This window comes from Cibotium barometz, chromosome 26, assembly GCF_041138505.1.
Source record: "Cibotium barometz isolate CiBa-2024 chromosome 26, ASM4113850v1, whole genome shotgun sequence".
Taxonomy (NCBI): domain Eukaryota; kingdom Viridiplantae; phylum Streptophyta; class Polypodiopsida; order Cyatheales; family Cibotiaceae; genus Cibotium; species Cibotium barometz.
The window spans coordinates 30,219,891-30,291,979 of NC_141071.1; the positions used below are offsets into that span (position 1 = coordinate 30,219,891).

General features: G+C 42.6%; 2 protein-coding genes and 1 pseudogene across 4 annotated transcripts; 1 reads left to right on the forward strand and 2 right to left on the reverse strand.

Moving 5' to 3' along the window:
- Positions 1-3,635: 3,635 nt before the first annotated feature.
- On the reverse strand, positions 3,636-7,758 carry LOC147623862 (pentatricopeptide repeat-containing protein At3g03580-like). Of its 3 annotated transcripts, none has more exons than XM_086820493.1 (2): positions 7,690-7,758; positions 3,636-7,535 (listed from the first exon to the last, which is right to left on the reverse strand). In XM_086820493.1, the coding sequence occupies exon 2, from the start codon at positions 7,069-7,071 to the stop codon at positions 4,558-4,560; it is 2,514 nt and encodes an 837-aa protein (XP_086676619.1). In that variant the 5' UTR covers positions 7,072-7,535; positions 7,690-7,758; the 3' UTR covers positions 3,636-4,557. The 3 variants fall into 3 exon arrangements, with proteins under 3 accessions (XP_086676619.1, XP_086676620.1, XP_086676618.1); XM_086820494.1 differs by having other exon boundaries at positions 3,636-7,454; positions 7,690-7,751; XM_086820492.1 differs by having other exon boundaries at positions 3,636-7,088; positions 7,185-7,751.
- A 5,435-nt stretch (positions 7,759-13,193) lies between these two features.
- LOC147623863 (ADP-ribosylation factor 1 pseudogene) lies at positions 13,194-13,700 on the forward strand (annotated as a pseudogene).
- Positions 13,701-23,708: 10,008 nt separating this feature from the next.
- On the reverse strand, positions 23,709-53,421 carry LOC147623864 (Tetratricopeptide repeat (TPR)-like superfamily protein). The gene is made up of 2 exons (XM_086820495.1): positions 51,711-53,421; positions 23,709-24,330 (listed from the first exon to the last, which is right to left on the reverse strand). Exons 1-2 carry the CDS (start codon positions 53,226-53,228, stop codon positions 24,157-24,159), a joined length of 1,692 nt encoding a protein of 563 aa, XP_086676621.1. The 5' UTR covers positions 53,229-53,421; the 3' UTR covers positions 23,709-24,156.
- Positions 53,422-72,089: the final 18,668 nt, after the last annotated feature.

Genomic DNA, 72,089 nt, shown 5'->3' on the forward strand with positions numbered 1-72,089 from the left:
CACTAAGTCCAAAGAGTTGGGAACATTCTCTCTAACTGCAATGGAGGTCTTGAATGGCTTTTACTCTTTGCCAAGCCCGTTCACACAGACGCTTACTAAATCATCATCTTTCTTTAATACATTAATGGATTCAACAATGCCCTTGATCTTTAAAGCATACTCATTGATAGACGTTCTTTTCTTCTCCACAGTATGTAGCTCTTGTTTTAGCTATAGTTCCTTACCTTTATGTTAATCTGAAACATCTGCACCATGTTCTGCCATGCAACTGCTGGAGTGTTAACATCCTATATGTGTCCTATCATTGTGTTTGTGACACTTATTGAAAGATAATACATGACTTTCCTTGCATCCTGGTTCCAATCCTTAAATGCCTTTACATCTGCTAGAGTGACATTCTCTTCAAGCAACTCCGAAAACTCCTCATTGTCTCCTTTGACATAGTCTCATAATCCTTTACCTATCAAAAAATTGATCATTCTAAACTTCCAAGCATGGAAGTTGTTCTTGTCAAGCTTCTCACTTACAATCTAATTGAGTCCGTTAGACATATTTGCCTGCACCCAAATAATTTTTATATACAACATGTGCTTGGATATATTGCCAGATGTGTGAGCTTGGTTCTATTAGAGATAGAGTATACTTGGATCTTTTTCTTAATAGCCGCCCACGGGATGTGGCTTGGGACAAGGAAGCCCCTTACTATTTCGCAGTGTCCACATCCTCATATGGCAGCACATATGGAAGGATATTAAACAACTGCTAGCTCCCCACCTACTTTACAACCAGTTATACCTAGAGTTTGTATGGGAGAAGTAGGTAAACTTCTTCACATAAAGTAGATCCATGTCTACTTTACAAAGCAATTATACCTAAAGTTTATCTTAGGGAAGCAAGTTAACTATACAAGTCATCAGCCCGACGATGGTGTTGGTCAAGCTTGTTTCTAAGACTAGAGGAGACAACCCCCACTAGTCCTATGTGTAGCAGCTTCTTCACATCCATTTCTACACCTATCTAGTGTTGAGACACTAGGCACTCAGGATGGGATCGACATGCATAATAACACTAAGAGCATCCAACATGTGGTGCACCTATTTTCATGATTGAGGTCGACAAATGTTGAGGTATTTATATGTATTCATTTCTTCTATAGGTTTTTCATAGTTGTCTATATTTTTCTATTTTTTTATTTACATCTTTATATCTATTTTTATATTTTTTAAATTAATGGTGATTGATTGTTTGCATAAGGTTCCACAACTACGAGCGAGAGAGACTCACACAAAAGCTACAAGAGGCGAGAGGTGAGATCAAGCATCTCAGAGCAGCATTGTAAATAATAGAAAAAACCCACTATAGAGACACTTCGACGAGAGATTTTGATGTCCACCAAGTAGGTCTTTCTCTTTATGATTGTAAGATTTATAATTAAGATCTAAACTCATTAATTTCTTAAGTTGTAGATAATGAGAGGTTTTTTTTTGCTTTACTTTTTTAGCAAATAGTTCATGAGATGGAGAAACAACTTCAACAAGCCATTGCAAAGACTAAGAGTGTTATAGTCGAGGTAGAGCAACATAGATCTAGCAATGTCGAGAGTCTTGCAGATCTGACATATTCAAGAGTCTTGCGAATCTATTGACCCATATTTTGTGCCTATGGGTTCACTTGGAGAAACACTCATAGAAAATGTAAGATGGAGCACTATCTCTTGCTTGAAATGACATCAATTTTGTGAAAGGATCACCCCCACACACTCACAAGGTTTAGTCCACCATCGGCTGTCTTTCGAGCATGATGAGATTCAAAAAACCCATATTTTATGCATTTGGACCCTCTTGGAGAAACCCACGTAAAGAAACGTGAGATGGAACACCATATCTCGTTCGAACGACATCTGATGGTGACCGAAATTTGCAAGTGTGTGGAAAGGGATACCCCAAACACTGGTAAAGTTCAATCACCACCCATCAGATATTGTTCGAACATGACAAGATTAAGAAATTTCATATTTTATGTGTTTGGGCCCTCTTAGAGAAATGTGTATAGAAAACATGAGATGGAGCATCATATTTCACCTGAACGACATTTGATAGTGAATGAATATGCAAATGTGTGGAGAGGAATACCTCCACACACTTCCAAACTATCTGATGTCATTCTAACATGATGGGATTTAGAAAACCCATATTTTATGTGTTTGGATCCCTTTAGAGAAACTCGTGTAGAAAACGTAAGATGAAGCACCATATCTTACGCGAATGACATTTGATGGTGACCAAACTTTGTAATTGTGTGAAAAGAGAGACCCCCAAGATTATAAAGTTCGATCGATATTGAATGTCGTTTAGGTAAATAACGGTATCAAGAAAACCTATGTTTTATGTGTTTGGGTTCTCTTGGAGAAACCCATGTAAATAACATGACATGGAGCACCATATCTCATGCAAGCGACGTCTGATGTCGACCAAACTTTGAAAGTGTGTGGAGAGGGATACCCCCCCACACACACTTGAAAAGTCTAATCACCATTCGATGTCGTTCAAATCATGATGAGATTTTAAAAACCCATATTTTTTACGTCTGAACCCTGAAACATGTGTACATAGTCTGAGTAAAATCTCTGAGAGCACTCATTTTTTTAACTTGTTTAATAATTATTTTCTCAAAGAAATACAACTTTATTGCATAGTATCTACAGTAAGCATTGAGTAACGACATATTTTACCCATAATAATTTTTGAGTGTTTAATATAAAGAGATTTTTAAAACTTAATTTCTTAAAACATTACCAATATTTAAGTTATATCTATGAGAAACTAGTTAAAATATTACATCATAAAGCATTGCCTTCTAAAAAATATTACAATGTTATAATTTATGACATTTAAGTTATATCTTTGAGTTATGAATACTTTAAAAATATTATGAAACTAGTTTCACTAGTGAAACTACGTTTGAAGAGACTAAAAACCATGTATTTTTACCTTAAGATTTTGACATACAATAAAAATATACCACGCTTTTTATATGAGAATAATATGCAAAGAGAAATATTTATATTGATTTCTTTGAAGAAATTGAGATAAAACTCAACAACTTGCATTATGCTTTCAAATTTCTTTTTAAAAAATAATTAATATACATATATAAAGAAAACGTCCCTTAGTTTAATTCTCTTACATATTTTTTCCACAAGAAATACGACTTGATTTAGAGGTGAAGAGCCTCTCAAAAAAATTTAGAAAAGTTATAGTTTTGGAATCGTTTATTGTACTGGAAACGTACATAGTGGAATTCACCAAAAAAGGTTTTAAAAAGAGATAAAGAGCTTTTGAGAACATTTTGAGGAACGTTGTAATTTTGAGTCTTTGATTTGTATTTGAACATGCATTGTGTATATTTATTTGAGAAACTAAATAAATAAGAAAGATTAATGGATAATTTTACGATCTCGAAAGTTTCTGGTTAGAAAATGGTCATTCCTTAGATAAACCCACATAGAAAATGCGAGATGGAGCACCATATCTCCCTAAAATGGCATCCAATGGTAATCGAACTGTGTAAGTACGTGGAGATGATTACGCCCAAAAAACTTGCAAACCATTGGATGCCGTTCCAACATGACAAGATTTAGAAAACCCGTATTTTGTGCATTCGGGTCCTCTTGGAGAAACCCACATAAAATTTTTGAAGTGGTACACCATATCTCACCCGGACGATGTTCGATGGCGACCCTCGGATGCATGATGGGACTTACAAAACCCATTTTTTGTACGTTTAGGCCCTCTTCGGAGAAGCCTCCACAAAAAGTGAGATGGAGCACCATAACTCACCCGAACGACATCCAACGGTGAGACTCAACTTCGCAAGTGTGGAGAGGAAAACTCCCCACATACTTGCAAAGTGGTCACCATTTCCTCCATCCCACACCAATGTCTCCCTCCGAGAACGGGCAGACATGGAGGGAAGTCTTGCCTCTGTTCACCTTGTACATTCTACCTCTCCTCAAAGAGTTGTAGTCCACGAGTGAGCCAATACCTTTTTTCTACTAATCAAGGATCAAAGAATTGGCACTCCTAATATCCACGTGGATATAACAATCACATGCATTCACCTCCCCTCAATAAATAAAAGTCATTCGCTTTTCCAATAAAGCCTCCTAAACATGCTCACTGGAATCCCTCCCCAAACGTCCCTATGATGTTTAACTCATATGAGCAAAATAACATCTTTTTTGTTGTTGTTTCCTACCTATGGACACTGAATTTTCCTCAAGGGCTCATATAAAGGCCTAAATAGTTCTATTTAATCCTAGCCCTAGCCCAATATGCACACACGAGGCTTGATGCATGTGACAGGAGTGAAGCGAAACTCAACATGTCTAGTCGTCATAACCGCCCATCATTTCTGGCCACTATTTGGTATAAAGCATCATGCTGGGTGTATTTTAAGAGCTTGCATTTGCTGGTCCCTCTATAAAGGCTAGAGGGTTGTTCCAAGCATGCACACTTGGCTCCTAAATAAAATCCCTGTAAAATGAATAGAATATGGTTATTCCAAGCATGGCAAGTACCCTTCCTCCTCCACTTGCATGAACAATCTCTTCTCCTTTGCATAAATATCATCACTTTGTTTATGGCTTTCGTCTCCCACTGTGAAAGCATGCACCTTACTTGCAACTTCAATGAAGGCTTTTCCTGGTTTCTTCAGTACATTTGTGCACTTCCTTTGCTCTTCAATTTTGTCTGCATCCCCCCACCTGCCAATGTGATCATAAATATTGGACAAAAGCACCAACCCAGTAGCATACTCCTCATCTGTCACAGCAATGTTATCAAGGCATTTCCTGCCTAGCTCAACATTGCCATGTGTTTTACAATGACCAAGTAGAGATAACCACCCTACACTGTTCGGTTGAAAGGGCATGCTTTCAAGCATGCTTCGTGTCTCATTCAAGTGCCCAGCACGACCAAGAAGGTCAGCCAAACAGTTGCAGTGTTCTACCGTCGGGATGATGCCATAGTCTTCTCTCATTGACTTAAAATAGCCAAACCCACCCTTCACTTCTCCAAGATGACAACATGCAGAGATGAGACACGCAAACGCGACACCATCTGGTTTTATGCCTTCCTGCTGCATGTCTTTGAAATTTTGCAAGACTAGCTTGTAGTTGCTCTGCTGGGCGTAGCCCAACATCATTGCACTCCACGTCACAACATCCCGTTTTAGTGATCTATCAAACACTCTCTGTGCATCCTCAATGCTTCCCCATTTTCCATACATGTCAACAAGTGCATTGACAATGGACACTCTCGATTCCATACCCTTACTTAAAATGCAAGTGTGGATAATTTTGCCTTGATCGAAGGCTGCAACGATAGAGCACACCTTCAAAATACAAATGAAAGTAATTCTGTCTGGCTCAAGGCCTCTCTGGTGCAGGTTGAGGAAAAGTCGGAGAGCTTCTTGACCTTGACCATGCTGGACATATCCTGTGATCATTGTATTCCATGCAACCATGTCTAGCTGAGACCATTTATCAAAAACCTTATGTGCTTCACCAAGGTTTCCACATTTGATGTACATGTCAATGAGTGCATTACTCATATGCACATCCACTTGAAAACCACTTGCAACAGCACAAGCATGCAACAGCTTGCCATTATTTAGAGCTGACAAGCTGGCATAAGCCTTCAGGACACAAACATAAGTAACCCCCGTTGGCAAAACTCCTTCCTGCTGCATTTGGTGAAAATGTTGTAATGCCTCCCATTTGCAATCATGCTGAACCAATCCTTTCATCACTACATTCCATGTGACTACATCTTGCTTGGGCAATCCAGTAAATATTGCAACGGCGTCTTCCAAAGACCCACATGTGGCATACATGTCAAGAAGCGTATTGCCAACAGATGAATTGAGGCCAAAACCAGCTCCCAGAACATGCATGTGAATCAGCTTGCCCTGGCCTAAGGCTCCTATGCTACAACATGCTTTCAAAGAAGATACATATGTGATTTTATCAGGCTGGATGCCTTCTTGTAGCATGTCATCCCAACATCGCAGAGCCTTGTCACCATGCCCCTGCTGAACCAAGCCTGATACCATCACATTCCATGTCACTAGATTTCGCTTTGGACATTTTTTGTACAGCAGAAGTGCATCAACCAAGCTTCCACATTTCAAATACATGTCAATAAGAGTATTAGCAACAGACAAATCCAATTCACTGCCTATCTCAATCACATAAGAATGGATCAAATTACCTCGGTCAAAAGTTGCTAAGTTAGAACACGCTTTCAAAACGCAAGCAAACGTAACCCTAGTCGGCTCCATCCTGCCCTCTTGCATTTGCTGGAAGAGATCCAGGGCTTCCTTATCAAGCCCATGTTGGACAAAGCCTGCAATCAGTGCATTCCAAGTCACCACATCTGGTTTTAATGATTTTTCAAAAACGTAACGTGCGTCTATAAGACAGCCACATTTGGCATACATGTCAATCAGTGCATTGCAAACAAATGCATCAGACTCGAAACCACCTTCTATAACATGAGAATAAACCACTTTACCCTGCACTATACTAGCTAAACCAGCACATGCTTTCAATACTGCAAGGTAAACATGACCATCAGCATCCAGGCTTGATTTTCTCATCGAGTGATACAATTTGAGAGATTTTTCATGCTTTCCAAGCTTTGAATGGGCTGAAATTATTGCACTCCATGTGAACACGTTTGGTTCAGCCAGTTTGTCAAATACCTGGCTTGCTTCAAGCAAGCTGCCATTTGAGGCAAACATACGGATCAAGTAGCTCCCAATAATGGTGTCTGATTCAAGTCCACTCTTGGCAATGAGGGAATGAACTGCTCTGCCTCCTATCATGTCACCATTTTCCATGCAACTCTGCAAGAGGCGAGAGAAGATGGTGAACAAGCTACAATGTGCTTTGCAGCATAGGAGGCCCACAGTGTCAAGCGCCTCATGGAACTGCCCTTCGTAACACAGTTTCTTCAGCACTTCAAGAGATCCATTGTTTTGAAACCCTGCGTGAGGCACTCTAGCCATTGTCTATATGTAAATTGCTGACACAGACATCAATGAGCAAGATGAGACTTTTAGAATGGTTCAAGCACATACTTTAGTCCCCTAAGAAATCAAATGCAAACCCTGCTGTATACCGTAAAAGGAAGCTCCCCAGAGTTGAAAGGCATAATGTATGCAATGACCCAATGGCATCATACATCTAAAGAGCAGATGTGGCTGTCAAGGCGGGATTCCACTGGAGCACCACATCCATCATATGTGATGAAACCAATGCCATCATGCATAAGCTTTCATATTGCCACTCGCACATGGCTTGCACCACACCTGCCATATGTGATGAAACCAATGCCATCATGCATAAGTCTTTCATATCGCCCCCCATTCGCACACACGGCTTATTTGACCTGTCAAATCACACGAAGCCCATGACATCATCATGCATAAGTTTGCAAATTGCTTCCTCATTCGCACACGGCTTCCTTAACCTGTCACATGTCATGAAACCCATGCCATCATCATGCATAAGTTTTTCATATTGCTTTCTCAACCACACGGCTTCCTCAAATTGTCAAGTGAGATGAAGACAGTGTGTTCCTTCATTCAAATTTCAAACAGTAGAAAGGGTACGGCAGCATCTACCATGGACATGTACGGCAGCAACTATCCGTATGTGTGACGTGCAGCAAGCTTGCACTCTCCTGCTACTCCGCGTATCGATTGTGCTTTGCTTCCTCATGAAGTAAAAGTCTTTAGAGGATCTGGGTTCACACACAACCACCCTAGAATGCCTACCTTGTCCGGCAAAAATGTGTGTGGGCGTGAGATGGCCGCGCAATGCTGAAATTTGAAGCCTTGAGGGCATCAAAGCCCTTAAGGCCATGTATTAATTCTTAATTAATCTTAATTTGTACTAATTCTCATGTGTTTCTTTATTGTTCACTTTATATATGGTTAATTAATTAATTAATTATTGCATATTAAAATCAATGTTTAAAAAGCATTCTAGTCATCGATATTATTGTATTATTTATCTCAACCACTATATATAGTCTGTATAGTTGACTAAATTTATGGAATATTATAAAATATTTATGTGTATATTGAATATAACTCTTTTAATTAAAGAGTGTAGCTTATCTTTTTAATTTTTAGTTTTTTATTGTTATTACTATAGATCTATTCACCCTAAAAATTATCTTAATCATACTTTCTTAGTGTGTTTATTTAAATACTATTAATTTCAATTTGTTATTACTCTAGATATATTCACCCTAAAATTTATCCTAATCATACACGTTTTTTTAGTGTGTTTATTTAAATACTATTAATTTCAATTTGTTATTACTCTAGATATATTCACCGTAAAATGTATCCTAATCGTACACTTTTTTTAGTGTGTTTATTTAAATATTATTAATTTCAATTTGCATCACTCCCTACAATACTAATTATGTGATGTTTTACTATGATTTTTTCTTAAGACCTTAACCTTTACATTGGAATATTATCTCAACCTTAACACTTACTATTCTATTACTATGATATACATTACTACCTGCACTACTAATCGTGTGCTATTTAAAAATGGTTACTACTCTATTCTACTATGATCTCTACTTAAGATCTTATTCCTTACATTGGAATATTATCTTCACCCTACATGCCTATATAGTCTCGGCCACTACTCACAGTGGCGACAAAAGTGACTCTAACTCTCAGGACCCTAGCGTGCTCTTAGAAGTTGACCTTAATGACCTACAAGTCATTTTGAGGGATCACCCTTCTCATTCTAGGGTGACTCTCTATACAGTGGAATTGAGAATTTACTCTATTATAACCTACAACTTGTGCTATTTAAACAAACCCTATATGACCTAAACCTAGTAAGCATTTATTCTCCTCCCATATAAGCAAAGTGGTATATTGTCAGAATCGAGAGTGGGCAATCCAATCAGAAGCTATTAATTGATGGGAACTGCGAGTGATCATAGCATTCAGTCTCTGTGCCTAGTGTCCTTCTTCAACAACTACCCATTATGTGTTGTAACCATGAAGAAGGCATTCAATCTCCCTATTTTTGGGACAGCTCCAAATGAGGGAGCGGGAGCACGACAAGTAACATCAAGGTTCACCCCCACACGAAGCAATCATGTCTCGACATCACAATGTTTCAAACATTTGGTGCCGATCCTAAGCTAGGTTTATCCTAAGCAAACCATGATGAGCAAGCATCCCAACAATCGCAATACATAGCGCAAGCATGAGTCCCGTCCCCATAGGAGCCCATTATAGAACAGCCTTTACCATGGAACCAAGTTCCAGTTCTTCTCTATTTGGGCAAGGAACAAGGAACAGAGTCAATGTCTAAGATTACCTCAAACCAAAGAGATCCACAAGGGCATTCACATAACATGTCCTTGGCCAAAAGCGAGCTTGTAGCCTCAAACCAAAGGGATCCACAAGGGCATTCACATGGCATGTTCTTGGCCAAAAGCAAGCCAAGTTCGGTAGCATAGGACAAGTGCCATTGGAAACTGTATAGCCCAACCCCATGGACTACCAAGTGCCATTAGAGACCACACAACCCAGCCTAACCCCATGGGACAAGAAATCCCAAATTTTGAAATAGAGAGTTTTATGTAAACACTCCCTTGCATTCCACCACTACATGAATATGCAAAAGACATGCTTAGGATGGCATGCCTAACACCATGGGGCAAGAAATCCCAAACCCTGAAACATAGAGTTTTGTGCAACATTCCACCACCACATGAATATGCAAAAGACATGCTTACGATGGTGTTTGAAATGGGAAGGGGGGTTTCCACAAACATAATCCCTAGAGGCTCACATTTGGGCAAAACAAAGCCAATTCACATCTCAAGGATGATGATGACGAAATTTACTGGAACTGGAGATCCTATTCAGTACCTAGAGAAGTCCAATCAAATTTGTGAGAATTTGTGAGGCCATGGGATAGATTGATAATCCCACCAAGATCTTTACATTCTGGCTTTACCTTGAGGCAAAGCAGGCTAGTAAGTTTAGATCACTAAACTAGCTTGAAAAGGCGAGCTCTACAAGGTCTTGAGTTACACTTTCATTGTGAGATTCTTGCCCCCAATGGAACCCAATTGTACATATATATAATCTCAAGCAAGAGGAGGGAGAAACAATGTGGGATTACATTGCTAGAACCAAGTATCTCCATATATGAGATTTAGTACCCGTAAAAGACTTGATGATTTATCTCTCCTTAACTGCTTTATGATCGGTCTAAAGATCAAGAGACCCATCACCATCTCTACATGTCTAGGAACTACATCTTGGGGATGAGTGTTGCAAGGTAGTAGCCTTGGTAGATAATCTACAAGACAAGGATGTAAAAGTTGTCCACCTAAACCAAGAGATAGGGGATGCATCAAGATATAGGTGATAGGGGATGTAAAAGTTATCCACCTGAACTAAGAGATAGGAGGTGCATCAAGAGATAGGAGATAGGAGATGTAAAAGTTTTCCACCTAAACCAAGAGATAGGGAATGCATCATCCAATGCCTCAATGGCGGCCAAGGACACCCAACCAACACTAGCTACAGTCCTAGTCAAGGATATGAGCATGGATGAGTTGGCAGATAATCTACTCCACCATTTATGCCAACAGTAGTAGGGCCAACCCCAAGGGTAACCTAAGAGAAACCTTAAGGCCAACCCCAAGGGTAACCTAAGAGAAACTTTAAGGCCAACCCCAGCTAGCACCTCAAGTAGGATAGCCACATCTATTCCCATGAAGAGATATAGTTTAGTACTCAATCTTTCACGTCAAAATCATACAAGTACAGAGTGTCTAGTAGCCTAGACAACAACAATTTTTTACTCATTGTGAGCATGGAAACCATGATACAATCCATTGTTGGTACCAGGGAGGCACCATAACCTATGCTCCTGATGCCAAAGCAATCACTAACCCTACTGCCCTTATAAAATGCTTCTCAATCGGTGCATAATTAAGTGCCCATTGATCAAAACCCTATATCAAGAGGTGTGCACATATTGCTACCACCAATGCCATACCCACCTCCGGTATTACCACCCCAACCAATTTCTCTTGGAACCACACAAGTATAAAAATACTCGGTAACTTTGCTGGCAAACTAAGAGAGTTCAAATGATAGGACCTTTACGAAACTTGGAGAAGAATTATATTTTTCAAACATGTCAAAAATTAGAACAAACCATAGACCTAGAACAAATTAAAAGCATGAACCTTACATAAACAAAATAAAATAAACATGAGAGCTTGAAAATAAGAGAGACATCACCACCATCGAACACAAGATTGGGTTCAATCTCTCTTAGATGAGTGTGGCCCGTCGTATCACTCGTCCATATTTATATGTTTTAAAGCTTGCTTTCCAAAAGACAACTCCAAAAATAAAGCTTAAGAGCTTTTTGAGTTTTTAAGCATAAAAGCTCTTCCAAAAATATAGCAAGCTACAATTATCAAGTCTTGGGCCTACCAAAAGTATAAATACTAATTGATATGTACAAAGGTTTGAGGCCTTAGTCTTTCAAAAATATTAATGCCATAATATATAACCATAATAGTTATTCACATGTCTTCCAAAAGATCTCATTGTGGTCCAACGGATGTTTCACCCGTGACTAACAAAATATTGTCACGCTTACATCAAAATAATATTAGTCAACACACACAGTCGATTAAACACATTAATCCCAACTATATCATACCAGCGCACACAATTTATTAAACACATTAATCCTAGAAAATGATATCCCTGATTGATAAACATATGTAAATAATGATCACATAGGTATCCCCATTTGACCATAGAGGTTATGATTAACATTCCCTTTTGCTTGGGTTGCCAATTAACCTCAATTGCATGGATGGTATGAGTGGATTAGATTTCGGTAGCATCTTCAATAGGATAAGTCTTGAAGGTCACAAGATACTTAACATAAGTGTTGTCTGTGCATGTAGTGGTGGTCTCATGGTCAATGATAGACTCAGGCACAAGATATACTTCTTCATCTACTAACTCGGACACAAGATGGTCACTGTTGTCGACAGAACTGTAGCATGTCACATTTTTAGGTATGGAATCTTGTTGCTTCTTTGCATCATTGCCCTTTTTGTTTTTGTTTTTGTTGTTGTTGTCGTCGTTGTTAGAAACAACACTTTTAGTATCGTTGTTGTGCCTATCAAACTTACGAAAAGAAACAAACCTTTTTAAATTCGTTGTTGTACTTATGTACACCTCATACATTCGTACATGCACACACTCATACACGTGCACATTGCACACCTATTCACACATTAGCACGTGCACATGCACACACTTGCATTTCTCGCGCATGCACATTCATTCTTTTGTGCAAGTGCTCACACCACGCACTTACACACATATGTGCATACACCTTCACCACCCTTGCACCTACACGTGCCCTCGCGTGCGCACACATTCGCACCACATTCACCCACCCATTCGCACCTGCGGCACACCCCCATATGCACCACTTGCACGGGTACGCACGTGCACCCCATACACTTACACCCGTGTATATACCCACAGTTACTCATGCACACGCATGCACACCTTTGCATCCACCCATGCGCACACCACTCATGCATCCTTGCATGCACACCTTTTCACACCCTCGTGTGCACATGTGCCCCATGCACAGGCACAAAACGCTTGCTTTATTTTTTCCACTTTTATATAAACTACCCCTTGCTTTTTTTCATATTAAAAAAACCTTACTTTTTAATTTTACTTTTTTCATATTAAAATAATTTTAAAAACCTTACTTTTTAAATTTTTTTAAATATTATTAAAAAACCATTAAGAGCCCCTCAAATCCGTCGCGCGATCATCTACGCCCGCTCAGCCTTCTGTTGTCGCTGCAATCACCGTCGCCACCATAGCCATCGCGTCGCCCACCATAGCCCTCACATGCGACCGGGACACCCGCGGGCGAGACCGAGCTCGCCGTAGTTGTAGCAAGAATAGCCACCGCCTCCACCACCATCGCTGCTGCAGCCACTCCCTCTCCACCGCGCCTGGCCATGAGTACTGCCTCATAGCCGCAGTGTCCTCCATGCTTTCCCACCACGGGCCTCACCTTCACCAAGTTCTTCCCATCACGGCTGCTCGGAGATGCGCATCTTTATGGTCGGTCTCAATGCAGCCGATAACACCACCACCCTCTACACGCTCAAGCTTGGGGAGATCGTCACCACTATAGCCACAATAGGTTTCAATGTGGAGACTGTGGAGAACAAGAACATCAATTGCACAGTATGGGATGTCGGAGGCAAGTTCCGCCGACTGTGGAGGCACTACTTAATAGGGTCTTATAATTGTGGTTGACAGTAATGATAGAGACCGTGTAGTGGAGGCCCGTGATGAGCTTCACAGGATGCTCAATGAGGATGAGCTTTGGCTTGATGTGCTCCTTGTCTTTGCCAACAAGCCAGATCTTCCAAATACTACGAACGCAGCTGAAATCACTGACAAGCTGGGCATGCCAGCATCACTGGTATATTCAGAGTACATGTGCTATCTCTGGGGAGGGTCTGTATGAAGGCGTGGACCAGCTTTCTAGAAACATTGCAAGCAAGGCTTGAAGGAAATCTTGATTGTAATGCTTAGATGGCAGCGTGAGCTTAAGCAGGGAGACAGCTTGACTAGAGTGTGTGCGGGGTGGAGAGAGAGAGGGAGACTCCCCTGTGTGTGTAGGTATGTGAAAGAGGGGAAGCTTGCAGGCTTGACTAGAGTGTGTGCGCGGTTGAGAGAGAGAGAGAGAGAGACTCCCCTGTGTGTAGGTGTGTGAAAGAGGGGAAGCTTGCGGGACGAGAAAGTATAAAGCTCTTGAAAGTCACGAGAGCAAGAGAGCTTTTGAGAGTGAAAGGAAGAGAGAGAGAGTGTGTGTGTATGAGAGACGTATTGAGAGAGACAAAAGTATGTGTGGGTGTGGGTGTGAGTGTGAGAGAAGCATTGAAAGAGAAGCGGAGGGGTGGTTGAAAAAGAAGAGAAGCATGCTTGTGAAGAAGCCCGTTTGAGAGATTGATTCTCAATGCCAAAAGCGAGAGAGAAGAGAGGTCATCCTTTCCAACTTCATCATTGGCCACCCTACTACTACAACACCAACACCAACAAACCAACCCCTCCCTCTTCAACATCATCACTGGCATCCCAAAGCCTAGCAATTGGCCTCCTCAAAACCTCGGAATCGATAATGCACCAAACCATTCTTGGCTTCTCCAACAACTACTCGACATCCAAACCAAATTAAGCCACCAAGAAAGCCTACATCATACATAATGAAACTTCAAGCCCCACCACATCCGCCACCATCGGCAACACAAAGCCCTACGAGATAAGAAGACCGAGATGTCGACACACCTGCCCCAACGCCCGCACAACTGCAAACAACAACAAAAAAAAATATCGTTAACTCCGAACCTAAATCAACTTCTGCTTTGCAAGTTTTCAGTGTGCATTCAACTCTCTTTACTCACATCCTTTCGCCATCGGCACTTGAACTAAGACCCAAATAGTCCTTCCTACCTTGTGGTCCCCAGCCATGCTTTCATCAATCGCACCACCCAATGGCCTCAATCGTACCTTATCAAGGCACTCCAATACCGGATTCCATTCTTTCATTAGCATCGATATTCCACGCCAACACTTGGCATGCTTGCCTTTAATCACATCTCACGGCACATGCTTGCCTTTAATCACATCTCACGGCACATGCAAACCACACCAGAAGGAGGATACCAGTGCTACTCCAAGGAAAGGTGGCCTTACAATCGGGGAGGAAGAAGAGGAAATGTTGGACCACCAAAAGAAGGAAACTATTGCAAGAAATTCGGGCAAAAAAAAAAATCCCATTATAGTAAAGGCATCATCAGTAATTGCAACAAGGGTAGGCGAATGTGCAAAGTAAGGGCCCATGCCCTGCAGTGAACATGGTACAAATTGTAAACTTGTTAGAGGAGTAACCAGAAATGCTATAGGTACTCATTTATATAAAGTAAATGGGTCTTATAAACCAGAATCAAGAAAACTCAAAGAGGACAAAGGAGAAGCATATTAAGTGGGAGGAACAACAAAAGGTCATGTATCAAATGAGAATAAATGGTGCAATAAGCGCAAGCCCGGATCTAGATGGGCCATAGGTTCCTACTTATAGTCATGGCAGAAAAAGTATATAACAGAGAAAAATGCACTCAAATTGGGATGAAATCTCCCACATAAAAAGTTTGTTATAATAACAAAGGAAAATTCACTCAAATCGAAATGAAATCTCCCACATAAAAAGTCTATCACAGAGAAAAACGCACTCAAATGGGAATGGGCACAGAGTAGGTTTCTCCTAGCAGGTTTTTTTTTGAACCACTCTCTCTATATATATATATACCCATGTTTTCTCTTTCTTTTCCCCTCCTCCCTACTCCCAGCCTAGTCTAGCCAACCCAAGCCATCTCCTCCTCCCCCCACCTCCCACCAGCCCAAACCCTGCCCTCCCACCTCCCCCCCATGCTGTCTCTCCCCCTCCAACCCACTGCAACCAACACGCTCTCCCTCTCTTTCTCTTCCTCCTTCAACACCCACCCTCATGCTATCTCTCCCCCTCCAACCCACTGCAACCAACATGCTCTCTCTCTCTACACACTCTATCTCTCTCCCTCTCTTCCTCCTTCAACATGCACCCTCATGCTCTCTCCACCTCTATCTGTCCCTCTACCTCTCTCTCCCATTGCCACCATACGCTCTCTCCCCCTATCTAGCCCTCTCCCTCTGTCTCTCTCCATGCCCTCCATCCCTCTCCCCCTCTCTCTCTTTCTCCCTTTACACACTCTCTCTCCCTCTCTTTTTTATCCTCCTTCAACATGCAAGTAGTTTTTAACTACTTATAAATAATCTAAAAGAATTAACCATTATTTAGTAAAAAAACAGGCATTTATTTACCTTTAGTGGCCAATCTCTCCTAGCGAACGAAGGAATTTCCTTTCAAGTTGTTTTGTTGGAACGTCCCAAATTTGGGCTGGTTCCAGAAAATGCTAATATCTTTCACATATCAACTCATATGAGATTTCCACTTTGCATCTTAGATCTTCACATAATATAGAGCTTAACTTGATTTTTTGAGAAATTTTTAAGCTATTTGTCTATTTTCTTTAAATATTTCAAGGTCTTTAAAGTGTTATAATATATGCCACTTTTTGCACCCACAATAACTACCACTTAAAAATGCATAATCTTGTAGATCAAAAGAGTAGTAGATAGTGAGACATTGGTAGAATGTGGTGGTTAGTCAAAATTGCAAATCCAATGGTTCAATTTTTAATGATCTCTTTTCTCTAAAATTCTTCCAGGCTATCAGAAGGCCTGCAAATACTAATAATCTAATAAGTAAAATTACATTTTTGATGTAAATCATCTAAAACCTATAGGGACTAGTGTACTTATTGGTGCATCTATGGAAAAAAAATTAGATCACTCTAAGTATGAAAAGATAATTTTTTTATTGTTTTATCATATTTTTGGTTAATTTTGATAAATTAGACTAATTTATATTAATTTAAGTTATATTGGGGGTAAATTAGCGTGTATGTGTATTTTCTATCAGTTTCTTGATCTCGTTTAAAGTACCTTTTCTCCCCAAATTTGTTGTCCAAGAATTGTCCCAGTCCAGCATAAACTGGACAAAACTGGACACCCTAATCTTGCAACAACCCTTATACACGCGTTTCTGAAACCAGTATACACGCGAATTTAGATGCCAGTATACACGCGAATTTAAATGCCAATATACACGCGCCCGATATTATTCAAATACATGCGCGACCGTACACGCGTCCGTAATTTATCGCATGTATGGCAGCATTGTCTTGTAGTGTGGCAATGTGGGCATTCCTTCATGCATTAAGTTTCATCTCACTCACTTCCTGAGCATACACTATTTCCTTTTAAGCATATGACATATTGAACACAACATAGTCCACACGTGAGCTGTCGACATAGAATACGATTCCTTTTTACACTCAGAAGTACTACCACACATTCTTGTCATCCATAGCAATGATCAATTACTTAAGACAACCAAGAACAACCACTAAAGACAATCTGTCAATCATAGAGATGAGATGTGTACACCAAGTAGATAATAGATCTTCTTATTAGGATAAATTTTATACAATTATCAATGAGTACTTAGACCTTCATAATTGTTCACTGTCCGTCGATGAAGAACCACAGCAGCAGTTAATCTTCTGTGTGTACACTATGGCGTACTCATGAGTTGTTCTCATGTGCCACTCCTTTTCTTAGGCACATTCGAACTCCTCCTCCATGAGAATGCCTAGCGCATGAGAAGCCATGCGTAAGCTATCTTCATAGAGTGCACATCGCACGCTCCTAGCATCCACTTGGTGCTCATGAGTTTCCTCACGAACCTTGTGGTCACACTAACTCCTTGGTGATTCACAAGAACACCCTTTACCTATCTCCAAGGGTGTAGGCAAGTAGACCTCTCCTTGATCATGGTGTGCAAGGACTAATCTGTCAGTCACTTGCTTTACTTGTCTAGAGGACTTCCATACGAAAGCCCTAGACGTCGTGTGTCCTCACGCCGGCATTGCTTGTCCAAGTGCACTCCATCGCGCTCCTCTAAAGCTACCAACTCCAAGGTATCCGATTCTCATCTCGAACTAACTACCCATAACTCGACACCCATTGTCAAGTAGTCACCACATCGGCTCCACCGTCCGACTCCCCATGAAGGCCCGTTTATGAGGTATGGCGCCTAGCAAGCCATTGCTCTCTAGCGTTTGTGAATGCACACGAGTGCCACCCTCAGGCGGCCAGCCTATCCGTTGGCTTGGCCTTAGCCTCATGACCACGACGCTCTTCCTATCTAGTAGGCCCGGCCTTTGTGATGCGCTGGCAACCTAGGCGCAAGGCCAAGCATCGGCCTACCTTACGTGCTCAAGGCACGGGCGCTCTCATGCGCCTGCCATCTCTAGCCATGGCAGTCGTCGACCACATAGACCTTCGCCACCTTCTGCCTGCACCTACCTGCAGAGTGCCCACGTTGCCTTCTTTGTGGCTACCCAAAGGTTCGCAGCCTTTGGCCACCGATTTCACAAGGGCGCCCCTTCACTCAAGCAGGCGGCCCTCAAATGTCCAACCACCTTCTTCTCTCAATGGTCCAGGAGGCACTTTTAGTAATCATGGCCCCTTTCCTATGGTTTAAGGTAAGCCTATTTCTAATTCTCCAAGCTTTCCTTTGTGAAGAATGCCTTTGTGGCCAGCCCCCTAGTCTCGACCACTAGGCGTCCCGCACCACGAGACCATCAACCATCTCAAGTCATGCTCATGACCACAACTCGATGCAAGCCCGACCATGCCCCGAACTCCATATTGTGGCACAGTCTCCTCCGTATTGCGGCACAGTCTCCGCGCATGCTCTCTATCCATTGAGTCGTCTAATGAGATGCGCGTTCCATAGCACATCAAGCTTGTGTGCATCCTCGACATACTAGCCACATCTCGCCACCTTAATTAACGCGAGCAGACTTGTTTAAGGGGAGTCAGCGCCCATATGTGCCCACCACCTTTTTTGCCCTAGGACCTCTACTTATATTATGGTTTCTCCAGCCGGCTTATCATTTTCTAAGGTGCATCAACTTCGACTTTGGCAAAGTTAAAAGCCTCGTGCCCCGTTGACATGTCTGATAGCCCGCCGCCCTAAAGCCTTAACCACCATCACCACCTCCATGGCCGCCATAGCTACCACCACCTTGGCCCACCAACGTGTTCCCCACCATAGCCACCACCTCCATTTCCACAGCCGCCTTTTCCTTCACCGTAGCCACCACCGTGATCGCCTGCTATTGCCTCCATAGCCGACTCGCTCATGCTTGTAGCTGCCACCCCCTCCTCGTCCTGGGTCGTGCCACGTCGACATGGCTGCCATCCCTAGAGCCTTAACCACCATCACCACCTCCATAGCCGCCATAGCTACCACCATCCTTACCGTAGCCACCAGCATGTTCCCCACCATAGCCACCTTTATACAATTCTCAAAATACTCATGTCGTGGAAGTGGAGCTACACGTATGAGAGGGGAGATTGAACCCAATCTTATCTTGATGGTGATGTTGTTCTATTTCTCTTATCTTATGCTATGGTATGCTCTTTTATATCAGTTTGATTCAAGTATTTGCTTTAATATTTGATGTATTTCTGAGTTTTTAATTCTTTCCTCAAGAAGTACAAAAAGGTCCCATGACAGTGGTATCAGAGCCATGGGTACTTGCACTTGAAGAAAAACAAGAAGCTCACAAAAGTCCAAAGAGTAAAGGAGACAAAGCTTCACCTTTGGACAAAAGTTGGAAGGTTCATGGGAAATTTGTGGACCCTTGGGTGAAGGTTTTGATCAAGGGATGGGAGTAAATCATCACCTTCTTCTTGAAACCACCCTACACAAGTAGAAAACCACGCTTCAAGATTGAAAGTGGTTTTACTCTATACTCTATCTCCCTCAAATCCAATCATATGGATGGATTCACCATAGCCCAAAACCCTTAGCCCCACTGTCTGATCTTTAGAAGACTGATGGAGCAAAAAAATCTATAATAGACGAATGAGGGTTGTGTAGACATATATTTTTTCTTCCAATTTATTTTTTTCACTTTTTTCTTCCTCCCTTTTTGCATTGAGCACTAGTCACCTTTACTTAAAGATGTAAACAACAACTTTAATTATTTAAATTTATATATACTTTTTGTGTCTCCCTATCTTCTTTCTTTCTCCCTCGTGACAAGCGACTACGTGGGCGTTACTTTTTTTTGGTTTTCTCCCAGTTGTGCAGTGTGTGCAAACCACGAGCAATTATCAAAGATTTTGTTACAAAGCTTTATATTAAAGCTTTAACTAGTTTTTATTATTTTTAAAAAAAAGAGGAGACAAAATCCCTTTATACGATGGTCATGGGCTATTTCATACAGACCTTATTGTAGTTTTTTTCTTTATAAACTTATATATATATATATATATATATATATATATATATATATATATATATATAACCTTATGTTATAAAGCTTTATAATATAAGCTCTAAAACACATATTATAAAGCTTCTTTTTATAAAGTTTTGAAGGAGCCATATCACTCAAGTAGCACAAGCTTCAAGCGAATTCAACACCAAGGATTACAAGAAAAAGTAAAATTTAGCAAACTCAAGATCTTAAAAGCACTATCCAAGGCTTAACGTCAAAACTCTATAAAATCAACAATGTCACGCTTGTGCACGACATTGCTATATTCCTAGCACGTGCTAGAAGAGTTTTTATTATTTACACTAAGTGTGTGAACAAGCTCTAGTGCTTGAGCTATTTTTGTAAAAATTGAAAAAGCAGAGCCCAATTTTGTATGCACAACTATTAATAGCTCGGTGGGCTATTTATTGAATACAATTCTCAAAATACTCATGTCATGGAAGTGGAGCTACACGCATGAGGGGGGAGATTGCACCCAATCTTGTCTTGATGGTGATGTTGTTCTATTTCTATTATGTTATGGTATGCTCTTCGATATCAATTTGATTCAATTCTTTGCTTTAATCTTTGATGTGTTTGTGAGTTTTTAATTATTTCTTCAAGAAGTACAAAAAGGTTCCATGACAAGGGTCATGCAACATGAAGTTTGTACAGTATGTCTTGAGGCACTTGGTCTTGTACTAGGGTGGATCATGTGGCATAACAGTCCTAGCATGAGAGTCCACTTGGCATGACATAAGGTACTTCTATTTTATGTGATGAAGTGTGAGTCTCCATATGGTGTGTAGCTTGAGGAAGGTGTGACTGACCTTGGGTCAGGATTATTTGAGTGATGATCACAAGCTATGTCTTATGAATGCTTTGATCAAGGGAGTGTGTGTATTGGGAACCATATGGCCAATGAACATCCTCAATCAAGAGGCAAAAGGTATTAATGTCAAATATGCAATTGGTGGGAAACTATGATACTCAAAACTGCATAGATGGAGCAAGGAGACATGCTTTATATTAAGGACCACAATGTCCTTAGGTTTGGATTCAAGAGCCCTTGCCAAGAGCTAATAAAATTGATTCATATTTGCAAACTCCCAAAGATTACTAATTTTGCAACCAAGTTTTCCCTAGCAACCTATCACAACACCAGTAGACAAGATCCCCAACATGGCACGAATTCGATGGAAGCGACTAGATGATTAAGGGTAAGAAAAAATTATCTTATACTACAAGGAATCTAAGAGGGGAGGTTACTTTCCCATATATGCAATAATGCAATGTGCATCATAAAAATTGGTAGAGTGCTTTGGCTACAGTGGAAATCATAAATTGTTAAATGCTAATGCCCAAAGACTATTTAACATGTGTGTAATATCAGCACATGTGTGGTCCAATGAATGCATCCACTTCTGTTACTTCACAATTGGCATAAGCTTGTATAGGGTCGGCCATCCATATGACTTAATATGTTAATGATAGATGCAAAGAATGCAAAACAATCAGGTCAAGAAAAAGTGGAGGGCTTAGTTGTGATGAGATCACAAAGCACCATATCAAGAAAAGCCTAAAGTATGAAGAGAAAGATCTTGATTAAACCTTGGTCAAGGTTATAAATGAGGAATTGCAAAGGCAACAAAAGAAGAACAAAGACATGGAAGGAAAGTAATGAAAGCTGGACCTGAAGAGTATGTCTACTTTTTGAGCAATTGTAGCTAAGTGAGTTTATCTAACTAAGCTTGCTTGAGGTTGGATTGAAATTCACAATCCTTGCTTGGAAAAACTTTCAATAAGCTTTACCAAATATGTAACTATCCATGCATAAATAACATTCTTATGGGAAACCGAATCACAATATGAGAAGAGGTGAAAATTTAAAGATGTGATGAGGAAAATATTTATTGATCTACTCATGGAAATTCATTTAACCTATACAGACATGCACACACACAAGCTACACATATGCATATGTTTGTGTACATGCATGCACATATGTGTGTGCACATGCATACGAGCTTTTGCATGTGCAATTACATATACATGAATATGATAACATTCTAAATCTCATGAAATACTTTTGTAAAATAAAACCTTGCTTGAATCAAGGAAGACCTTAAAGAAGTTTTCAAGTGAGGGAACAAGGATGCTGGTAGAGAAGCACTTCAACATCTTTGCATACAACTTATGTTACCATGCTTTCCTTAGATAAGATTCATGCTCACTCTCATTTTTGGAATAAACAGATATATCATTCAAAAAGACAACAATGAAATCATACTGCTATCATCTATAGATACTCATGATAGATATTATTCTTCAAACACATGATTGTTGTGGATACAATTATTAAACCAAAAGCTAAAACACTGAATTCATTTTGCCTGTAACAAGTGCAAAAAGGAATTGGGAACTCCAAACATTTTTAGCACCTCCAAGTCCACCAACATTTGTTCTCTATGATTTTTCCATGATAGCTATGACTTGAAAACAAGTACTTGTGTAGGAGCTAGATTTTTGTCACACTAGATGTTTAGGTTTATATGGCCAACATAGGTGGCACAATACGAGGAAATATGCTACCTTATAAAGTTGTGTTGCTCTTTCTTTTAATGTTGTTTTAGCCATGTATGTTGTATGCCTTGAAAGAAATTGAATTGCAAAAAGTCACTACAAAACCACTTATTTAAGCCCTAAAAAGGACAGTTGTAGGTTTAAAAACTAGTGTTAACAATAGTGATTAGAAGTTCTAATCAGGGATACATAGAAATGAGAAGGATAGGATAATGTAGTACTAGAGGTTAGTAAACATATGCAGTTGAAATGATAAGAGGGTTTTTCTAAGGAAGAGGGGGCTATGAAGTGTAGAATATATCATCATAAAGACATAATAAAGCTAGCTAATTCTATAACTAGTGTTATAAGAGATTAAATTTTCATAAATAGATGAGAATGGCACAGATCATTATGATAGAGATAAATGCCTTCAAAAGAAACAGTTGATTTTTTCCCTCAAACTTTGTTTTAAATATAAGAATCTCCCTTTATTTTGGCTTGAAAATTATAAGAGAAGCAAAAAATGGCTTTTTTTAGTTTTTTTTTATTAAAAAAAGCACACAAGGGGGTAGAGAGACAGAAAGAGCAAGCGAGCTTGGTTGCTTTTCCGATTTAGTTAAGATGCTTGATGCCAACTACTAGATATACCCATGAAATTCAATCCTCACTTGTATTCAACCTTGCTGGAAAAAGCACATTGATCTCCTAATAAATGAAAAAAGTACACTGATGACAAAGCACCAAAAATTGTATGGTTGTCACAAACACATCAGCATAGCATCTCAGCAGGGACAGATCAAATATCATATATGCATGCGTGCGTGGGCATGTGCATGCATCCTTCATGCATATACACATGCTTGTATGTGTGCACGCATGCATGTATCTATTTATGTACGTGCTTGTATGTACATGCGTGTGTGTACATATGTTGCAATACCACCAGTTCATATGTACAAGATGTACAAGGTATCAAACTAAAGCAGTGAATAAGTGAAAGAGGACTTATATCCCAGACCCAAATGAGCAGATTCTCATTTGATACCATTAAAAAGGTACATATTCTGCACACACCCATGCACCGCACATATGCGGGCATACACACACAAACAAAGACAACATACTCTGCTTTGATACTTGACCTGTGAAAAAGCTGTTACTCAAGTGGTCCTGTGCTCCCAAAGTTACAATTACTCTCCCATATTTCTAAGATGTGAGAGAGTGTTATTTGCTACCCTGTTTTGAGGCTATCTTTTAAAAACCTCCTTCAAATCTGCAATTCCTAATTTGTACTTTCACATGCTCTCATATAAGAGACCCAAATGAGCTCATACCACACACCCATGCACCACGCCTATACGTGGGCAGACACACGAACAACGACAACATACTCTACATCAATACTTAACTGTGAAAAAGCTGTTACTCAAGTGGTCCTTTTACTCAAGTGGTCCAAAAGTTAGAATTACTCTCCCATCTTTCTAAGACGTGAGAGAGTGTTATTTGCTACCCTGTTTTGAGGCTCTCTTTTCAAAACCTCCTTCAAATCTGCAATTCCCAACTTGTACTTCTCCATGCTCTCATATAAGAGAGCTCGCTGGAGCAGCATTGCTGAATTGCCATCATCCAGATCAATCACCTGAGAGCAGCAAGATATGCAACACAAGTATCCAAGAGCTTCCAATTATCAACAAGTCGAAAAGGCACATGGCTAGCACTAGAGGACACAGTACGCAAGTGATTCACAAGTACAACAATTATTGAAAATTTCAGTTTAACTCTCTAAAATTAATCCTCCAGCATCGTATACTGGGCAACCATTCATAGCCTAAAACGCTACTTTGACCCTTCAAAGGTTGGGTCCCCATTCCCCACCCCATGGATGCCTAACCAAGTCCATAAGCAGCTACCCTTTCCAAACTAAGAAATGCACATGAAAGATGGGGTCAACAGTGCATTAGAATTAAGCACGTTTGCAAGAAATGACTTGCACGCACACACACATGAACTTGTGTTCCAGGACTATGAACATTGCCTTGATTTAAATGCCTGTGAATGTCCATGGGGCCAGGGACACCTAGTAAGGCTCAGTTTTCATACATGTTCAGCGTGGTTAAGATGCTTGTGAGAGTTCAAAGACGACTACTCAGTATGGTTGTCTCACAAGAGTGGGCATTGTGGGATGGTTGCGAGCAATTCAATGCAGTTGTGTTTTTGTGTGCATTGTTGTAAGAGCACTTGGTGGGTGGAGACTAAAGCTCTTGTGAAGGCGATCCAGTCCATTTATATTGTTATTCACATTGAAAAACTTGAGCAACTCGAGATTATTGCTGGCATGTGTCCCACTACATGCTCTGTTCTCCAAGTGGGTTAAGCGACAGACCCTAACACCTAAGGCTTGGAAAGACCTATGTAGCTCGGGCCTGACATGTCCCTGGACTAGGGCTCACAATGGGGTCACAAGCGTACGACAAATAATCCTAAAAAGGTTATAAATCAAGTATAGCACTAATGATGAGCCAGTGTGTCACATGGCACCTCAATGCATGGGTGCATGTGATAGCAGTACCGATGGCTGAATGCTGAAGATGACTTCTTCTATTGCCCACATGCATAGTCCAATTGTCTGGTAACTTCAACTTCATGGAGCTTCTTCACAATAGGAAATGGACCAATGCCTTGAAAAGAGAGCTCGGGATTTAATCGGGACTCATGATTCCGAGAAACACCCAATCCCCCTTTTTGTAGTTGACATCTCGTCTGGACTCATTGGCTTGCCTGGTAGAGGGTTCTTGTGCTTCTGTCTGACCATCTGTTGGAGGACGAAATGCAATACAGTCCACACCTAGCCGTGTGATCTTACCTTTCTATGTTCCAACTCATCCTCCAATGCCTTGGACAAGTGACTGGGGAACTTACTAGAAGTTACTGCCCTTGGGACCAACTCAATCTGAAGATCCTCAAGATGAATGTGTCACATGCACCCATACATTGTGGTGCCATGTGACACATTGGCTCATCATCAATGCTATACTTGTACAGAGTTAGTGCCTTTTCAGGATTATTTGTCGTACGCCATGACCCCATTGTGAGCCCTAGTCTAGGGACATGTTAAGCACAAGCTATGTAGGTCTTTCTAATCCTTACGTGTCGAAGTCTCACTTAACCCACCTAGAGAACAATCAGTCAATGTAAATCATCCTAGCATAGAAGCATTGTAGAGGCATGTAGGTTTCAAAGCTTGGCTAGCCTTAGGGCCAGCCATAATAGGGCACCCATAAGGGTCATCCACCAACAGCCACATAAGGGGCTAGCTTGGGCCTTAGCATAGTGGCCAGCTTTTGGCACAGCATGGCCAGCCTAGGAGAGGCATGTCAGCCAGCATAAGCAGCCCATCCATTGTAGCTGCAGCCAGTCGGCCAGCAGAAAAGTTCCCATCCACACATGTGAAAGCGATGGCAATAAGCATTTTCAGCAAGTCAAGGGCTTTTCCACAGGCCGACAGTATGTATGCAAAACCAACCAGCAGCCAGGTGATCCTATATAAGGCACCTTCAGTCCCTTGCTCAAATCACCTCATTCTCACATCAAGAGCAGAATTATGTGTGCCTAAGTCTCGACTTGTGCATACATACTTTTCAGCAAAGCACTTCATTGTGCTTCAGTCCAAGGCAGCCCAAAGTCTTCTTCAGCATTCAGCCTTCATTCTTGCATCTCCCTCAATAGATATGGGTGTGCATAAAGGCTTCCGAAGTGGCTTCACAGTTGTCCTCAGTCTGCTTGATGGTCTAGCCGACGTTTGGTCTACCTCGTCCTTGCGTTTGGCAATCCTCTGTCAACCGTCATCAGTAAGTTTTCTGCATTGTAAAGAAGTTCTCCAAAGCAATAAAGAAAATACTCCGACTTGCGAGAGGGGGCCCTTAAGTGCGTCGATTGGGGTGTCGACTCTTCATATTCTCTCTATGGCTCTAATTCCTATGAATAAAGATTAAGGTGGATTGCTTCATGCTCACTAATATAAAGGTATAAAGAAGGCCTCGTTGTGCGTTACACGATCATACTGGTTGCATCTTACATTGGTATTGTTGTGACCCAGCTTGGCTACCTATAGTGAGAGCATTCCGTGGATGGTAAAACTGAGGTCAAGAAAAATCACCCAGCCATCCACCATGACAGGAGAAGAAGAAAGACGCTTCCAAGAAGACACCACCATAGAAGAAAGTGCCCACGAAGACACCACTCCAGAAGAAAGTGTCCAAGAAGACGCCACAAAAGAAGAAACACTTCCACAAAGCACTAAAGTTTTCCTTCAAGAGCTGATCGAGCAAAACAGGCTACTAAAGTTATAACTTCAGCACGCAAAAGAAGAGCAGCCTAAAGAGCAGGGTCCCCAAGATTTTGAACGCATGCTTCTTCTAATGGAACAGCCAAAGACGCCGGGAATTGCTAAGGCACGGAACACCGAGGAAGCCAAATGCAGGGATGATGAAGACCAGCGTGGGCGGCCAGTAGAGGGTGGGCAAGGGGCTCTCGTAGCTCGTGGGAAGGAGCCTTAGGTTGTAAGGCTAAGGCTAATAGCCTTATGTTTTTCTTTTACACATCACGCTTTTTTTAAAGTGAAAAGTAATGGCTTTTTACTAGTGAAAGGTGGCAACTCTAGGCGATTCCTGCAAGGTGACAATTCAGCCTGAAGAGACGCAAGCAACGTGAGCAGCATTCAAGGCTTAGGAGAGGGAGACAAATCACGCATGTGTCAAGCCCAGGAACTCGTGGTGAGGCAGCTTGCCATGGTTTTTTCTTCTTCTTCTTTGTAGAAGAGACTTACTACATATTGGGAAAAAATAATAAATCATGCAGAATTGGGCGGAACGCGCGACTCTGGAGCATTACCACAAGTTCAATCAGGAAACCATGCAACTCTAGCATCAGCAGACACTGGCAACCTTAATGCCAATCTGATCGTCCCACTTCCCAAACTGGCACATGGTCCCAGTTCCTCCACCCCATCCACCACTAGCCTCCATGCTCAACCAAATTTCAATAAGTATGATGGTAAGTGTGATCATTCTGCAGTCACTTAGTTTATACATCAATTCGTTGCATATTTTCTGTTGGCTAAGATTGTAGATTCTCAACAAAAAGTCCATTTGGCGGCTCTGCACCTCACTAGGAAAGCTGTTACCTGGTGGCAACATTGGTAGGGTCTTCAAGACTCTTCATACTACAGATCCAACCATCGGCACGATACATTATGCATGGGATACCCTTGTGTCCATCCTCAGAAGCATTAGTATTTGCTTACCCTGTCCATAAGACTGAGCGGACAACTCAGCACGTTGAAGACTCAGGCAGTTGAGTTTTCTCATCACATGAGCGATTTGGAGGTTACAGATGTGATAGGCCGACTTTGGGAGTTGGCTCATTTTTTCTTGGATCCCGGGAGTGTGGATACATCCGGGATTCGGCATTTGGTCGTGCGCATAGTTGCAGATTTGGCACGCGACCCAGGATATGTGAGTATCCACGAGGTTACTATGTCAGAGCAGGAGGCAGTCGCCATGGGTCACAGCCACTGGCGCCTGATCCGGGATTCTTGCAGTACACCGGGTGGGCAGACTCGCAGCCGTTCGGATGGGGACTACTCTCCATCCAAGCCGCTAGCGAAGGCTCGCCGCACGGCTGAGACAGCATCCACCTCAGTAGGACATCCATGAGGATCATCTCATGGAATGTACAGGGCCTTGGCGGAGCACACTTTATACGATATCGAGGCTGCTTGAGGCAGGAGCTACAGAGATGCCTGGTTGGTGGCAGCATTGACATTCTGATGATGCAGGAGCACCACTTGGGTGAGAGCAGGATCCGGAGATATGGTTCGGTGATGCCTGGTAGATGGGACACTTTCTGGTCTGCAGGGTTTGGTCCTTTGGGTGGACAGGGAGGAGTATGCATGGTTATTGCAGATGCATGGCGGCAGGCCATTGTGGATCGAGGGATCATTGTGCCTGGTAGAGCACAGTATGTCATTCTGAGGATGCATGATGAGCTATTGGGTGTGCTCAACATCTATGCGCCCAATCATGCTAGTGCCAGAGCAGAGTTCTGGACTTAGGTTACAGATGCATTGCCAGAGGCCGCACATTGGTGTGTTGGGGGAGACTTCAACATGCTTGAGGACCCGGCAGATAGGGTGGGAGGCAGTCATGTTACAATGCACGGCACGGAGCTTGCAGCTTGGGACCGGTTTTGCATGTCACTGAGGATCACTGATGCATGGCAGCATGGGGCTTTCTCCCGGTCTCAGGACAGTCTAAGTTTCTCTCGGTCGGATCGCCGGCAGGGAGGGACTAATCTATCTCGGATTGATCGCTTTTATGTGGGCGATTGGTTGGGGGAGCGAGGGGGCTCCGTCGGCATTCTTGCTGGCACCTCATTTTCAGATCATGCGCCAGTTATATTGACTTTGGAGGAGGGGACACGGGAGCCCAGCTTGCAGTTGAGGATCCCAGAGCGGGTACTTGCAGACCCCAGTCTCACTGAGGACATTGAGAGGATCTGGCATGATAGTCAGTGCTCTGACCAGGATGCAGCGGGCCAGTGTGCCCAGGGACTCATTGATCTTAGCTCTTTTCTGCACGCTGCAGCTTTGACACGACTGGGAGAGATTCGCGAGCGGGAGCAACGGCTGAGACGCAGCCTTGCTTCGCTACAGCGCCTTCAGGAGCAGCAGCCAGCATGTGAGTGGGTGGCGTCCCAGCTGAGCCAGGCCCGCCAGGAGGTTAGAGAGGCAGAGGAGCAGAGACATGAGTTTTACTATCGTCGTCAGGCCTCTCAGTGGACGCAGCTTGGTGATAGAGTGACTGGGGAGTTTTTTGAGATCACTGGACCCCGTCATGCGCGAGCAGGGGTTCGCCAGCTTGGTAGACCGGATGGATCGATAGCTACTGAGCTCGGGGAGATCAGAGCCATTGCCACTGCTTTTTATAGTGACTTGCTTTCAGCGGAGCCAGCCACTGAGGATCGAGATGTATGCAGACAGACTGTGTGGGCCCATGTGCAGAGGAGGGTCACAGACCATATGCGCACAGTTCTAGGTGCGCCTCTGTCAGAGACTGAGCTTGCCGAGGCCTTGAGGGTCCTGCCGGCGACATAGTTGCCCAGGGGAGGACGGACTGACGCCGGCCTTTTTTATGCGCTATTGGGACCTTTTGGGGCCAGGCCTCCGCAGGGGCTTTCAGCATGTTTTGGACACTGGGGTGATGCCGCAGAGCTTTTCAGAGGGCTTGATCTATCTTATCCCCAAGGGAGAGGGAGTATCAGATGATATTCGGCATTGGAGGCCTATTACGATCCTCAATACTGTCTATAAGGTCTTGGCAAAGGCCTTGAGTTTGAGGATCCAGCCCTTCCTGGGGGAGTTGATTCATGCTACTCAGACAGGATTTGTCAAGGAGCGCAGTATCCTTGACAACATCTTTACTTTCTGGGAGGCGACGGCCCGAGCTAGGTTTCTTGGCGAGGACTTGGTCGTGATGCTTCTCGATTTTGAGAAGGCATACGATAGAGTTGATTGGGGATTCTTAGAGGGCACTATGCTACGCCTGGGCTTTGAGCCAGGATGGATCAGAGGGGTGGCAGCTTTGTATTCCACAGCTCGCAGCCAGGTGCCGATTGCAGGAGGTCGGGGGCCGAGTTTTGAGCTGACCAGATCAGTCCGTCAGGGGTGTCCTCTCGCCCCTTTCCTTTTTCTCTTCTTTGCGGAGGCTATGAGTATGTATTTGTCGGCAGAAGAGGTTGGTTTGAGAGGACTTCAGCTCCCAGTCCGGGGGGAGGATTTGCTTGATGCTGAGTTTGCAGACGACACGGGCTTATTTTTGCATGGCCAAGAGGCCAATCTTATTCGGGCAGAGCAGTCGCTCCAGGTTTTTAGTGCAGCTTCGGGAGCATTGATCAATTGGCGCAAGACAGTGGCCTTTTGGATCAGTAGTGCTCCCACTCCGGCATGGAGTCCGGACCCCGGTTTTAGATGGATTCCTCCCGGCACAGCAGTGCGGTATTTGGGATGCCAGATTGGCCTCGATTTGTCACCTGAGCAGCAGATTGCCCCGCTTCTTCTGAGCATTCGGAAGAAGCTATTGTATTGGAGTACAGCTCGACTATCCTTGGCTGGGAGGGTGGTGGTGGCAAATTAGGTGCTGTTAGCGACTATGTGGTACATTACGTCTTGCTGGATTTTCTCGAGCTCTTGCATCAGCCAGGTACAGAGGCTGATCAGGAACTTTCTGTGGTCTGGGCGGGACGGTCAGCCAGCTCGGGCAAAGGTTGCATGGGCAGTTATTACACTTCCGCTGGCTCAGGGCGGTTTGGGCATTATAGATCCAGTCGATCAGAGTAGAGCCTTATTGGGGAAGCTTATTGTTCGGGGGTTGCTTCCAGGCACTGAGCCTTGGAAAGAGCTCCTCTTGCAGCGACTGCAGGCCCGGGCGCCTCCTGCAGGGGGTACTTGGGCACCAGAGATTCGCTGGATCTTCATAGAGATGAGGAGGACAGGCCTCAGTAGAGGATGGGAGGACAAATTTGCTTTGAGTATCCTGAGAGCTTGGGAGCTGCTGAGACCGGGGCTCTCTCAGCGGCCTCCTTCTTGTGTTGAGGAGCGGGCCAAACAGCCGCTCATCTGGAGCCCAGCGGTTCGTACAGAGCAGGGTCATATGCTGGGTTCTCGGCCTCGTCTAGCCTGGGGACCTTTAGCGGCAGGCCCAGCTCGTAGTTTTGGAGACTGGCAGGCTTTCTGCAGTCTACCAGAGGAGACCCAGGTGGAGAGGCTGAGTCACTTCAGAGGGGGGTTGATTATGAGGGATGATATTCAGGAGGCACTTTCAGAGGAGTGGTTCACACCTCTCGAGCCAGTGGCCCCACGGTGGATGGGAGCCTTTACACAGTTGGAGATCCTGATTGCTGTCAGAGCTAGCACTGAGGATGGCAGATGCCTCTACTATGAGATTCAGGATGAGGGCAGACTCCAGAGAGTGGAGGTGGAGTCGCCTTTGGTTGCAGAGTGCACCTTTCAGAGGATTCGGGTAGTGGCTGCCGCTTCTCAGAAGTGGCATATTGACCCCGACCCTGCTGACGTGCTCCCGGATTGGCGCATATGGGCATATGCCGCGCGCCCCTTGGCCCGGCTACAGTGGGACCCCGGAGAGTACGAGTGGCATGATCCTTATGCATCCCTTGAGGCCACAGAGATCACATTTTTCCAGTATACTGTTCGGCTGGGACGACATATTTTGACGGCGAGGAGGACGGTTTCTCCAGCGGCAGCGGGGCATTGGCGATTGCAGGGACTATCACAGGAGTTCCTGGAGGATTTCTGGGCTCGGCTCTGGGCTAGTCGACAGGCTCGCAGGATCTCGGCTTTTCAGTGGCTGGTCGCCCACAGGGGCTCAGCAGTTGGCACTTGGCTTGTTTACAGCGGTCTTCCGGCGGCCTGCGTCCGATGCGGCCACCCTATGGAGACACAGAGACACTGCCTTTGGGACTGCCCTCAGGCACAGCAGATTTGGCTGCGGATGCTGCGTATTCTGGCCCCCCTCTCTCCAGAGGGTAAGTTTACGTGGGGTGCCGCTGCTTGGTCGACTTCGTCAGGGCCTGCTATGGGCTATGAGATGGAGCAGGGCAGTCAGGCCATCAGATTTATTAGGGGCCAGCCTCGCCTGGTTCCGGCACCGGATTTCTCGTCCGCCAGCTGGACACAGGAGAGGGATTTACGATGGGAGCTCCTCAGCAGCCTCACCATCTGGTTCACCTGGAGGGCCCGGTGCTTTACGGCCTTTGAGGGGAGATTAGAGCCACCAGCAGAGACTGTTCGGGGGATTTGGCAGGAGTTGATCCACACCCTGCGAGGACAGTACGACCGCATCCGGGGAGACTCGGATGAGGCGATCTTACGGCGCCAGGCCTTTCATACCACTTGGCGCTGCGGCCCGTTCTACACCCTACACACGGGATCCCCCCGTTGGCACTACAGGCCACCTGTTTGGCTCTTCCCCCCCCCCATTGTATGATTTAGCCGCTCAGTCCTTTAGACTGATGCTTGTATTTTGCAGCACCTAGGGAGAGTCTCCCGGGCTGCCATGATGTATTCACTGCTCTTCTCTCTGTTAGGAGCAGGAGAGATCTCTTTTGTAGCCCTACGGGCGTTTTTTACATAACTAATGAAAGGATCTTTTCTCGGGGAAAAAAAAAAAAAAGGACTGAGCGGACAAACTGAGTGATTGACTGCCAAACACAAGGACAAAGCAACCAAACGCTGTGCATAAGTTGTAGGCAACTGTGAAGCTATCTTCGAAGAGGATACACCGGCCCAAGACTAAGAGTTGGTGTGCTGAATAGTCCTGAAGAGACTGAGCTTCTTTGCCTTGGGCTGAAAGCACAAGAGGGGCTGTAGGTATGCAAAGGCTGGAGCCTATGCACACATGCTTGACTAACTTTGCTTGATAATCTCTGATTTTATCTGCTGATTTTTTGGGAGTGAACATGGCTTGCCTTTTTATATGATCCCAGGGGCTGGTCAGCTGCCTTAGTATGTTGTCGGCATATAAAGCCCACGACTTGTATTAAATAGCATTTAATGCTTTGTTTGCTGGTCGGCTGTTGGGACTGCTGGCCGACTGTCACATAAACTGACTGACAGCAGTCTAGCACTGGCCGACTGCTTTCTTAGTCCCCAATAGGCTGCCGACTACTCTTATATGCATCGAAGGGAGAAGAATTAGGGTTTCATGTGGGAGACATACACAGAGAAGAAGGGGGAGAGAGAGAGAGAGAGAGAGACATGTGGGGATAAGTCAACTCAAGGTATGAGTGTGTGACTCTCCTATCACACATGTATATTTGCTCAAGTACACATAGTGCACTTAGTACATTAAAAGTACTAAGTGTACTATGTACTATAAAACACATGGGCTTGTACACACTACAAGGGTGGGCATAATGCCTTTACCCCAACAACATCCCACTTAAAGGCAAAGTGCCCTTAAATGAAGGAAAAGAAAAATCAGCATGTACATGATAATATACAAGGCCATATCAAGGCTGAAACTGGCCTCATCCAATGCCCATCAAGTGTCTGCAATGAACAAACCGCTCTGGAGGCAAACTCTTTGTCAACAGATCAGCCGAGTTGTCATCCATATGAATCTTGACAAGCTGAATCAGCTTGTTCTCTATCACCTCTCTGATGAAGTGATACTTCACATCCACATGCTTCGTCTTTGCATGAAAGACAGGGTTCTTTGCCAACTGGATGGCACTCTGACTGTCACAATGCAACAATGGAATATCCCACAGCACCTCCTGTGAATGTAAACATATAACCGGTAGTAGACTTCCGGCTATCTGGATGACCGGCATAATCCGAATCCGTGTAACCATGCACTAATGCATCCTGTTTGCCAAAGCAGATGCACATATCCTGTGTGCCCTTCAGGTATCTTGGCTTTGCATCAGGTGCAACTTTGAGCCTGTAAACCCACTTGCATGGCAAAACCTTCTTGCCTGTAGGCAAATGCACCAACTTCCATGTTCCATTTTTGTGCAGAGAATCCATCTCTGACTTCATAGCACGCTCCCAAAGAACCTTGTCTGCCCTATGTAAAGCCTCCTTATAACATGAGGGCTCCCCACAGTCAGTGAGCATCAAGTAGTCAACCCCTAGAACAAACCTGTCAGGGGGTCTGGAGGGTCTTGTGGACCTCCGTACCCAATGACCATCATTTGCAGGTTGCTGTCCAGCCTGCATATCACCTATTGGTGGCTGCTGTTCCATGCCATAAGGTTGAAAGATCATGCCCGGTATCTCCTCTAACTGTGGGATATCCATAGGGATATCTTCTGCCATCTCTGGCTGTCCATTTGGACCATTTTCAGCACCATTGAAGGGCTGGTTTTGATGCTGTAATGGCTGATTTACAGCCCTTGGTTGTTGTCCATGATGTCCATCATCATCAAAGATGACTCTACCAAACTCCTGTTGCCTTGCAGGCTCCTTATACATGCATGTTTCATCAAAAATGACATCATTGCTGCGTATAATCTTTCTATTCACTGGATCCCAAAGTCTATACCCCATTTCACCTCTGTCACCATATCCTAGGAATATGCATTTGTGAGACTTAGGATCAAGTTTGGTGCGTATTTTTCCCTGCGTATGTGCACGTACGCAACACAACCAAACACTCTCAAGTGCTTGTAGGACGGAGGCTTCCCTGTCCATACTTCCTCTGGCACTTTCCCACCAAGCCTCGTGTTAGGTGACCTGTTTATAAGATGAACGGCTGTCATAACAACTTCAGCCCAAAAACCATGAGGTAACGCAGCATGTGACAACATAGAACGGACCTTCTCCTGAATGGTCTTGTTCATCCTCTCTGCTGTCCCGTTTTGTGGAGGATCATAAGGAGTAGAGAGCTCCCTCTTGATGCCTTTAGCATCACAAAAGTCCTGAAACTGTTTGGACATATACTCTCCACCATTGTCGGAACGCAAAGCCTTCAGTGTTTTGTCAGTTTAATTCTCAACATGAGCAACAAACTTCTCAAACACTGAGAATTTATCACTCTTCAAACGAAGAGGATAAACCCACACCTTGCGTGTGGCATCATCAATAAAAGACACAAAATATTTTGCCCCTCCCAAAGAAAGCTGAGGCATCTCACATACATCTGTATACACAAGCTCTAACTGAGCATCTTTCTGTCCATTTGCTTTCTTGTGGGGGCACTGGAGTTGTCTGCCATATATACAATGCTCACAAAACTGAAAACTTGAGAACTTTAGAGAAGGCAAGTAACCATAACGAGACAATTGCTCCATTCCTTTGACACTCATGTGTCCCAACCGGCTATGCCACATAGAGATTTCCGGCAGCTTAGTTGCATTTACATTAGCATGGTGACAAACACCAGCATGCATGAAGTAAAGAGTGTCCACCTTAGAGCCTCTGGCAATAACCAGTGAGCCCTTACTAATCTTCCACTTTCCACGACCAAATGTGGTAACATAATCAGCATCATCAAGCTGTCCAATAGAAAGCAGGTTCTTCTTGATCTCAGGCACATGCCTGACATCATGGAGCATAAGCTGTGAGCCATCTGAAAACACAAGCCTCACATCACCTCTACCAAGGATCTTGCATGCATGGTTGTCACCCAAATAAACTACTCCTTCATTGCCAGCAGTATACCTAACAAAATATTTCTGCAACCTGTGACATGAAAGGAGGCACCTGAATCAACGATCCACGAGTGCATACCATGACCATCTCCTGCAAGGAGTGAATCGGCATCAAGTGAAGACGTGAATAGGACTTCATCCTCACTGTCACCTGCATGTGACACATTGACTTCTTTAATCTTGACTCCACTTTTGCCCTTTGGCTTTGCATCTTTGGCTTCATCTTTGTCTTTGTCTTTTCCTTTGCCCTTTTCCTTTTGATCATTCTTCCATTTGTAGCATTGCTTTTTGATATGTCCCTTCTTGCCACAATAATGGCATTCCAAGTCCTTTTTGGAGCGGGACTTGCTCCTTCCCCGTTCTTGGCTTTTACCCCTTTGCTGGGATCTCCCACGTGCATTCATTGCATTGGACTTTCCAACAGACTTGTTCTTCTTGTTCATCTCCTCTTGAAGGAGAGCACCCTCCACATCTGCATATGACAGCATGGCATTTGAATTGCTAGTGGCTGTCTTAAATGTGTCCCAACTCTCTGGCAAAGTGCATAAGAGAAAGGTGGCTTTGAACTCATCGTCCATTGCCAACTTTTGATTGATGACCTGGCTGACAACACCATTAAACTCATTTAGATGGGCTGTCATAGACGCCCCTTCCTTCATTTGAAGACCTATGAGTTTCTTCAACCAATACACTTTGCTTGAGGCACTTTGCTGGGCATACAAGTCCTGCAATCTTTGCCACATTCCCCAAGCTGTCTTCTCTTCACGTATGCTGAAAAGTAAAGTGTCTGACACATACAACATGATAGTGGATCTTGCTAGCTCATCCATATCTTCCGATTCTTCAGCAGTAAGAGAAGCGGGCATTACACCCCTTTTTTTAATGGGCTTGTGCTGCTTCTTCTGGAGCAACACATTATAGCACTGGGTTTGCCAAATGTCATAATTATGTGAGCCTTCAAGCTTTTTGATGTGAAGCAATGAAGAGCTCTCACCTGTGGTTGCCATAGCAATATGCAACCTTTGACACAGTCAATGCCTGACTCCCTGCAAGATGTGCAAACACTGCACCAAAAGCACACAAAGTGCTCACAGTTGTTCTCCCAAAGTTTATCTCCCACTACGGAAGCACAAATGCAACTCTCCTCCCACTGAATGTGATAAAATCACCAAAATCTGGTTGCTGCAGATTTAGGACAGCACCTTAAATGTGCTCTATTCCCCTTCCAAAGTATTGTACAACAGTACTAAGTGCTCACCAATGATGTACCAAATCTGTACCGGCAAGTACAGCAGCTGAAAATGAGCGTTTTCCTCACTCAAATCAATGTACAGCCATGCCAAAACTTGTACAAAGTTGTACCAAATCTGTACCAGCAAGTACAGCAGCAATAAATGCTCTCCTGGCTGTCCAAATGAGTGAAAATCAGACCTTGACAGTCCCCACCACTGCATACAACAGTCCCGGACAGAAATTGGGCAAAAGCCCCTTGACTGCAAGTGGATTTCTGAGGATTCAAGGCATAAAAGTCTTCCCTGCTGCTTTGCCAAGCTCAACAAGCACAAAATCTTGAAAAGCCCCTTGATTCAAGATCAATTTCTGATCATGAATGGTACATTAATGCACATGAAGGCATCCAGAGTCTTCACAATGCTTCCCCCTGGCCACATATACATCCAATACATAAAAGCCCCTTGATTTACTGGCACATTGAGTGCTTGACAGGCATCAACACATTGCCCAAAACATCAAATGCCAGTGCCTGCATGCAAATCAACCCAATTGGCACAAAAGCCCTTTGATTCGCACTCCAATTTCCTGCAATTTTGGCCCGAATGTGAGATTGCTCACATCATACAGCATGTATGAATGCCCAATGGCACAATTACATCAAAAGCCCCAAATGTTGACACCCAATTTCCTGCAAACTGACCCGGACTGTGACCAATGTCACCCAATTGTTGCCAATTGTGCTCAAATCTGAGCAATTTGGACCTGTACCTGCTCAATTGATGATAATGGACATTTAAATTCCAAAATTGAAGCAAATACCTCTGAATTTTTGATTTCTGTTGCAGGAAAAGGGGGGGCGTCGTAATTGATGACTCGTGTGCTGATGTTGTTGCAGCTGTGCAGGTGGACGGTAGCGGAGGAGCTCTGCAGTGATCACGCCATGGCGGACCTCACACAACACCTTGACTTATGCCTGGTCGCTTCTGGCCAATGCACACACAGACTGCGCCCAGCACACACTTGGTCGTATGCCTGGTCGCTTCTAGCCAATGCACACACAGGCTGCGCCCAGCACACGAGAACCAGCACACCTGGTCATATGCCTGGTCGCTTCTTCTCCAGGCTCGAAACTCCCGTAGAGGCTCGCAGGTGAATCTCCCAAGAAGCAGGCGTATGCGTGCGATGTTTGCGTTGGTGCGTAGCTCTCCTCGTGGGCGACAGGACCTCCACAGGTGCAAAAGACGTCGGGTCCAGAGGCTTACGGCACGCTGGTGGGTCACCAGCCCCAACCCCTCCGCTCCGCACTCCTCCGGCCTCACCACATTGCTGCTGCGCACTCAGGTGTCGCAGTGCTGTGCCTTGTAGATGAAGTGTTGGAATCCGCGTTCGTCTGAAGGGTCCCCTTCTCCGCCATGACTGCACCTTGTCTAGACTCCTGCGAACAGGTGCAGTGCTGAAAAAGCTAGGGTTCCCACAACCAGGACTCTGCGCACAGGCGACCAGTTCTGCACACGCAGCACACCCAGGCGACTTCCAGCGCTGCAGCTCGTTGATAGAGAAAGCTACTGGAATCCTGAAACCCTAAAACACAGCATGCTCTGATACCAGTTGAAGGGAGAAGAATTAGGGTTTCATGTGGAAGACATACACAGAGAAGAAGGGAGAGAGAGAGAGAGAGAGACATGTGGGGATAAGTCAACTCAAGGTATGAGTGTGTGACTCCCCTATCACACATGTATATTTGCTCAAGTACACATAGTGCACTTAGTACATTAAAAGTACTAAGTATACTATGTACTATAAAACACATGGGCTTGTACACACTACAAGGGTGGGCATAATGCCTTTACCCCAACACATCGCTAGGGGTATTAGCTACCCCTTGCAAGGTTTGGCCATCTTTGGGGCTGGCCCCAACTATGTGAATGCAACTAATGCTTCTATGATGCATACTACTGCTATGGCTGAAATCTACATGCACGTATATGATGAACACTTGCTGAATTCTCCACAGTGGGTTAAGAGGACTGACCTGACACTGGCCTCTATGGGTGCATGTGACACCTTTGTGTCCGACCTCAAAAGCCAGTTTTCTTCCGCCCCATTACATGACCAATTTGAAGGATGAGTTTTACAAACTCTCCCAGAATGGGTCTCCAGTGCTAACCTATGCCAACAAGGTCATTACCATGGCACAACACCTGGGGAAGTCGAAAGAAGAGAAGCTAAAACAGTTAGCAAAGACGATCGTCTCATAGCAACTCAAGCAGGAAGAAAAACACAACGGCCAAGCCAAAGAAGACACCTGAGGAGAAGGTCAAGGAGGGCATTACTAGGGGTACCAGGCAGAGAACCGATGTTTTCTTCTACCACGAAGTGGACCATGGTAAGTGTCACCATTTGGCCACCCAATTGGTCCACCGTGCTTTCTCATCATGTATGTACATTGGACTGGTGTCCATAGTAGTTGTATATGCCAAGGATTGATGCCACTCATGGGACTTGGCTTTCCGTTGGGACTTGTGACTCTGTGTACATGCCCGGAAATGCCTAGTGGATTGGTGTTCCATTGAGTCTGGTACCTCATGTACTTGCCTAGAGTACGTCTATTTTGGTATAGTTTCATGAACGGGGATTGTCCATACCAATGCCGCATTGCATAGCATCTTTATGTGCTTGCTTGCAATTGAAATTGCATGCTGTTTTCATGCTTGCGTGACCAATGTGTAGTTCCGGGTAAGGGGACGCCCGCCTGCAAACCGTGCATGTGAAACTATCTGCTGACATGGTTATGTGGCATGTGACAGGTGGTAAGTATTGGTCATAAACCTAGCCTTAAGAGTTAACACTAATTTATAAGTGAGTGTGTACACACTTCATTAAGATTTGGGTGACCAAAACTCATTTATAAATTATGACCAGCCCGGTGTTCACACACACTGATGTCCCGAGGTGGACAAAACCCAATGTCCACCGCCCAGACCTTAACCCCTTTGTACAAAGGGAGTAACCAGCCATGTGTCCACTCTAGCTTGCTCCACAAATCACCTGCTTGCCACCTACACTTGACAACTCACCACCTCACTCCTCCTCTCTCTCTAGAGATTGGCACCTCCTTCATGAGGGCATTTGGGCTGTATTTTCTGCACTTTCTCCTTCCCAACTCCATATCCAAGCTTGCTAAGTTGTTTCTCAAGCTTCCAAGAGTGTTTCCGGGTGCTAATCACTCTCCTACACACTCCCAATGACTGAAATTCAGCAAAACAGCTCTCTTTATTGCTGTAATTTCTGGTCTTTTTGCTGAAAACCCTAATTTCCTCCCAACCCTCAATCCCTCAAGCCAAAGGAAAGCTCACAAAACTCTATGTAAGTTAGTAATTCTACTTTTTTTAAATTCTAATCTATGGTTTTCTGAATTCTTTGCTTTTTAATGTGATTATGGATTATAAGCCTTGATGAAAAGGCTTCTCCCTTCTCTTCATTAAGAATTTCAGCCTTTCTTTATCCAAAAATGAGTAACAAATAAATTGAGTTAAACTTTTTCTATTGATTACTCTTTAGAAGTGAAAAATTGATTAGATTAGAGTGCTTTATTTCATCTTGGGATAAATTTTAAAGTAAATTTAAAATGTAAAAATTGAGAAATGGTTAGCCATACAAAGGAGGTTATTGCAAAATTTTCTTAAATTTTGTGTAAATAAGTTTTATCTTTATGTTATTCAAAAAGAATAATCCCCACCGTTTGTGCATTCTAAAAGAAATTCTTTTTATTTTAAAAATGTTATTCCTATTTTATGCATAAATAGATGTATAAAAGGATTTTCTTTTATTAGAAAAGTGTTATTTTCATTAGATTCAATTTCTATGTATAGAAAGATGCATATTGGATATTTTTTATTATAAAAGTGTTATTTTCATTAGATTCAATTTCTATGCATAGAAAGATGCATATTGGATATTTTTTTATTATAAAAGTGTTATTTTCATTAGATTCAATTTCTATGCATAGAAAGATGCATATTACCATAGGGGAAGTTTTCCCAGGGTTCCCTTCATCCTCTTGAAGACTTTTGTCACGCAAAGAAATGCGACAAATCGAAGATCTCATCACTCCCAAGGACTTCCATCGTGAAGGCTTCCGCTGTCATCAACTCTACTTGCAATTGGTAAGCTTTTAAGCTTAAATATGGAAGCAAGTAGCAGGAGGGAGGAACCGGATTACAAGATCACATACCCTGTGTAGTGTTCTCTTGTCCTACGTGCTCTCTTGCAGATTGTTGCTACCATGTGTTGGTGGAACAATAGAGAGCAGATGGTAGGGAACATGGGCACTTGAGAGGGTAGTGTGAGTTGCAAGTCTACATCGACAACCACTTGTTTACAATACTGTATTCATATGCATTGGTATGGAAATCTGGTCAGAAATGCCCATGACACTATGTACTTGATTCTCCCAAGATCAATATACTTTATTTGAGGGAGGGGTCAGCCGTTCCGGCTCATTGTGTCTCTTGTCAATTCAGCAAATTACTTCTTGTATTGAGCATGTGTCCATCAAATCTTAGTGTATTTAAGTGTATTGATTAGCATTGTGTTCAACCAAGTTACAATAAGAAGTGTTGGAAAAGCATTTGCTCAATGGTCCACCCTCGTGTTGTTTCTACAGGTGAGACGGATGTGCTCTATTTTGTAAGGCCCCCTTTATGAGGAGTAGTTGTTGGGTTAAGGAGAACCGAGCTCACACGCACACAAACACAGATTAAGACACGCGAGAGCAAGAGAGCTAGAACAATTCTTCTAGATAAGCAAATGTGAGAAGTAATAGTACAATGCTCTAGGGTACTCAAGTACCACTGCCCAAGAGGATCATCACATGGGGAAAAAACCCTTCCCAACAAGAAGATAAAAAAGTGCCCGGGTACAAGAATCCGTTCACACTAGAACGACCATGAGTTATACACGACACATGTAACAGTAGCCGTTGTGCACAGCAACTGAGCACCAGCACTTCCTAGTTTAGACTTTGGATGGTGGCCAAGTGTGCCCAAATGGTTAGGAGACGGCTTATGTAGACTTGGCACTGTGCCTAATAGGATTCATGCTTGTGCCAGCTAAGTGACCACATTAGTAAGTGCTGGACAGCAAACCGAGGACACACTGTTCTCGGGTTTTAGTCTAATATGGTTCCAATCAAATCATATGGCCATAGGCACGAAACAGAGCTTTCGTCTGCTCTTCAGCCTTGCCTTCCAAGGTGGTTCCAAACGCAGTGAACGATGCGTTTAGTATGTTTGGAAAACGTGCTGAAAAGATTCCAAACATAGTGAATGCTGCTCTCGATATATATATATACAAAATTTATAGTTTACTTATAAAATTTTGAAATATGAAGTTTAAAGATTCATCAATGAACATTAAAGCACTTACTAATACTATACAACCTTTAATTTCAATTTTGCGAGAGGGAGAGAGAGAGACTTGAGTGTGTGCGGGAGAGGGAGAGAGAGAGAGAGACTTGAGCGCCGCATAGAGACACCCGCAAGAGAAGACTTGAGGGCCGCACAGAGGCTGCCACATGCACATAAGGAAAAGCAAAAAAAAAAAGACGACATTGACTTGCATCCGTTTTTTTAACCTATAAAATCAAAAGTGCACGTTCACTAACTTTTCCAAACGTTAGTGAACGTTCCAAACGTTTGGATTACATCCAAAGTTTGGATGCAACTATGTCGCCTTCCATGGTTCCAAGACATCATGTTGAGGAACGACCTCCCACCCATTTATCTTGAGAATCATCGAATGGAGTTGGTCCTCCTCTGGGATAGAACCACCCAGTAAGTTCCCCTATTACGTGTCCAAGGCATTGAAGAGTGAGCTGGAACAGCAGTTGTCCCGGTTACTCGGGGTAGGATTTATCCTCCCATCATCCTTGCCATTTGTTATGCCTATCTTATTTGTGCTAAAGAAAGACAAGACCACACGTTTAGGGGTGTCCATGGTCACATCTTCTTCATCAGTTTTCTTCTTCCGACTTTTGCACATTATGAGCTGCAAAGGGAGAGTTAGAATTTGTGCATCTCACTATGTGTGGGGACCGGGCCTTTTATTGTCACGCATACATATTTATCTCATTTGTGCTGGTCGTGGGGTTATTTGCTGCAATCGCTAGCTCCACAGGGCAGTCGGCCAGCTTCACTGCTTCCCTACATAAAGGCCACTTCCCTTCTCACTTAATAACTTAGTTCACTCATTCATAGGCACATGTTCTAACCATCTGCTGGCTGGTATTGCCATTGTTAAAGCATCTTGCTACATAACATGATGTTCATTGTCTGATGTCTCTCTCTCTCTCCTTTTCTCTCCCTCTCTCTTATGTTTTGCTTCCGCATTGTGCAACTTTCTCAGTAGGCCTGTGACCCATTCAAGGAGGTGGTTAGGCATTGCCCACTCAAGTCGAAGTGAATCAACTTGAAGATACCCTGAGCACGATGAGTAGCATGCTATGGGATCGGTGTATGTGCTGCTTACCCATTTGACATGGCTGGCAAACATCCTTGGTCAGTTTGAGACGGGGTATGCCTTCAACTAACTGGTCTCTAGACAACTCATAGAGCGTGTCATAGGGAAGGTGACCATAGCGATAGTGCCATAGTCGTTCAATGTCCGGAAGGACCTCTGGTCACGTAGGCACAAACGCAGTGAAACTCAGAACCCTGGGAAGATGGCTCAGATAGAAAAGCAGACATCTGATATAAGCCATCCCATGTGCTTGACCTCAGGCAACAACGAGACCGGTAGTCTCATCAATTACCTCAACAACTCGCTTGTTGAAGTAAACTCCATGATCGAGTTGGATCAGCTGGGATGATTCAGAAAGTAAGTTGAGGCCCAAGTTAGGAACAAGGTAGACATTGTCCAAGGTTGCCTGGTTGGGGCCTGAGGTAGTGTCAAATAATACACTGCCAATAGATTTGATGGGCATCAATGTATTGTTGCCACATCGAACTTTACCCTTAGCAGGATGCTGATAGATGAAAATGACAGCATTGCGTGCCATATGGTGTGTTCCTCCACTATCGACTATCCAAGTGACCGGATGGCCACGGGGAAGAGTTGGGTGGGCTTCGATGATTGGCACAAATTGATCATCAGGTAACTGATAGATCTAAACGAGGGCAAAAGCTTCCATACGTTTACTGCCATGTGTAGCCTAATGTTTCTACTTCCTTTCGACAGAGTGGTCAGAGTCCAACTCAGATGTGGCCTGAGCCACATTGGCTGATGGACCGGATGAGATGTAAGAGATGACCAATCATACATCCCTTCCAGGGTGGCAAAGGATACTAACTGGGGTGTGGACCTTGAGCGACCTGACCAGTGGTTCGCCATTGGGAAGACCTAGGAGTGCCTTGTTGCTAGTTCCCTGGTGGGGGACCCTGCAGAGGAGGTGTTGGAGAATTACCCCCTCTCGATCGCCAATTTAGGGCATTGCCGCCACCTTGGTTGTTTTGGTGATTCGAGTTGTTGGTGTTGGGGTTGGTACCTCTGTTTTCCCTAGCTTTGATGCCAAACTCATCATCAACATGTCCAGACATCTGGCAATGAGTGCAGTATCTATTCTTTTTAGGAATATTATCCCAGTAGGGAATGGGTGTCGTGGCAGTGTTTTTGGGATCATTGTTGTTGCCTTGTGGTTTGCCTTGATTACCTGGGTTGTTGTTCCCCTTCCCTTGCTGCCCTTTGTGGGCAGAGGTGGTATTGGAAACAAGGGCCCCCTCTTGGGTAGAGGAAAAAGATGACTTCTCGAGGTGAAACTGGTCATGCAACCGAGCGAAGCGTAGAAGTTGACACTCACACTCTTACAGGTTAGGCATAGGTTCTAAACTGATGGTCTGAGTAGTGGAAAAAGTAAAGAAACTAGGTGGCAACTTGTTCAATAATGTGATGACCTTCTCTTCCTAAGACTTGGCAAAGCCAATGGTGGCGTGCTCCGCATTAAGGCGCCGGTACTCAGCAACCTTGACTTTCAGGTCATCCCCCTCTTTAATAGAGAATTTTTGAATTTGATGCTCGAGACGCGTCTGATCACATGCTGCTTATCGCTCTGCAAGGTGTGCCCATTTGTCAGAGACATAGGGGAACTACTGGAGTCGTAAATGAAATTCCGGCAGAAGGCCTTGCATGAGCTCCAATATGGCACCGGCATTCCTAGCTTCCCAATAGCAGATGACTTCAGGAGGTGCTTGTGAGGGGTGGGGTTTTGGTTCAAGTCCCTTCACCAGGTTCTAAGAACCTTGGGAAGTGAAAACTCGTTCCACAAGGTTAGCCCAGGTGGTGTAATTAGACCCATCGAAATGAGTCTTTTTTGTGAAAGCATTTCTAGACATAGATACATGGAGAGAAGGAGACGATGGGATCCAGGATGGTTGGTATCCATATCCGGAGTGTAAAGGGATAGGTGGTGCTCCAGAATAACCACTAATACCCAGCACAGGTGTAGGACCTGGCGAGGGTAATCCATAAGATGGGATATAAGGCTGGGCACTCGGCACAGGTGGAATACCTAGCAAAGGCACAAATTCTTGAGTAGGCACATAAGCTAGTACTGGTGTAGTGCCTGTGATGGATTGCTAAACTACCTAATAATCCGGAATGCTAGGTGCCGACAGTGTGCCGGTGGGCATAGTGCCAAGAGATCCCTATGCTGGGTAAAACCCATAATGGCTGCATGCCAACGCCAACAGGAAGAAACATGGGTTGGGTGGGAGGGTTTTGTGCTTGTGGTTGTGCAGTATTCCAAAACACATTCGGAGCAAGAATAGAAGGTGAACTAGAAGAGAAAACAGTGTTACCTCCTTGTACACCAGTAGTATGGGAGCGTACTCTGCTCCTAGACCCTCCTCTATTTAGGTTCACATTACTCCAGCGATGGAGGGTAGTAGTTGGTAGCATATGTTGAACCTATGCTGCAAAAGAGGCCACCCAGGTAGTGTTAGGCACATAAGCACTCAAAGGTACATACGAACCTAACATGGTCTCCGGCTGAGTCAATGACGATGGATCTCCGGATGACCATGGTGGTACCTGTCCTCCCTACGAGAAAGAACCAAAGCAAAGTCCAAGCTGTCGGCTAGACTGCGCAGCAGGGCTCTCCAGATGAGGCTGGATACTGGGGCCCAGTACTGGCACACTGGCTGTAGGCATGTATTCCCCTCTGGAAGCGAAGTCTAATAAGCTTAGAGAGGAAGAACAAGATGCCAAAGGTGTAGTGGGTGAGCAGGTGTAGACAGGCTGGTCATCTCCCAATGTAAGACCTCGAACAGGGCTCTCCAATAAGTAAGAAGTCCCATCCTTTATGTGGTCTAGATCTGAGTAAGGAGAATCAACTTCTGGTGACGAAGGCTGGTCCTCCGAAATCATGGGTAGACGATCCATGCTGTGTGCTCTCAAGGTCTTCAATCCCTTTTCTCACGATAGCTCTGATACCATGTGAGGGCAAAAGGACAAAAGGACCAAATGTGCGAGAGATCAAAGCAAATTAGCACAGCATGAAGTAGATGAATGAGTATATGTATAATGGTGAAGTAATCCAATACAAGAGGCCCTCTGATGTGAGGTGACTGAGTAGTAGACCGGCGAAGAAGCAAAGACGAAATCAAAGCAAGAGGCTCAGTCGGTGGACGAAGGCTCGCGTCGAGGACAGCGGTGGCACTCTGTGAGGATGTAGAGGCTGCAAAACGCAGAACTGTGTGGATAATGAACATCGAATCCTCTGGCTACAGCAACAAGGTGGAGCAGGGCCTGACCTGGTTGTGTGCTGCTGTCGATGGTCAAGCAAGGTGCTAGGCGGCTGCCAGGGTAATGCTGCGCTGGAGGCAGATAGCTGATGATGATCTGCGTTGATGGCCAGGCTGGTGCAGTGGTAGAGGGTAGAGCCGACAGCATGATGGTGTGATCAATCTGATGTGTGGATATTCAGCCGGGCAACTGCAGTGGTGTGATGCGCAGGTAGTAGAGCCGGCTGCTGATATTCCTTGGTTGATGTAAATGATGATCGTCAATGAGAAGGAGACGTCGTGTGCAGAAACACTGCTGCTGGATGCTGTGTGGGCAGAGCCAGCTGCAGGTTGCGTGTGTTGATCGAGTTGATGATCACGTTGGTTTACGCCGAATGATGATGATGAATATGAAGCGCTGCTTTTATATGATGTAGGACTGCTGGTCAGTCCAGAAGGAGGCTGTCGGCCAGCAGCAAATAGACAAAAATGCCAATATTGCAGCATTAAATGCTGCGCATTATCCTGATGTTGCCTTTTGGGCTGGTTGTCACACACATGGTGCATGTGACAACAGGCATCCTAGAACATCTCTTGTTCACTTCCCAGAGTTCAGCTCATTCAAATACACATCTTGTTCTTGGTGTATTTCAGCAGCTGCATCTAAGTTCAGTTCAAATCTCGGTGTTCTTTACATATTCTCGTGAATCCCATATTCTCTTGCCATCATTTGGAGGTCAAGGGGGGAGCTCTCTAGTTTTGTTTTTGCCCAAGATGTGAGAGATCAAGTTGTGTGGAGATTATGGCACAAAGGGATCAAGATGTGTTGGGTTTTCTTTCCACAAAATATAGACTAGATGGGTCATAATATTCTTTGTGAAGCTTTATGATCAAAAGCATTTTGGTAGCCAAGGGGTTATGGACCCGCAAATCCTAGGACAGTTGCTCAAGTGGTTGTTGACATTTTTAGGGTTAGGGTTAGCAGGTGCACCCAATTGAGAGCTAAGCTGCAATCCTGGGCTGAGGAGGATCAAAGATTTCCATGTGTGTGTAGAGAGAGAACGAGAAAGAGCTAGAGTCTTACCATCATTTGGAGGTACTTCAAGTTCTCTGGTCAAGGGGGGAGCTCTCTAGTTTTGTTTTTGCCCAAGGTGTGAGAGATCAAGTTGTGTGGCGATTATGGCTCGTATCAATGACCTATCGAGATGGCAAGGATCAGATGCTCTCACACACTGGAACTCTAAAGGGGGAGCGAGCACAGTGGACTACTTGATGGGATATCCTTCATTGATACCTGATGTGCAGGGTTTCACGATTTCCAGTCCGCCCATTGGCATAGCAGCTGATCATGCACACCTGAGTTTCACACTAGTAGGTAGATCCCCGAAAGATGGGCCAGCCACTCATCTACTTAGGTACCCGAGATATCAGTTTACACGTGAGACAGCTACGGTTTACCGAGATGCAGTATATGATGGCTTGTTTGCTTTAGACCCGCATAGCCCTCTAGACGAGATTAAGAGAGGATTGGCAGGTGTACTACATGCATCCACCTCATATGCGTTTCCCTGCACTATGATCCCTTCCAACCAACCCCCCCCCCCCCCCCCCCGGCAACACTGCCCCACAGAATGATGAGTGTTGTGAGACACGGGTATAGCTACAGTGTGAGATTGCCATTGGGACTCACACACATGGACAGGCCAAGATGATCTTTCGGCGCCTTGTGCGGAGGAAGAAACGAGCCTACCTGCCAACCTGGCTAAGTTAGAGGAGAAGATCTACCAACTCTTCCTAGGGAAGGACAGCAAGAGGGCATGGAAGATGTTTTAGGAAAGACAGCCTGGTACTCCGATTACTACACCTGAAGCATGGCATGCTTATGCTAGAGAGCTATATGATGCACCAGGACAGCCCCCCAGCCCCCTCCACTGGGACCTAGACCGGCTAGCAACACCTTTTTTACTATGCGGATGGTGCTAGATGCAATAGACAGGTTACAGAATGGAAAGGCACAAGATCATGATGGGCTAGTTGGAGAGCACTTCTCATATGCGCGCAATACTTTGGCTCCGCTAATTGTACATGTGTTTAATCGTGCCATTTGTGAGGGTTTCCCGGCAAGCTGGACACAGCATATCATTGTACCACTCTTTAAGAGTGGGGATCCCATGGTACCAGGCAACTATAGGACGATCATGATTGGTCATTACTTGGCCAAACTATATGGCTCTATATTGGAGTTGGAGCTCAGCCGCTGGGTAGAGAGGCATGGTCATCGAGCACAGGGACAGGCCGGCTTCAGGAGAGGATTTACTACCTTGGATCACATATTGACACTTCGAGCACTTATTGAAGAGGGCAGGGCACACAAGAGAAGGATATATTGCTGCTTTGTGGACTTCCGCAAAGCCTTTGATACCGTACCACGTGCCAGGCTTATGAACAGATTGCATGACATTGAGGTACCTGAGGATATGCAATGGGGGATATATGCTTTGTATGTGTCTGTGTGACAGGCAGAGTCTGAGCTCCAGGCGGACTATCTGATATGGTGACCAGCACGATAGGGGTGAAGCAAGGATGCCCGCTATCACCCACCCTCTTTGGACTGTGGCATGCCTGGCAGGGGGGTTGATACCCATCTTGTTATATGTCGATGATATTGTTCTAATCTCAGACTCTCCAGAGGGATTACAAAGACATCTGGATGCATTACAAGCATTACAAAGACATCTGGATGCATTACAAGCATTCTGTGCGGATAGAGATCTAACAATGAACCTTGGGAAAACCAGGTTATGGTGTTTAATACCACACAGGCATGGGTGATGAGATCAAAGCCTCAATTCACTTTCCGAGCGGAGCCGTTTGAGTATGTCAGGTCATATGTCTACTTGGCTTTCACAGGTTCGCGTTTCTCCCTGAAGGAGGCAGCAGTAGCTAGATTAGCTCGAGGAGGGCATGCAGCATTTGGGGCACTTGAGAGGTAGTGTGCACACATACAGTTTTAGGAGCCGCACACCAAATTGTGGCTATTTGATACACTTGTCACACCGACCCTCCTGTACAGAGCTCCAATTTGGGGGGCCAGCATACATCACAGATCTCAGAGAGGAACGAATGAGGGATGGAGGCATATGGAGAGGCCACTAATTATGATGATTGCTCGCATGATTCGGAGCAAATCATCGGGACCACATAAGATTGTTCGAGCTGAGTTGGGTGTCGCATCAGTAGTGACCGAGGCCCTATTATAGGCAGTTGCCTTTTTACAGTGGCTATGGGAGCTCCCTCAGCAGAGGTACTCCCGATTGGCATTGACTCTCATCCATACAGTTGGCATTGGCAGAGGATGGAGATAGTCATCCATTTTTGGATCTCACCCGCTCAGAGCAGAACCGCGTGATTAGGATGGATATCGTTAGAGTGGACACAGAGAGGACATGGACTAGTCCCCTTTAGCCCTTAGGCACGAAAATGGCTCATTACAAGAGCCATTTTCTACACCTCTCACCAAATGATTTTATCACCCGCCCGACATACATGGATGTACACCTATCACATGGGATACGTTGTGCCATTGGACAGATCCGGACCTCATCACACCAGCTACGGATTGAGACAGGGCAATATGTGCATCGGATCTCGGATGACCGCATTTATCAGCTATGCATGCTACCAGGAGGCAGAGACAGAGGAGCACTGCATTTGCCGATGTACAGTCTATTATGAGATCCGAGGGAGATATCACTGCCTCTTCCGAGAGGGTTTTGGGCCGTTACACAGGGTCATGGAGTTTGAGGATCAGAGATGCCTGGGATTGTTCCTACTTGAGCTCAAGAGACACAGAGAGACCCTCTTGGCAGACAAGAGACCAAGCCATGATGTACCTAGACAGAGGATCATGAAAGATTTCTTCAGCACCAGCACCAGCACCCTAGCCCATACCCCTCCTGATACCTCCTCCATCGGGCCATCAAGGCACCAGCCACGCTCCCAGGGAGTCACCACATTGATAGAGCAGTCGTCTTATGTCCTGGTCGTCGGCCACACCCACGAGGATCCCGACCACGGCATCCTCACCATCACCAAATCAGAGCCATTATTGCTCGGCATCGGAGGCGCCTACCTCGCTTCTACGACCTCTCCATTCTAGACAGCCCCATGGTGGAGATATTTGATCTGAGGAGAGGACAGCACTTCAACTGATCAACATCCATGGATCTACTTGATATACAGTTTCCAGTATTTTCTACTCGGTATCATCTAGGAGTCTTACTTATAGTTCTTATAATTGTAAGACAGTCAGTTTATTGTACTTTTTCAATTTCATTTGGTTGTTCTCTTTGATGAGACACCAACTTTAGATGTACTCTCAGTTTTGGTCTCATAGGTCATTATGGCCTCTTAGAGACGTTAATATATCATTTCATTTCATTTCTCTCTCTCTCGTATTCGGCATCCATGGACGATAGTATCATTGTCATCGTCATCTCGAAGAGTCTGCCAAGGAGCCACTTTGATCCCATCACATTGTATCATTGCACCACTGGCACTTACATGTTCTTTCAGCTCTAGTTGATTATTTTTTTTCCCATGATTCAATCACTTTATGGACGTATTGAAACAGTTTTGGTCTCATAGACCCTTGATCTTTTGTAGACATTAATAGAACTTTCTTTCTTTTTGCGCACGTGGGTAGGTGGTGTGTGTCATACATGCAAATCAAAAAACCAACATGTCAACGTTCACAACATTAAAATGTAGCAATTATTACCTTACTACAATCTGCCACTGCCTTCTTATACTCCCCAGCTTCTTTTAGGCATGATGATCTGCAAGTTAGCACCTCTATAATCTGAGGGCTTTCCCCATGCTTTTCCAACAAAACTTCTGCCCATGAGAGCCACTTTATTGCATCAGCAAATTGGCCCTGCTTGTAATTCTCCAGCCCTTTATCTTTTGCAAGTGATGCGCTGACACCAGCAGGAGGCGGGGGAAGCCCATCCAGCTCTGTTGTTGTAGCAGCACTGTCATCTCCACCAAAGTGAGTTTCCAATCCCCAATCATCCGGCATATTTTGGGTTGAGAGGCCAGGCTGAGTTTTTATAGACGACCACAAATTCTCCATCACTGAATCCTCAGGCTTTGGCCGGGCGGACAAGTTTGAAACCTTTCCTAAAACAGATTCAAAAGGATCCAATGCACTGCGGGCGGTACTATTGGGCTGAGAAGCTGTGGCCTTGCTGCTGTTTAGAAAAGAAAAGGGATCTGAATCAATGGTGCTGGCATCAGCTTTTTGCCATGCATGAGTCTGGGCAGAGGCAGCAGTCGGTGCATTGGATGCAAAATTGAAAAAGTCATCAGAGGCAGATGCAGCTGACTTTGAGATATTGTTGAAGAGGTCGATGTTCACATTGGAAGATGCCGCAAATGGATCCACATTCGTGGTGGTGGTTGCAGGGGCAGCAGCGGTCGCAGAGGGAACTCCTTGAAAGTCTCCAAAGGAATAGTCCCCACCTTGGCTCTCACTAAAAGAACTGTTACTTACCCTGGCCTGATGTGTAAAGGCCGAGTTTGATCCAGAATTGAGACCTTCAAATGCTGCCCAACCATCATCTTGAGAGGATGAATTTGCCCTTGTTGCACTTGCCGCAGATACAAAATCACCCATGTCATCTGCCACGTTCGATTTGGCAGCCTTGGCATCCTTCATGGCCACTCCTCTGGGAAGGGATGCAGCCATGGCCTCTATATTGGAAAATGTGGAGGATTTAGAGCCCTGCCGCTGCTGCTGCTGCTTCATGGGTGCAGACGACCGCAGATGAGAAGAACCCACCAGATCTCCAAACAGATCTGGAGTGGCACCCTTGCTCAGCCCGCCCACAAGTCCAGATTTGGCCGCACTGCCCTTGGAGGTGTCCACAGCTCCCCAGCTCTTTCCCGTGATGTCGCCTACCATGGAGCGAGGTGGCACATGCAAGCTGGCCCCTGATGAGCTCTGCCATGACCAAGCTGATGTGGATGATGGTGATGACGATGACCATTGCCATGATGATGATGATGGGGGGATGGGCTTTTGGGCCCATGAGGCTCCCCTTCCTGCAGCTGCTCCTGCTCCTACTACTGATGATGTAACAGAGGTATCAGCTGCATTCTGCTGCTTCTGGGCGTTGAGGCTGCTGGAAGCTGAGGATGATCTGGAAAAGCTAGAGCCCAGCCCAAAATCGAAGTCGTGATTGTTGAAGGAAGAAGCCGCCCTCTGGGCATTCTCCGACCTGCTGCGTGAATTCATCCTGCGCCTCTCTCTGTCTCTATCCCCCCCTCTCTCTCTCTCTCTCTCTGTGTGTTGTGTCTCTCTCGTCTGTGTGTGTGTCTCTGCTACCCCTCCTCCTGTAGTAGACGCGTACGTGAATCAATTTCAGACGCGTCCGGATCCACGTGAACCTCGCGAGCCGAACGACAGCCCAGACCGTGTGTACACGTACAGGTACTTTTTTTTTGTTTGAGATACCATGATGATAGATTCGAACCCAATACCTCATTCTCTAGAAGACACACTATCTTGAGAATGCTTTGAAAAATACTTTAGGGCACATGGAAATCAAAGGAGACCTTTAAAAAAAAGGTTGTTATCTAAAACAATTTTGGCATCACTGATTGGCTTCCCATACATAGGTAGAGTGGGATGAAAATGATATTAGCATCACAATGAGTAATAAAGTATCAGAGGTATGTGTGGGTATTGTCTCACAATGAGTAATAGCGTATGAGAGGTATGTGTACTAAGTGTTATGGGTATGGCGGGCATTGTCATGGATGATGCCCGTAAAAATAGCAACAAGAAAAGTGTAGTTCTCGTACATGCGTTGAAGGTTGGTGAGAAGGTAAAATTTATAAAGGTATTTTAAAAGGGTAAAAACAAAGTGTGTCAAGGTTCCCAAATGCATGCTTTAGGTGTATAGTTTGTGGTGCTAAGGTTAAAAGAGAGAGAGGGGATAGAAAATTTTTATAGAAAAAAAAATGTTTTCAAAAAAAATTTAATAGAGCATATAATAATACAGGCAATAATATATAATTTTGAGTAAGGTAGGAATCCATGCTATTTATTATAAATTGATAGAGTATATAATAAATATAGGCAGCGATGTGTAAGCTAGGAATACATGCTATTTATTTATAGAACATATAATAATATAGACAACAATGTATAATTTTGAGTAAGTTAGGAATACATGCTATTTATTATAAAATGTAGAATATGAGTAAGTAACTAATGATAGAAAACAAAAATTAGGTAACAAAAAGAGACTATGGTAGGCTAGAAAAATAAAAAAGTATATACTAATCCAATTAAATGAGTTTTAAAAAGTGAGTTACGGGGTAAATATTAGGTTAAAATACAAACATGTATATATAAATGTAACTAATGATAGAAAGCAAAAATTAGGTAACAAAAAGAGACTATGGTAGGCTAGAAAAATAAAAAAGTATATATTGATCCAATTAAATGAGTTTTAAAAAGTGAGTTACGAGGCAAATATTAGGTTAAAATACAAACATGTATATATAAATGTAATTGTACAAATGTTCATATTTTTACCTAACATTTATACACACATCTATATAAATGTAATTGTTACATTTATTTATACATGTGTGTGTGTGTGTGTGCGCGCGCGCGTGTGTGTGTGTGTGTGTGTGTGTGTGTGTGTGAATATAAATATAAATATGTATATATATATTTATGAGTTAAAAATGTATAAAATTACATGTGTGTGTGTGTGTGTGTGTGTGTGTGTTGATTTTCTCTAGCGTAGATGATCAAATAGAGACAAGACAAGACAAGACAAGACAAGTCATGGTCTTGTCTGACCATGACTAACCTTCACAACAAGCCATGAAGTTGGTTAAGAAATAATAGCAAAAAAATGAAGAAAATAAAATTTTTTCATTTGAGAAGCTTTAGGAGCTTCGTGTTATCTACATCCATTCAAAAATAATAATATTAGTATATTAATTTTCTTAAGTATTGCACGTGTGTCAAAGAAGAAGGATAGTTGTTATCCATGTCACTAAATAAAGCTTCTAATATCGTGCTACCTTGGTCAAAGAATAATTAACATTAGCATAGAAAAGGAAATCATCTTGTGCTTATATAAAAAAAATACCTAAGTTGAGGGAAATCAAGGGGCTATCACATAATAAGTCTTTGATCTAAGAGCTTGGAGAATTTAAGTAGATGAAGGATTTCATGAGTTCTAAAATGGAGTGACCATAAGCTAAGATTTGGGACAAATCATTTTGTTAATTGGCATGCAACTAGCAAGGAATCATACACAATGCCTAAGTGATTTAGCCTTTTATGTACATTCCAAGAATCATATCATCAAAAGTATCAAAAGGTACAATAGTAATCGATGAGCCCCCTTTTATACTTGAGCTCATGAGACCAAGGTCCTAAACCTAATCTAAAGTTATTGCTTCATTACAAACCATCCCCTCCTATAATGATTTCATCCTCAAAATCAAAGGGTGGTTATGCAAAAATTAAATATATACAAAAGGCTATCTATGAAAGCCAAAAATCATAATGTGATGGAAGACCCAAATACCCCCAGGGTCAAATGGAAAGGCTGAGGGCCTCCCATCGATGATGAAGCTAATCAATCTCCCACTTGGATCAAAGGGAAAGTGTGAGAGACCACTGTCAATAATGAAAGTAGCTGAATATCCCCCAGGGTCAAAAGCATAGTGCAAGGAACCAATGTCGATGATGAACGAGGCTAGGTATGAATCCTCCTGGGTCAAATGGATAACATCACGAACCCTCAAATCCAATGTGACAATAGCTCCTAGGTCAAAAGGAAAACTCAAGTCCGAGGGATAGCTCATAAGCCCATCCTCGTGACTAAAACATGAAACTGACATCCAGGGTTCCACCAAATGGAAGCAAAACTCCTAACTCGAATGTCAAATGACCCATGTAGATCAAGACCAAGAGATGTCACAAGTGCATCAGAATGGTATGCCATGTAATCAACTACCATACATCGCAAGTGGCATATAATGCACCCGAAGATGAATGTCCCGGCTCCAAAGAAACTAGGGTCACGTAGACAATCATGGCCATCAAAGAAACACATCTCAAAGTCGGCATCATGAAGGAACTCATGTGAATCAATGCCATCAAAGAAACACATCTCAAAGTTAGCATCATGAAGGAACTCATGTGAATCAATGCCATCATCCACTATAACATAGTTCAAATCATTCAGGGCATGATCCACTGCATCAACGTCTGTATAGGCATGATCCAACATATGCAACATGCCCTCATGTTACATATGTTCAATGCCATCAAAGAAACACATCTCAAAGTCGACATCATGAAGGAACTCATGTGAATCAATGCCATCATCCACTATAACATAGTTCAAATCATTCGGGGCATGATCCACTGCATCAACGTCTGTATAGACATGATCCAACATATGTAACATGCCCTCATGTGAATCAATGCCATCATCCACTATAACATAGTTCAAATCATTCGGGGCATGATCAACTGCATCAACGTCTGTATAGGCATGATCCAACATATGTAACATGCCCTCATGTGTGAAATCCTCTGCATATGTGTGGTCCCTCCCAAAGCAAAAACATGATCAATAGGATCACCATAAGAAATATTATGACAAAATATTGATAAAGTATCTACACATGAAAGATAAGCGGTATCCTCCATAAAATCACTATCCCCAAAACCTCCAAGATTACTAAGGTCATCCTCATAGGTAGGGTCTATCTCTATCAACACTAGATCTAAGAAAATGCCTGTTAATAGGTATATATTTTATCATATTTTTTATGAATTGATAATCGTAGAGAAAATATACTTAATTTAATTTGTGCAGGATTTAGTTTAATAGAATGTGCAAATGTGCACAAGATTATCATATTTGCAAATGTGCACAAAGATATCTTATGTAACAAGGCCCATTAGTAATTATATTTGGACAAAGGTTTTTTATATGTACAAACCTTAGGAGATTTCATATGGTAAATAATATGTAAAGCGATATCTCTAAAGTGGAAAAAAGCAAGCCCAATTTGTACGCACATCTATTCTTAGCTCCTTGGGCTATTTTTATGAATAAAATTCTCTAATTACTTAAATTGTGGAAGTGGAGTTACACACTTGAGGGGAGAGATTGCACCCAATCTTGCCTTCTGTGTGGTATTTTCTATCCTTTACTCTTGATGGTGATGTTATTCTAATCCTCTTGTCTTGTGTTATGCTATGTTATTTATTTTTTAATTTAATTCGAGTCTTTGTTTCAATTTTGATGTAATTTGTGAGATTTTAAATTATTCCTTCAAGAAGTACAAAGGAGTCTCGTGAGAGTGGTATCAGAGCTTTGGTTTAATTCAATCTTCGTGAAGCCCGTCAAAGACTTGTGGACAAAGAGGTGAAAGAGACAAAGGCAAAGGTGATTTTGATAATTTTTCAATTTAATTTGAAGAAAAACATGTTTATGGTTATGTATGGTGGAAAGAAGACTTGTTTTTAACCATTGGATAACAAATCCCCATCAATCTATTGCCCAAAGGGTAAAGCAAGGTGGAAAACCATTAGTGGGTTTGCAAAACCACAAAACCACTAAACCACCTTTAATTTCTCCAATCCTCTTTATAATCCGTCCATACTAATTGAATCTCAACAAACAAATTGAGGAGGTCAAATCCTAATTTCAGAATGGCTAAATCTATGCTCTACTCAATTTGTATAATGGAGGGTTGAAGATTTTTCTTTCTTTCTTTCTTTTTTCTTTCTTCTTAATAAACAAGGCGGCAGTTTTCTTTTCCATTAATTGGAGACAAAATTCTTGATTAAGAAGCTTAAAATTGAGCTGCAAATCGTGGCATCAAGGGAAGGAGCGCGGAGACTCAGCGAAATCAGGCACTGCATTTTTTTTTTTTCCCGGGACGTTGAAGCGTTGAGCGTTCTTTCTCAGTTTGTAGAAAGGCTTGTTTCAAAGCCTTAAGATAAAGCTTTAGTTAAAAATTAATGCTACTATATATATATATATATATATATATATATATATATATATATAATATTAAACATTAGGCTTTAATTAAAGCTACGCCCCTCCATGTTGTATATATATATATATATATATATATATATATATATATATATATATATATATATATAGGGTCTCATTTTCCCTTTATGAGCTAGCCGTGTTGGTTAAACTTTTGGGTAGATTAACTCCCATAAGTAGGCTTGGTTCAAAGCTTACTAAATCCTTGATTAAAGCTTATTATTATAGAAGCTTTCATTAAAACTTTTAAAATAAAAGCTTTAATTTTTGGGTTATAAACCCCCTTATACGTTGAAAGCCAATCATGAAGAAGCAATAGGCTCGATTTGTTTTCGATTTTTTTTATTAAAAAAAAGCTTTATAATACAAATCTTCTTCTCCCTTGTGGCGCTACCTGGCTAGATTAATTGCCATAATTAGACAGCTTTATATTAGGCTTAGTTAAAGTTTAACTCACACACACACACACACACACACACACACACACACACACCATATATATATGTATACACACACACACACCATATATATATGTATACACACACACACACACACACACACACATCATATATATATGTATATAAGTCTCATGCTCTTTCTCATGAGTTCTACAAGAAAGCTTTTATTTAAGAGCTTTAATTTTTCCTTTAAAGAGGGAAGAGGGAGCTTATTACTATAAGCTTCAAAAAGCTTAAACCCAATATATATATATACCTTATAATTGTGTGTGTGTGTGTGTGTGTGTGTGTGTGTGTGTGTGTATATATATATATATATATATATATATATATATATATATATATATATATATATATATACCTTATGTATTACGTAAAGGCAAAAATGTTATATTTTTGTAATTTCAAAAAATTTCATTGGTCCAAAGAAAAAGGAAAAGAAAGCTTTGTTGAAAACCTCAAAAAGCTTTAACTTTTGGGAGTAAGACCTTAAATCATAGAGACCAAAATCTTGCTCCAAGACCTTCCTTCAAGGCTTAGAAGAGACCCTAAATTCTTTGTTCCAGTCTAATTATTTTTTTTGATGCAAAAATTACAATATTTTCAGGATATCTCCAACAATGTACGAAACTTCAAGAGTTTTCATTTTTTTTTTGTGATAATTGAATACCACTTTTATTGTTTTATTCTCAACTCACCATACCTTGAGGTAAAATTTTCTTATCCGTGAATATTAATTGCATCAGTCATATCTACATTTGTTTATCTAACACTTTATCATGTAGATGTGCTTCTTCAATATCATGTGAGTACGTATTCAACCCATTCATTAATTACATTATGTGCTTAAAATTGACAATAATTAATTCAAGATATTTGAATCCTGGAACTACATTTAAATTGTTTGGTACCATGTAACATGTGTAATAATATTTCTCTTTCAGAATGATTCCAGCACTCCTAAGTAAGTTCCTCCATTTTCCATAATCATCTCACGCGATCAATGTGATGAACCCTCCATGTTGAGGTAGGCGAGCAACGAATTAATGAAGTCGTCGTGTGCGAACCACTTGGCACATACATCTGCCTCGACGAACAAATGCCTCAAATGACTCAATAGCATACCCTCTAGCTCAAACATCCATCCATGGCATGAGTATGCCACCTCATGATAGTAAGAGATTAGCGAATCACGATCAAGAGGTCGAGCCTCATAGTGCCAAAAGTATGTGTGAATGCAAAAAAGAAATGTGATCCGTGACACAAGATGGCAAGTCAAAATATCGGTCATAAAGCCATGAAGATAATGCATAAGCGGATCTCCTAAAGTCGGGATCAATTATAAAATCAAAGCAATGATGACGAAGATAATGGGTACTGTGTCGGTCTAATGAAGGATAGTAGTAGTGCCTCATGATGTGACTGCATGTGAATAAGGTGTAAACAAAAGCTAATGCATGTGACTGCGTGTGAATAAGGTGTAAACAAAAGCTAATGCATGTGAGTAATGCACAAGAACTCTCTCTGCATGTAAACATGCCCCAACAATGCACTAATGTGCATGTGACAAATCACTCAAAATAACAAAGCCCATAGTATGAACAACCACTAATAAAGCCCATAGTATGTGATCAAAGGCTCATATGCACAAATAAATCACAATGAGCTCGATAGTAATGTGTGCATGTGAACAATCACCAAGGAACCTCAAATCATGTGAATAACACTCACAATGCATGTGAACTACCCACACATAGCATGTGAAAAATCTGAAAGAACCCCCAAACTCCCAAAAGTATACACATGTGTATAAGAACCTCAAACATGTGAGCAACCCTCCAAACTCCACAAAGCGTTTGAACAAGCTCCACAAGGTGCAAAATAGTTGGGTGCGCAATTAGAAGTGGACAAAAGAGGATGTGAGCAATGTGGAGAATGGAATGGATGGCTGAAAAGATATGGAAAGGGTGTGAAATGGGTCAAAACTTTAGTGGGGGTGTGAATGGTCTAGACAAGGTGTGGATAGGTTAAAGGAAAAAGGCCCATATTTTTCTTCTTCATTTCTAAAGGGAGCCGCTGAGAAGACGCTGCTGCTACCTCGTATAACAAGCCATTATGAAAAATATTGTTGCGCTGGCCTGCTTCATGAAGCGCTGCTGCTTGGATGAAGTGTAGCACCACCGTGCTAGCCTACGCTGGCTCTACTTTTGAGATGAAAATGACCAAGAAGAATGTGCTGATTTGGCAATATGCCACTTCAACCTCCACTTTGCAAGGCTGAGTTTGATTACTCTGAGGTGACCTTCCCATTGTTTGTCCAAGTTCAATTGCTGAAAAAGTATGCCCCCTGAGCAGGATATTGCCAAAAATCACGCAAAATTTTATCGATGAAACGTTTGTATACCCTAATTTTGAAAATCAAGAAAATTTTAAAGAAATAAAAATCAAGAAGATCAAGAAATTCAAGCAATAAAGTGGATTATGATTCTGACAGTAGTGATTAATACAAATCCAAAAATGATTCACACAAATCTCATTACTTATCTTCTCAAATCAAGAAATTAGCAAATCTAAAAACTGTGTAAAAATCAATTTCGAAAATGATAACACTAATCATGGTCAAGAAAATGCATTTTGAAAAATTGGATTAACAATAATTTAAAAATGATTATCACTAATCTCATGATCGAAAAATGCAAAATAATTTAAAAATGATTAATCATCAAATCATTCTTTAAACAAGGATCTAAGCCAAAAGCTCTGATACACGAATTGAAAAATGGACTGATCATAAATTGAGATTTGAGACAAATCATTATGTTGATTAACATGTAATTAGCAAGAAATCATACGTAATGCCTAAGTCATTTAGCCTTTCAACAAAGGATGTCCAAATAGCCTTCCATAAGCCAAGGTATCGTAGCTCTAGGCTCCAATGTACATTCCAAGAGTCATATGATCAAAAGTATCGAAAGGTACAATAGTAGTCCATGAATCCCCTTTTATACTTAAGCCCATGACAAAGGTCCTATACCTAATCCAAAGTTGTTGCTTCATTACAAGGTCATTAACACAACTAAGTAGGCTTATCATTCTAGCCATAGTAGTAGGTGGGAGAAGCAATGAATTACCAAGACCACCATTGTTGGATAAAATGAGACCAAAGATTTCATGCAATATTCTTCTTAGAGATTACTGAGGTAGAGGTTGAAAACAGATGTTTAAAAAAGAGATTAAGATGCAATGCCATAAGAGATGGTGGGAAATTAGTAGAGCTTTACAAGAGGGTGGGTGAGTAGAGAAGGTGCGGCACGAGGGAATAAGTTGAGCTTTATAAGAGTGTGGTTGAGTAGAAAAGGTGCAGAACAAGATAGAGTGTGATGAGAGGATGATGCTTGGTGAAGCATTGAGCATTTACCCAAAAGTGGGCAAGGTAGCGAAGAATATAAAGGGGGTACTACACTTAAGGTGAAGTTTAAAAAACATAAGTACAGTTTACTAATAGTGGAGCCATGCAAGGTGGTGACAATCAATCAACTACAATTTTTAGTATTCACATTCTTATGCCATGTTTTAATGCCACGATAGGTTGAAGGTATTAAGGTTTGATATTTTTACCTTTACTATTCAATAAAGTTTCTTGATTTTAGGGCCTCGACCTTAATAAATAGCAACCATTTTAACCTTTAGAAACCACACCTTACACAATCAACCTTTGTTAATTAAGGTTAAAGAAATAAATAAAAGCTTGAATGAATATTATGAAAGAGACAACCAAAGTGTGATGATAACTGAAGGGCCGACCAATCTAAAGCCCATACTAGGACTTTTATTTTTTTTGTTTAAGCTAAAAAATATCTATATTAAGGGTGCTAGATTCTCAATATAGAGATCCATAACCCAAACTAGGACTATTCTTTTTTGTTTAAGTTGGGAAAAAAACAATATTAAGGGTACTATTTCCTCAATATAGAGATCTTAGTAAACTTCAATATGTAATGGATCTTTTTAGTACACTTGTGTTGATGAGAAAACCAAGAAAGTCCTTGTTGAGGGCCACTTTTTGGTGTAGAATCTACCATAAAGATGATATAGAAAAATGGTTTGGACTTCCCTCCATTAAAATGAAAGGAAGCTCATGCTGTAAGGAAGAGGTTGTGTTGCTTTATTGATTTCCTTGTTGCAAAATGAACAAGAGTGAAGCTCCTCTTCCTCCATTTAACATGGCTATTCATGGAATACTACATCAGCTCCCTATGATCATCTTTGCTAGAGAGTCATAGAGCTAATATCCCTTTGACTTTATGCTACAACCCAAGAAGATGAATTATTTGCTTTTGGCATCTAATTTGGTCTTAAAAACACTTAAATTTTCTTATTATGATCATCAGTCTCATAAAGAGAGAGAAAAAAAAGAACCTCCAAGTGTTATTGTACTCATTTTTCCACAAATATCAACATGTATGAGTTCAAGAGTAGCCTTAGCCATAAAACTAGTCTCTTGCAAAAAGGGCTTTCAGTGTTGCTTGCTTATTAACATTAGGTAATCTTCACATACATCTAAATTGTCAAAAATTGGTGGCAAATGCTAAACTATCTTACCTTTTTATATCTCCAAAAGAGTCTACATATTGAGATACCCATATGTCTCATACCATAGTTTGCTCCTAGTCATATTGGCTTGAATCACAAATGCCATATAGGTTGTATATTTTATTTCTCTAGATGCTCTTTGTAGTAACTTTGTCGTCTTTATCAAAGTAATAGCCCCATTGTCAAAGTGAATTCTCTTGTCGTCACGTAACCCCCATGACAAACAAGACATAAAGGAGGTTCATCTTCATATCTAGAACCTAAAGAATATTTGAAAGACTTTTTACACAACCTTCTTTATACATGAGTGAAATAGTACTTATACCTTTTATTGGGCACTTTGTATTATTTCCCACCACCACCATGATATCATCTCTTGCAGGCTTAAGAGAGGGATAATGATCCTTACAATTAGTCATGTGCTTAGAATCCCAATCCAAGAATCATCATGTGATGCTACATTGGTTGTTTCATTGCACATTTCTTCACTCGTCACATATAGCTCTTTTTTTGTAACATGATTGAATTCTTTCTTAGTCTTGAGAGTGCTATTCTTAGCATCGACGTGCTCTTTCATGCATTTTTTGACTATCTCATTTCTTGTTACAATAAAAGCATAAGCTTTTAACCTTCCTAAACTAATTTGAAGATTTTAACCTTCCTAAACTAATTTGAAGAGCTGGAATCCTTACCCTTCTTTTTTGTATTAGCATAAAAAGTTTGGTCACCATTGTGACTATCCATCCTCATTTCATTATCTCAAAGTAATAAACTCACCTCCTCCAAGGTGAGAGGATTCAACCTAGCACCAACATTCAAAGATCTTATAAAATTGAAATTTTTAGATAGCAATACCCTAAGACAACAAAAAAAACTTTAATTTTTAGATAGCGATACCCTAAGATATCAACACGCAAGATCCAATGATAATCCAATGGTAAAATGCTTATGCTAATTGAAGCCATCTGGTCTTAAAAATACTTCTAATGAGGAATACGCCCACCACTTCCCCTCTATTAATCTTCTCCTCTTGTTGAAGTAGACTTTTAAGATTTTGAATCCTTGAGGGATTTGAAGTCTTGTACCAAATTTGTAGCATATCCCATACTTTTAAACCTATGCATGCACACTGGCATAAAGAGTATTTACATTTGTTATGGGCTACCACACCTCCCAAGGGGGAACTCCACACAACCGCAAATAGGAGAAGCAATAGACACAACAATCATTGGGTACTTACCAATGCTTCGAGCTCACGTCCCTTGAGGCTCCCCAAGCTCGCTTTAGAAGCTCCACTCCAATCTCCACCTCCACGCTATCACCGTAGAGTCGCTCACACCACAATGCAAGGCAATCTACCTCTCACTCTCCCACACACACATGCATAGAAGAGGAACATGTACTAGAGCACTCTCTCTCTCTCTCTCTCTCTCTCTCTACAAAACAAGAGCTCTTATAGCACAAAAGGGGATTGTGTCATTTCATTATGAGAATTTGTATTTTATACAACTGGCCCTTATTCACACTTGGGAGCCCAAAACTTACTAAACTAAGGCCTTGGGTGGCTAGTATCTCAAAATGTATAACTTTTATAGTGCCTTTACATGACACTTATTAATGTCCTCAATTGGAGGAGCATCTTTGTTAGTCCAAAACGGGATTAACATCCCCCCCTAACTTGATGTAGGTTCAGTCCTCATAACCTTTACCTAGGTGGAAAAACCTTGTCACCGAACTCGTGTCTATAGGAGTTCTGGCGTGATTGAAGCTTTCTAAGGGTTCTTCAGAATGTTGAGTGGGATGTCTAGAACCCGGTGTCAACCATGTCTTTGAACATGACATGCATGTATCCCGAAAGACACCTTAGGCGATGATAGTAAAGCGTCATGCCTCTTTCAGTTGGGCCTCTGTTCACGTCAAAGCAAAGCTGATCCGCCTCAAATCCATCATGTCTCTTCTTTGGTTGATCGATGAGAACTACGATCAACTTCATGAATCTCACAGCAGCTACTATATCTGGATCTGAAATTATGCAGCATGCTCGTATCCATGTGAGCAATTACGTCTTTAACTTGTTATATCTTGGATTGTGGATGGCGAGAAGTGTGGGAAGTTGTAGCAACATGAGAATCCCATTTCTTTGCTTCGTGGAATTGGAGTGGAGTCAAGCGCCTTTTAAGTGGCATAGATAAGGGATCCACTTGTTGTGTTGGCGGGGAGCATTGGTACTGATAATTGTATTCTAGAACTGTAAGATCCTCCTTGCACCATTCTGGATTGAATGCCAAAATCTGCCAGGCGGGGATTGGTATCATCTGATTACCATGTAGCCTCCCCTTGTATGCACTGTGTGTTGGTTGTGCCATCTGCATTAAAAATAGCTGATCATGAATGTGACAATTCTTATCTCCATTAGATCAACCAAATGCAAATTGGCCGGCTTGTTCTAATCTTGGCTTGAGCTCCTCATTCTCTTTCATGGTACGAACTATGGTTTTGCTGATGAATCTGTTATTACTCTCCAATTTCTACAGCCTTTCCTCATGTTCCTTGCCTGCCTTTAAGCTTTTGAGGATCACTTCTATGTGTCTGGCATACGCCACGGCCATTTGCTCCTTAAGTGCAGTCACCTGGTCATTAGACTCTTGGACCTATTTCCATAGGGTAGCATGCCTATCATACAGCATGTGAGTGGTAAAAGCAAGTGACTTCTCTATACCCTTTTCTCTTGGGTCCAAATATCCACACTTGTTGAGACCAAACCTTCTGTTTGGTGCACCAGTAGTGTATCAAGGCCTTCCATAGTCTCTTCGAGGAAGCGAGTAGCAACGGGATTATGCAGGAAAGATCCTTCTTCTATTGTGCCCTTAGCTTCCACTCGCCTTCACTTATTGGGACTTGTGGTCTCTTCAGTTATCTTCCTCTTCTCAGTTTCTTGGGCTTCTTGCGTTTCTGGGTGTGCTGAGGTGGCCTCTTCATTCTTTTTGCTTTTATATGTTTGTGGCACTTGTTGTGCTGCCGGGGTTTGTGTTGCACCAGTCCCCACAGAGGTGGGCAAATATAAGATTATTGAGTCACGGAGTGGTGAAAGGTTTTTGAATACCATTTGATCAGGGCTAGAAGGTGATGTTTGCTATGTTGACTCTAGAATTGCTCCTGCTGTTTGGCTGATATTCTCCTTATCTTTTGCCTCCTTTTGCTCCAGATCCTGTTGAAAGGATGCAATGTCCTGTGCTACCTCTTCTTTCGTACGTTGCGTTTTAGATTCCAATTTTTGTAGGTTGTCTCATGTATCTTTTTACCTTTCTTGGATTGCTTACCACCCTTGAGCTCTTGAATTAGCTCCTTTGTCTCTTTCAAACCACGTGTCCCTTTTGTAGCTCTTCTGATATGTGTGTAGATCGCTTGAAGGATCCTTCAGTCAAAGGTACCCCTGCCTCTTAAGTGTCTTAGGAAATGGGGAGACTCGCTGCATAACTAAGTACTTTGGTGATGAGATACGGATTATACACCTTTGATTGGTGTGACTTGAGGTAATTCTCCATCTCGTGGTGGATATACTAGAACAAGTCCTCCAGCTTTTCCTCATGAACTTTTGCTATTTGGTTGAGAGGGACCTTGTTATACCTATCCAGTGGCTTGACTTGCATGACTATTGACATAGCTCGGTAAGCTTCTCATCTATTTCATCCCTAATGTTCTCGTACTCCGCTCCATTGGAGTTATAGGAACCCCTCTTCAACATGCCCTCCATTGGAATCTGCTCGATAATATGGACATGTGTTGGTATGGGTGGGGTAACTACAGAGATTCCTTGATTAGTTCCTCTCTGATGAGTACTTGCTCGGTGGACCTATCCTCCTTTGTGATTGTACCCCTCTTGGTGTTTCTATTATAAGTCTTCAGATACTCCACACAGTGTGTTAGGTTGATGGTGTGGAGAAGGATCTTTGCCATTTTGCTTGCCAAGGCCCACTTTCTCTAGCTTGTTCTTGACATCTATATCCTCTAAGATCTTTAAACACTCAAGGCTATGGTACTGGAACATAATTTTCCCGTGAGGTGTCTAAATGTCTTTATGGATGATTGTACCTTGGATTGTCTGTCTTGGATTGTCTGTATACCAACGGCCCAAGGTAAGTGAGCTTGGTGCCGCATGGTTCTCTCTACCACTTTTCAGCTCATGACCCTGTGGTACAGGCCTAAATTAGGCTCTCCGCAACCTCTAGTTTAGAAGTAGCTGAGGAGAGGAGGCCATCTGTAACATGTAAAAAGAGCATAAGTCATTGTGACTAGTAGGAGCTCGTGGTTCTCCCCTTTTTCTTTTCTTTAAAGAAAAAAAAAACTAATGTGTGTGTGTTAGTGATTTGCAAGGATATATGATGGGAAGAGTGTTAGTGTGGTGAGCAATGACTCAAGAAGGGATGTGTGAAGGGATGTGTGTGAATTAGTGTTTGTTGGAATTAGGCTTTATACGTGAATTAGTAGGCTGTGAAATGGTCGAACTTGAAGGAGTTGTGCGTGAAAGGTTAATTCGTTAAGGTGTTAACCCGTGAAAGGTTAGTTCGTGAAGTGTTAGCACGTGAAGGGCTTAAGCCATGAAAGGCTTAACCCGTGAAGGGCTTAAGCCGTGAAAGGCCTAACCCACGAAGGAGTAGGCATTAGTTCGTGAGAGTGCAGGTGTGATAGATTAATGGTGTTGATGGGTAGCCTAGATATAGGCAATGCAATCTTAGCCGTCTTATTATATTTTTCCTAACCTAAGATTTTCAATTGACTTCGTGAAATAGAACACTGCTATTTCACGCGTCACACCCGTATGAAATTTTGATGAGGTTTGGCTGGGCTCAAGATTAAAACAAGAATGACCAAATGAAAACAAATAAGAAATACACAGATTCATTTAATGTGTGTAGCAGTGGAGAGATGACTTAATGAAAATGACTTAAACCATGGTTTTCATTGATGTAATGAGAATGGAAAGTTTGAAGAGCTCCTACCTGGGAATCAATGGTCGCAGAAGAAGCACACTGATGAGGCACATAATCCACAAGGTGATGCAGACAAGGATACCAAGATGCAAAGGAAACCAGGCGATGAAAAATGACAAAAAAGGGAAAAAAAGATGTATTTATGATTTAGCCGTTGGCCCCCAACGGCCATCTTAATTGGGTATGCCATGTGTCTACTAGTGATTCGTGGACATTTTGTTACCATTTCATAGCGTGAAGTGGCGTGAGTCAGTTCATGATGTGAACCATTTTGACGTGTTTCACGACATGAAACTATCCAGAGCGTTTCTCGACGTGAATAGCCCGTGAAATAGTTTATATCCTTATGCGTGCAAATATTGATTCCGTATTGTTTTCTATATGCTCAAACACTCCAAGGTTATGTGTATGCATTTTGAGGAGTAGAAGTGTACACGTGAAACAAATGACCATGTTTCACGGCATGAAAAGCATACCCCTTTACCTGGTACCCAGTTGTTGGATTTGGGTACCCCTCATCATCCTCCTTCCTTTTAGTGCCATAGGAACCAATGTTGTACTTTGGAGCTTGTGGGTATATGTTGTTGCAACCATATAAGTTTGGAGTGACAACTTTTGATTTTTCCCTCCATCTAGTGGAGGAGTACATCGAATTCTGGTGAACCTGTTTGGCTTTCGGTGCATGTGAGTGCACGTCTCTCTTACCCTGGTTCATGGCTTGGTTCAACTTTTCCTCCTTGGTGGTGCCTTACTTTCTTGATTACTGGGTTGAACTTGTTTCTTTTTCTAGACCAACGTTGGTGCTTCCTTAACACTTGATTTAGCTGGGACTTGGTCTTGTTTATGCTTATGGTTCTCTTCTATTCTTCTGGAGGTACATGCAGAAGTGGGTTTTGGATTAGTCTTTGGTACCCATACCGTTTCCTTGGTAATAGCCTTGTGCTGCTAGTAAGTCTTTTCAAACCCATCGCTTTTGCATGCTAAGTTGTGTGCAGGTTTGCTTGGAATATTACTACCTATCCCTAGTTTGATTTTCTTGTCTCTTGCCTAGAGCATGGCTTTTTTGCTTTGTTGTTGCCCATGAGGCTTTATCTGTCTCATAATATCCTATTCTTGAAGTTGGCCCTTGGAAACCCACTATTATCAGACTGGATACTTTTGCTTCTTTTTCTTTGGTTCTCGTGAATGGAGATGAGGTTGTAACGTTGACGCTTGCGTTGTTAAGACCTCTGCTTTTATTGGCATTAGAGGTTCCATGTCACATGTCACTGGTTGTTTTTCCTTATTCAATGGACTCCATAATGGCACGGTGATGGTTTCCTTGCCATCGTTGAGCTGTATGGTTCGTTCTTCCCATTGGATGATGCGACAGTGTGACTGGTGCAAATCCAACATCGTCCAAGAATCATCTCCTCTTCCATGGTCCAGGCATAACAAATACCTTTCTGACCAAGGTATTATTTTTGATAGAAATATTAATATTTTAAAATCCCATGGCTTTTGTAGCTAAGAAATGCACACTGCGAACCTGTGCATTAGTGGCATTGAGGTGGGGTTTGTTTAGAGCTACCCATGTTTCATAGGAGATCAAGTTATGACTTGATCACATATTAATCAATGCAATGCTCTTAGTGTGACTATTTTTCATAGAGATTTTCACACTGAGTCGTGCAGGCTCAATGTCCAGGTCATCCTCGTCAAGGAAGGTGAGTGAAGCCATGTGTTCCTGGGGTCCTTGTTTTGTCTTGTCTTCCCTTGCCTTGCCTTCCTCTTGAGCTTGTCTTATTGTTTCGTTGACTAACTCTTGCTTTTGTTTCAGACTATGCTAATGTCCAAGCATTTCTTGGGTTAGGAGTCTGGAATACTTTTTGAGCTTACTGTCATTGATGTATCCTTCCATTTCTACCCCCTCAATGGTTTCAATTTGGACTGACCCTTGAGGGGTGATTTTCGACACTCTAAAAGGTCATAACCCTCTGTATTTTAATTTCTTTTTCTTGGTTCTTCCAACACCATACTTGAGGATGAGGTCCCCCATTTTTAGCTCCTTATGTTTCAGGTTATGGTCAAACCAATGACCATAAGCCCATGTGATGCAATTAGCCGAGTTTCATCCAGTTTTTCTAAGTCGATCAACCTCTCAACTAACTGTTAATCCCATTGTGGACTAACAAAGATGCTCCTCCAATTGAGGACATTAATAATTGTCATGTAAAGGAACTATAAAAGTTGTATTGAGATATTGGCCACCCAAGGCCTTAGTTAGTAAGTTTTTGGGCGCCCAAGTGTGGATAAGGGCCAGTTGTATAAAAGGCAATTCTCATAATGAAATGACACAATCCCCCTTTGTGCTATGAGAATTCTTGTGCTTTGTCTTGAGAGAGAGATAGAGTGAGAGTGTGCTCTAGTACGTGTGCCTCTTCCATGCATGAATGTGTGTGAGAGAGTGAGAGGTCGATTGCCTTGCATTCGTGGTGCGAGCGACTCCACTTTAGAGGAGTGGAGCTTCCAAAAGCGAGCTTGGGGATCCTAAAGGGGCATGAGCTCGAAGCATTAGTAAGTACCCAACGATTGTTGTGTCTATTGCTTCTCCCATTTGTGGTTGTGTGGAGTGCCCTCTTGGGAGGTGCGGTAGCCCATAACAATTTTGGCACCGCCCGGGGAAACACTTTTGTTTCTTCCACCCTCTTAGAGCTTCAGCTCCCACTATGCAAGATTCACCATCGCCTTTGTATTTAGAAGGTGCAATGTGAAGAAACTATGTAAATAAGTTTTTAATGGTAGTGAAAAAATTACAAAAAATCATATGTTGGGGGAGTGTGACCTAGAGGAAAGCTACACTCAGTTTTACATTCAATTTTGTTGTTTTTCGTTACCAATCTTGCTACTATGAGCTAGGAGTGGTGAAACTTTGTTTTTCTATTTTTTTCAAAAATTCACAAAAATTACAAAAATAAGGAGCCATTGGTTGTGTTCATGACCTGCATTATTGCATTCCTAATCCTTGGCACAACCTCTTTGGATCATTTGGATAGGGAAATCACCCTCTAGCATCATCCTATCGACGAGGATGTTAACACGTGAAAGTGCAAAAAATGGTTCACGGCGTGAACCATTCACCGCTACTGAACGGCGTGAAACATTTTTCACAATCAGCATCGGGAATCTCGGGATTACCTTACTAAAATTAGGTCATCTTATCTTGACACATCTAATATAATGAAACCAAAAAATCTTATCATGTGAAATAGCAGTGGCATTTCACGACAAGAACCACATCCTGTTTCACGCATGAACCATTTTCTACTTCACAACGTGAACCATTGCCTGCTACTTCACAGGTTAACCTCTCATGCCTTAACACTTCACGTGGTACACGTTCACGAGTTAAGCTCTCACAGACTACTAGTTCATAATTTAAGGGTTGTTAGACCAATGATAAGAGTAGAACCCTAATTACACCATTAAAGTCTATCCGACTCAAATTGAAGTGATTCTAAGCTGAAAATTTAAAACGTGAAACATCAGTTGTTGGCAGCATGAAAAATAGTTTCACGATGTGAATAACATTATGTTTCACGACGTGAACTGCTACCTGGCTGCTACTTCTTCTCACGACATGAACCATTCTCTACGGTTTCACGAAAATCTTCTATTTCATGACCACGAAAGACAGTTTGAGAGAAAAACAGGTGAAAATGTTGTAGTGATTTCCCCTATCGAAACCTGTTCCGCTGCACTTGAGGTCTGGTAAGCTTATTGGAGATGACCTTACCCCCGACGACAGTGCATCAAACCACCCAGGTTCTTCCTATGAAAGGAGTGTTGGTTCAGGCTGATCGATGAGCACTCAATTGAGTGTTTTAGATTGGAGGAATCTGACCACCATAGCAACAAGTAATGACAAATCCATGGAAGAAGGGCTATGATTCTCTAGCCTTGGAGAGGAAGACAACCCATCTTCCCCTACTACTAGATCCAGCAGAATCTTTGATATGTCCAG

Excerpts from the sequence above, each read along its gene's own strand:
- LOC147623864 (XM_086820495.1), bottom strand. The coding sequence starts at position 53,228 with ATGAATTCACGCAGCAGGTCGGAGAATGCCCAGAGGGCGGCTTCTTCC. Across the intron at positions 24,331-51,710 it reads CAGTGGCAGATTGTAGTAAG|GTGATTGATCTGGATGATGG; the intron begins GTAATAATTGCT and ends TGCTGCTCTCAG.
- LOC147623862 (XM_086820493.1), bottom strand. The coding sequence starts at position 7,071 with ATGGCTAGAGTGCCTCACGCAGGGTTTCAAAACAATGGATCTCTTGAA.